This window comes from Dromiciops gliroides, chromosome 2, assembly GCF_019393635.1.
Source record: "Dromiciops gliroides isolate mDroGli1 chromosome 2, mDroGli1.pri, whole genome shotgun sequence".
Taxonomy (NCBI): Eukaryota; Metazoa; Chordata; class Mammalia; order Microbiotheria; family Microbiotheriidae; genus Dromiciops; species Dromiciops gliroides.
In genome coordinates this window covers 331,181,249-331,253,337 of record NC_057862.1, presented here as the reverse complement: position 1 = coordinate 331,253,337, position 72,089 = coordinate 331,181,249, and the positions used below count along the sequence as shown (strand labels likewise).

Below are 72,089 nucleotides of genomic sequence, written 5' to 3'. Positions count from 1 at the left end.
AGTCTAGGTGATATTTACTTGGGGAAAAAAGTGTTCACCAACTTGGATAATTCTTTGCAGTTAAAAGGGTGAAGACATCAAGCAACTGTTATTTCCTCCATGCCAGAGATAAAGTCAAAATAACAGAGGCCAAGGAAAAGTTAGTATTTTCCTATTGCCTGGGAACATTTGAAAAGAGGTTCATGCTTCCATTTTTACTTCACCACTCAAATCTGGGAATTTACCTCTTTTGTGACCCACTACTCTTGAACATGGACAGACTTTGAGATAGTGAAGGACAGAAGGGCCTGATGTGCTATGGTCCATGGACATCACAAAGAGTCAGACATGACTGAACAACTGAACAAAAAAAAAAAAAAGCTTTTTTGGCTAAATCTCTAACACTAACAACCCAAGAAAGCGAATTTCTGAGCAGGACTTCAAAATATCATTTACAATCAGGCATGCCCCTAAATAGTTATGTCCTAAATAAACAAACTTCATGGACCAGAGAAGCCAGTACTTTAAAGTATGAAAAAAAGAGGAAAAAGGATAAATAAAGAGTGATGGAAAAGAATCAGGAGAACCCTAGGCTCACATCCTGCCCACAATAATTACTATTTGATTATGAACAAGTGATTTATCCTATGAGGGTCAGTAAAACTGAAATATTTTTTTTTAAAGTGACTTCAAAGGGTTGTGGTAAGGATCAAAAGGATCATGTAAATTAAAATGTTTTGATCGAGGTGATGTGGTACATTGCAAAAAGCCCCGGTTTTGAAAGCAAGAGAGCTGAGTTTGAATTCTGTCTCTGTCACTTATTATTTGCATGACCTTGAGCAAACAACTTAATCTCTCGGTGTTCTTAACTAGAAAAAGAGGGTGATGGATTCACTAGATGAGCTCTACAATCCTTTCCAGTTCTAAAAGACCCTAAACCCTAAAAAGACACCATATAAATGTCATTATTGTTGTTGTTGTTTAAATGCAATCTCTTTGAAGGTAAAGGCTACTTCAATTCTTTTTGTGTCCTTAGCACCTACCACTGTGCCTGACACATGGTAGACATTTATTTAATAATAGTATAGTGTTTTAATATCTGCAAAGCACTTTTAAAATATTATCTCATTTTATCCTCACAACAACTCTGAGGGGTAGGTGCTATAATTATTCCCATTTTACACTGAGGAAACTAAGATAGACAAAGGTTAAGTGATTTTCTCAGGGTCACACAGCTAATAAAGTCTGAGATCACATTTGAACTCAGTATTTCTAGGCTCTAGATCCAGAACTCTATCCACTGAGCTGCCTTCCTGAATTGAATTGGAATATTATCCTGGTAACCCTGCTAAAATTGTCACCCTTTGTCACTTTCCTAGTCTCTTTTCTCAGGACATCTTAAAGCATCTTAAAGGTGGTAGACAGGGGGCAGCTAGGTGGTGCAGTGGATAAAGCACGGCCCTGGATTTAGGAGGACCCGAGTTCAAATCCAGCCTCAGACACTTGACACTTACTAGCTGTGTGACCTTGGGCAAGTCACTTAACCTTCATTGCCCCACCCCAAAAAAACCAACCAAACAAACAAAAAAAGGTGTTAGACAGAGAAGAAGTTAGGGACATATCTTGCATCAGAGATCCAAAGGCAAGAACCAAAATTAGGGACACTGGCCAGGTCAAACAGGATAAACTTAGAAAGGGACCACCACTATTTCCTAAGTTCAAATCACTTCAGAACAAACTTTTAGGAATTTCATTCTAAGAATATCTATATAGACTCCAGCTGGTCAGAAAGATAGCATATTGACAGGGACTCAGTCTCAAAGGTCTCCATTAGGCACCTGGAGCAAGAGAGATTGATGTAAAAAACATGTGCTAGAACAGGAGAAATATTTTTATCAAGATAAGAGAGGGAGGAGGGAGGGAGGGAGGGAGGGAGAGAGGGAGACAGAGAGAGAGAGAGAGAGAGAGAAAGAAAAGAAAGAAAGAAAGAAAGAAAGAAAGAAAGAAAGAAAGAAAGAAAGAAAGAAAGAAAGAAAGAAAGAAAGAAAGAAAGAAAGAAAGAAAGAAAGAAAGAAAGAAAGAAAGAAAGAAAGAAAGAAAGAAAGAAAGAAAGAAAGAAAGAAAGAAAGAGAGAACAGACGGACCTGGTAAGGCAAATTGTCGCCATCTTTTCAGTTACATTCTCAACCATGTGCTAGACTCTCTATTATACTTCTTTTTTTTTAATGTTATTATTTATGCATTTTAAATTTTGGCCCTTAGTGAGGCTATCACATTGAAACAAAAAGTAATATTTGAGAATATGAGCATTTTACTAAAAATAGTTAAATGATGGAAAGTTGATCTCATCCCTAAATTCATGCTTATCCATTTTCACACGGCCTCAGCACAGTACTACAGTCAGAAATGACAATGAGAAATACCCCAATACAGGAAAGGACTTATTCTTAAATAACCACCCTGCTGTGGTAAGAATCTTCAGACTCAGAGACCCCTGCAGCAAGCAGGGGAATTAAATGAACTGATGGTCAGCAAGCCAAAATATCCTTAGGAATGAGAAAATTAGGTAAGCCCATTTAACGGCTGCAGGAGAAAGGCTCTTATGATTACCAGGTTGACACACAAAAAAGATTCAGAATAGAAGCAGAATTCTTCTTTGTGAAAATAATAAAATAAAACAAACACGCCCTCCGTGTCAAAAGAGATAATCTCAAACGCAAGAATGAGAAAAGAGGAGCAATAAGCCAAAAATGAGTCTTTTTCCATAATTGAATCCCCACCTGAAAGCCCAATATAACAATATTTTGATTGCCCAACATGCTTTTAGCCCATTTCTACTGGAGATAAGTCTATGACTGAGTAAATAAATAGAGACTATAACTCTAGAGTCCAAAGTAAATTACTTTATCACCATATCTGCTTCTCAAGATGCATTTTCCCCTACAAAAATAAAAGGTTAAAAACATTTTCATTACAGATAAGAAGCTACATCTTAACTAAAGCACTGAAAAAATTTTCAACCCACTGACATTTTTATATTTATAGATCATGACAAAAGTCTCACCTGCTTTAACTATAATGTCATTCAATAAGCTTAAACATCTTGAATGTATCTTTAATGTGCCATTTTCTCTACAAAACCCCACTACATAAAAGTATACAGCCTTTCAGACAGAAGATAAGTACATAATAAATCAGCCTGGAATCATTTTTTCCCCAGCTCTTACTCACGGTGGCATCCTAAAAATTCATTTGACTTTATCTTTTCCAATGCCATGCTTTTTTTTCCCTTCCTCCTCATGTTTCCTTCCTCCTCTTCAGTCAACCCCTTTGCATGGTTTGATTTTCCATATGTCACTCCTTCACTCTAGGCCCTGCTGTCAGAGAGAAGAGAGATGACATTCAGTGTCAGCGGGAACATCCACCGCCTGCCTTCAGGAGGAACACTCAAGCTCTCCAGCACCGTCTATGATTAGAAAGGAAGAGACTAAAAACCCTATTTGCATATGCTTTTATTCCATTTCCACACCCTGCACGCTAATGTTCTCTGGAAAGTCCCTTCTCAATTCCCTACTCAGGTCAGAGCTGGGGAAGAGGTTGAAGTAGAATGAGAGATTATGTTTCAATGTGAGCCCTTTCATGTGAGACCTAATTTAGCCACTTAAGTTTCACAGAGGAAATGAGGGTCTGGGAAGGCCCTCTTCTTGCCAACTCTAGGGGGTATGCCATTCTTTGGGCCTGTATACTCCGAAGAGTTCTTATGGTCTTATTCTAGTTTGGTTTTTGTGTGTGTGTGTGTGTATGTGTGTGTGTGTGTTTTTCCACACAGGAGGAAGCTCTGGTCAGGCGCTCGATACTCTGGCTTCCTGTCTGTACTCTCTGTGGTATAATCTGGGGAAATCCTGAGAGCACCATCATCTGCCCAATAAGCCTCTTAGCCTTTCAAGTACACCCTCTTTAGTTTCGGTCAAAACCTCAATTTAACGTTACCCAAAAACTACGTGTGTAGGCACATTTTTTTTTTAAAGTTAATCTTTTTGATGGGGAGAGAGAAGTAAAGGAATCATATAAGAAGCCTTTGTCCATTGCTAATGGCATGTGAAGTTCAAGCCTGCTTGAATGAACCAATGTTCTAAAATACTGAATTATGGATCTAGAAAAATGGCCTTAGAGGTTATCTAGTCCAACCCCTTCATCATACTGATGAAGAAACCAAGTCCCTGAGAAGTTCAATAACTTCCAAGGTCACACAAGTTGCAAATGCCAAGGTCTAAATTTGAACTCAAGACCTCTGATTTTAAATGCATTGATCTTTTTACTATACCATGGTTACACAATGAATCAACACTAGCCTAGCAAGCAGAATTCCCAGGAAATCTTTTTCATTATTTATTCCTGGTGATCATTGTTGATCTTATATCTTAGTAGATTCTGACCACAGTTTCATATCCCTCTTTCCCAGATTGGAAAATGCCTGGATGCTTACTTTCTGCTAGGCCCTTTGATGTTATTTCAGCTTCACAGTAAAATCAAATCTAACTGAAGGTGATGTCCACTAATAATGTACACATTATGTTCAATATCTCAAAACCTACCATTCGCAGATATCTATACCTATTGGTTTTCAGTCATTTCAGTTGTATATGCCTCTTGGTGACTCCATTTGGGTTTTTCTTTGCAAAGATACTAGAATGGTTTGCCATTTCCTTCTCTAGCTCATTTGACAGATGAGGAAACTGAGGCAAACAGTTAAGTGGTTTGCCCAGGGTCACACAGCTAATAGGTGTCTGAAAACAGATCTGAACTCACAAAGATGAATCTTCCTGACTCAAAGCCCAGCACTCTATCCATTGTGCCACCTAGCTACCCCCTGAACCTGTTGAGGAATCATCACTTGGGTCTTGTCTACTCAAGAAATTGGAATTAAGAGACACAGCCCAAGTGTTGACTTATTATACTTGAGTACACTTGCTTCTTACAAGGCAATACTTGAGAAGGGAAGGGTAAGCTAATCAATAGTAATAGAGATGCAAAAAGGAAAAAAATTAAAAGACCATCAATAAATACTTTAAAATATACAAATGAAAACCAAATAAAGTTTAGAATGGGACACCATTGCAAATTTGTTTTTATCCTACAAATTTTTATATGTACTTTTAAATATGCATAGCAGAAGTTCAGTTTCATTAATGATCCTTTTTTTGTTGTTCTTTGTATGTTGAAACACTTGTGTTTGTTGATGATTGCAAACCTCATAATCTTTTTTTAAAGGAAAAAAGAAAAAAAAAAGCCCTTTAGAGCCAGAAAGGCTAGGTTCAAATTCTAGCTTCTGCTATTTACTACTTTTGTGATCCTGAGCAAATCACTTAAGTTCTTTGAGCCTCAAATCTCACAACTATAAAATTAGGAGGTTAGACCAGAATATCCTCTAAGATCCCTTCCAACTCAAAATTCTATGATCCTGTGATCTATTCAAAACAATTAGGATCGTTCACTTGAATGTGAGCTAAGGAAAATAAAGAAATCCCTTCCTTAAGCAGAATTAGTTCCAAATATCTTCTGCCTTTCCAAGACTTCAAAGCAAAGTTCTCAAAGCCTTTGGTCTGGTAAGCCCTTTCAAATGTATTTGTTATTTTAATTTTTTAATTCTGCTTGACTTCGGTGGCAGTAGTAACTTGACAACTAGCCCTGCTATAAGGAATTACACTTAAAACTTTGATTTTGAGTGATTCTAAATGGTTTTCTAGAAGTAAAGGCAAGTTCCCAATTGGGGCCTTCAGAGTAATATTCTTGGGAGAATAATGAAAATTAACATTCTGGGACCAGTGGACAGAGCGCCAGGCCTTAAATTGAGCTCAGGCTTCAAAAGTATATGTGTCAAAGAGATAACATAGCTCTTGATTGCTTGAAGTCTTTTCTACCCTTTGCAAAGTACTTGAAAAGTTACTCTTAAGCATGCTACAGCTTCTTTGCTGAATTTCTTAGTGGGCTATGAACCTTTGTTCAGTCTGTCCTTGGCTCCTTTTTCAGACATTGCTGCCAACTGGTCTAAAGTCCCTGATAAGATGCTGATGGGAAGAGAGAAAATCTTCTGGACCTCCAAAGTTAGCAAGGACTTCCTCTGAATGGAAGGAAGGAAAGAGGCCAAGACTAAAGCTCAACGTGCTCTTCTCTGCCCCTTACAATTTCTTCTCTATGTCTCATGGAGTCATTAGTTTCTATTTGATCGACTCTAATTTTAAAGATTTATTTTCTTCAGTGAGATATTTTTCCTTTCTTCCGTTTAGCTAATTCTGCTTTTAAGGAGCTATTTTCATGGGTGAAGTTTTGTACCACTTCTACCATTTAGTCAATTTTGGTTTTTTAAGGATTTCTTTTCTTTAGTGAGGTTTTGTACCTCTTTTACCAAGCTGTTAATTTTCTTTTTTTCTTTCTTTCTTTTTTTTGTTGCAGGGCAATTAGGGTTAAGTGACTTGCCCAGGGTCACACAGCTAGTAAGTGTCAAGTGTCTGAGGCCGGATTTGAACTCAGTTCCTCCTAAATTCAGGGCCGGTGCTTTATCCACTGTGCCACCTAGCTGCCCTGTTAATTTTCTTTTCATGATTTTCTCATATTGTTCTCATTTCTTTTCCCAACTTTTCCTCTACCACTCTAATTTTTAAAATATTTTTTCTCCTTTTTAAAAAATCTCTTTTTTTTAGCTCTTCTAAGAAGTCTTCTTTTTGTGTGTGTGTGGGGGGGGTGGCAATGGGGGTTAAGTAACTTGCCCAGGGTCACACAGCTATTAATTGTCAAGTGTCTGAGGTCAGATTTGAACTCAGGTCCTCCTGAATCCAGGGCCAGTGCTTTATCCACTGCACCACCTAGTTGCCCCCTATTTCCTATTTCTTAATGATGAACTTTATATTAGAGTTGGGATCTTCTCACCTGGGGGGAACGGAATTGTCATTGTCCCAAGCTAAAGGGAATTTTTTACCCTGCTGTTTTCACAGTTAGTTCAGAGCAGGGGAGGGGCCTTCAAGTTTTTAGTGCTTCCAAAGTGGTGTGATTGGTGAAGAGATGGGGTCACTGTTCTCCTGGTCTGCTCTCTGGTCTTTACCAGGTAAGAGCCCTGCTCCTGCAAGGGCAACTGCAAGTACTAATGCTCCTCTCTACCCTGGAACTACAGCCAGGAACTGGGTAATGGGCAATGGAATTGCCAAACAGTGCCCTATCCTATACCCAATATCAAACAGGGTCCCTATAATCTCTTTCTGACAAGCTATTCAATCCTCTTGCCATCTACGGGTAGTAAGAGTTCCTGAAATTGTGGTTGCTGCTGTTGCCACCCACAAGGCCCACCGCTGGTGTTTCTACTGCAATGGGCTCTGTGCCATGCCCCATCTCAGTGACACAGACTTCTCCTTCTGACCTCCTAAGTTGTCTTGGTCTGGAAAAATACCTCACCCTGATTTTTTGTTGGATATGCCACTCCAGAATTCAATTTGATGTGTTACTTTAAAGTTGTTTGGAGGGAAATGTTATGGGAGTTCAACAGAAATGCTCCTTCTACTCCACCATCCAGTTACCATAATTCCTTTTCAGAGGAATACTCAAATCACTCCCAGTACAAACTGTCATGACATTTTATAAATAATTCTCATGGGCATGACCGAGTTTCCTCAGTCGATCCAAACATTTAAACATTCTTCCTGTACACTTTCAGTTCATCCAATAGCTCATCAAAGCCTTCTTTATACACTGTTAGTACACTTTTAATTGATTTGACTAGGTCAAGAAGTTGATTTACTCAATAGACCCCATCTTTATACCTTAATGTGGAGAAATATATAAAAGCCATAGGCATAGGCATATAAATCCAGAAGGCCCAGTACTGGAGAAGGATACATAAAATGGAAGTGGAGGCCCCCCACCCACACACCCAGCGGTGGGCATACCTTAAAATCTGTATGCCATAATACCAACAAACAGAACCACTATAGTTGAGGGGAAAAGGAGTCCCTTTACAAGCCCAGCAGCTATTGAATTGGAATCTCTAAAACAGGCAAGAAATGCCACAAACATGACAACTCCCAGCTAACCCCTCCCTAGAAATCATAGCATATAAAAAAAGAAATAAAAGAAAAAAGAAGGGGGCAGCTAGGTGGCACAGTGGATAGAGCACCGGCCCTGGATTCAGGATGACCTGAGTTCAAATCAGGCCTCAGACACTTGACACTTACTAGCTGTGTGACCCTGGGCAAGTCGCTTAACCCTCATTGCCCTGCAAAAAAGAAAAGAAAAGAAAAAAGAAAGAAATTATAGCATATAATTATAGGATTCCAACAAGAACAAAATATTGGAATCATGGGTCTAGAGCTGGAAGGGACCTGAGAGATCATCTAGTTCATCCTCCCATTTTACAGATATGAAAAATGAGGCCCAGGGAGTTTAAGTGACTTGCTCAAAGTCACACAGGTCACATAGAATCAGAGATGGGATTTGAAACCAAGTCTTCTGACTCCAGGGCCAGTATTTGTTCCCCAGCACCACCATGCTGCCTCCTACTAATAGAAACTCAAATAAAACCAGAACTTAATATTGTACCACAATGGTTGTCATCCTACATGGCACTAAGTCAATGGTAAACTTTCCCCCAAGTATCCTTCGCACAACCCCAATCCTTTTCCTCACTAAATAACTCAACGATCACCTCTTTGCAATTAACTCCCAAATCTACATCACTGACCCTTGAGGTTCAAGTCTGTATCTCCAGCTGCCTGCTGGATGGACATTCTCTCTCTGGATGTCCCATAGTCAATATCTCAGTCAGTCCATAAATATTTATTAAGTGCCCACTATGCACCAGTGCTAAACACTATGGAAACAGAATTCATTATCTCTCCCCCAAACCCACCCTTCAGGGGGTAGCTAGGTGGCACAGTGGATAGAGCACCAGGCTTGGAGTCAGGAGTACCTGAGTTCAAATCCGGCCTCAAACACTTAACACTTACTAGCTGTGTGACCCTGGGCAAGTCACTTAACCCCAATTGCCTCACTAAAAAAAAAAAACAAAAAAAACACCCTTCTATCTGATATCCCTACTTCTATCCAGAATACCACAATTCTTCCATTCTCTCCACTTCCACATCTACCAGCTATCCTATGTTCTTCACTCTCACACCATATATAATCAGTTGCCAACATTAGTCAATTCTACTTCTAATATCTCACATTCATCCCATTCTTTCCACTCATACAGTCACCACCCTGATTAGGGCCTTTGCAAAAACCTTTTAATCACTCTTTTTGAATCTAGTCTCTCCCTTTTCTAATCCATCCAATCACCCATCTGCCAAATTGATATTCCTAAAAATGAATTTGCCCATGCCCCTTATCTGCTCAAGAAGTTTTAGAGACCTCACCTTTCTCTAGGATAAAATAGAAATTCCTCTCTTTAGTATTTAAAGCCCTTCATAATCTAGATCCAGTCTATCTTTCCAAGCTAATTATAAATCACACCCCCTCAGGCACTCTAGACTGCAACCCACTGGCCTACTAGTTGTTTCCCTTATACAACCCCATCTCCCACCTCTTTGTCTTTTCATAAGCTGTAGCCCATTCCCTCTGTCTCTTGGACTCCCTGACTCCCTTCAAGGTTCAGCTCAAGAACCACATCCCTAAAGTAGCATTTCCTGATCCCCTAGTTATTAATTACTCCCCTCCCCACCCCATCACCTTATATATGCTCAGTATATATTTTTAATTTACTTATCTATAAATAAATATTGTACCCTCTCTACTAGAACATAACTTCCTTGAGGGCAATGAATAAATGTTTTTTGATTGATGGGCTGAATCCTCCACAGTCAAGGAAATAAAAAGAATTAAAGGGCTAGAACAGAAATGATGCAAGATACACAAACATTCAAGAAATGATCGTTCAAGATAATTGTTGTTCATTCTTTGTTCTCCAAGAGGATCAATGACATCAGGAGGGTGACATCTTGACTTGCAAGTGAATTGGATTTAAGGGAGGCAGAGTTGTGCAAAGTCATCAGCCTCACTCTCTCCTCCTAAGTTATCAGAGTCCAGTGGCAAGACACAGGTCAAGATGGCTGGTGATGGCCTCCAGTTCAAGGTAATAAAGGAATGAAAGAAGGATTCATCTCCATCCATGTCTGACCTGCCCTTGATTCCACTCCACAAGCAATCAACAGGCAACACAGATCAAACAAGGTTCCATATAGTCCAACCAATGGATCATCTAAGCTAAATTGCAGTCCTAGGGCAGGACCAGAGGTTGACAAATAGACAATGACAAATCACTGTAGGAAAACAACAGCAATGGAAGCCAGTCCCAGCTCCCATGTTCCCGTCAGTTAACTTGCCATTGATTCTCCAGGAAAAACAAATGAAAGACACTTTGGCCATGAGTAGGAAAACACTGGGGATGGTTAGTAACTCCATCTTTGAGGGTGATTACTTTTATGGGAAGAAGCAGAATCTAAGCACTTAAAGGAGGCTTGAGAATTTCTTCGATTTAGGAGGTGCCTGTGGATCAGTGCAGATATGCCTATGTCACCATGTGGTGACAGTGCTATTATACATTTTATTTTATTTCCTTTTGTGTTGTTGAAAGTAATTACTATAGGGGGCAGCTAGGTGGCGCAGTGGATGAAACACCGGCCCTGGATTCAAGAGTTCAAATCCGGCTTCAGACAATTGACACTTGCTGGCTGTGTGACCCTGGGCAAGTCACTTAACCCTCATTGCCCCACCAAAAAAAAAAAAAGAAAGTAATTACTATAGATACCAGTTTAGGATAAGCATATATTAATTTATCAATATTATACCAGTAAAGGATTGACCACATATCTCCCTAACTTCTCATAGTCTCATGGTAAGGAAAGAAGGGAGAGAGCTTCAGCATGCCAGTTAGTTCAAGAACGAGAAAAGTCACCCCTAAAAAAAACCCATGTGGCCTCCCAGAGAGGCAGCACGTGTTCCCAAGGAGATGAGAGAGAGAGAGAGACTATGTAGTCTCAGAGAACCAAGAGAGACCTGTTGGGGGGACTTGCAACCTGGATGGGGGGGGAGGGGGGAGGAAGCTAGCCCACCCAAAGAATTGGAGGCTCATCAAGAATCTTGTAAAATAAAAAGAGATTTATTGGGGGGAGGGGCAGATCATTAGGGAGAACTGTCCCACTGGAGTAAGAAAAGACCTGGTCTTTTGTATCTTTATAAAACAAAAGAAGGGGAGAGAACTAGAAAGCAAGAAGAAATGCAATAACTGGAGCCAGATAACTAAGAGGGGATCTTTGATAATGGGGTATCAGTAGAATAATCAGCATCCATCCATATCCTACATGTCATCTTGCAGACCTTAGTATTACTTATCAGCTACTGGTGTGATGCCCCGCCACACCTCATACCTGAGGTGGGAGATAGTGTTTTTCCCCTGGCCTGGGGTGTTGGGATCTTTAGGTTTCTTGGGGTCCTACTGCATTCCCACAAGACCCAGAAGATGTCCCAGAAGCTCTTCTCCCAACCCTGCATCTTCTAAGGGCTTTTTTATCCTCTTTTGATAGAGGTAGGACATTGATACATTGATCAAAGCTAATTATGCATCAAACAAATCTAATTGCTTAGTATTATTTAAACCTATTGGTTGACATGAATTGAGGGTGGTCTGTATTAAAATGAACTCTAGAAATAATATCAGGGAAAGAAATGCAAAAACTCCTCACCCAAGTTGCTTGGGACAAAGTCCATCATCCAGGTGTGGTTTAATCAGTTCTTCTGCAATATAGACACAAGAATCTATCTCCACTCCTTTTGTTCCCTTGGCTTGTCCCTGATGGAATTTGATGAAGTTTCTCAAGGAGAACTTAACTTTCTGGAGTGGGGGAGGGGGTGGGGAGAAAGGACTGATCCCTGGGCCCCCCAGTAAATTGATTATTAATAATTATTTTCTCACACCTTCTTTTTATTTATTTGGCCATGAGTGAAAAACCACATTTACTTGAAACATGCTTTCATAGTTGTCACCAACTATAGCACTAGGCCTGGAGTCAGGAAGAGCTGAGTTCAAACATGACCCTACACACTTAATACCTGTGTGATCCTCAACAAGTAATTTAACCTCTATCAGCCTCAGTTTCCTCAAGTGTAAAATGTAAATAATCATAGCATCTCTCTCCCAGGGTTGTTGTGAGAATCAAATGAATTAATATTTGCAAAATGTATGGCACAGTGATGCTCAATAAATGCCTGCTCCCACTTTTCCTTCCATTATGCCATATTCATTTAACAGAGGTTGCCTAAATGGAAATACAGCAGGGAAGAAAAAAAGAATTTTCTGCTGAGTGAGGGCTGAGCCAAAAGTTTAATTAGATAAATCTATGCAAACCACAGTCATAAACTAACGAGATGAGCACTGTCACCCAGAAGAGAGGCAAAGCTTGGGGACAGACATTGCCAATTCTCTAGGAATGATAATTTGGCATTTCTCCCAAGTGCTTTCTGGTTTTATGGTCAAGTACATTATGGCCTAGGTGATCCCAGTGCCCAGTTTTCATTACTGAGCTGGATCAAGCCAGTGGCCAGCAGTACACAATGGCAAGTTAAATTATTATCACTTTTCCCACCTCAAATATTTGGACCACATTTTTTAAAAAAACAAAAAACAAAAAAACTAAACTTTTACAACAACACAAAACACAAACTCTCACCAAGAGTTTGCAGAGTTTATATATGACCATATAGTTTGTATATGCCTACCACACTTTATTTCTCTTATTTTTTTTCCTCTCTCAATAAATCCCTACTAAGAAGGTAAAAGTCTATTATATCCATGGACTTGATTTGGAAAAAAAATTGCATGAAGGGACAGTAAGGTGGCACAGTAGATAAAACACTAACCCTGGATTCAGGAGGACCTGAGTTCAAATTTGACCTCAGATATTTGACACTACTAGCTGTGTAACTTGCCAGCTGCCCAAAAAATTGCATGAAGACAAAACAATTTGGATATCCAAAGATATTTTTTGTAAAGGAATTTCATTCATATTCATTGCACATTATACTGGCTACTCCCTACAAAAAGAGTTATTACCACTGTAAGAGTGTACCTCATTTAGACTTCAATAAGGCTGAACTGTCCAAAGGGGCATAAACATAGAAATTTAAAGGAAAAGGCCTTTCAGATGTAAAGTAACTATTTTATGTTTGGAAAAGGTCTGAAATTTGAATAGTTAAATTGCATATGGGGGACAGCTAGGCGGCGCAGTGGATAAAGCACCGGCCCTGGATTCAGGAGGACCAGGGTTCAAATCTGGCCTCAGACACTTGACACTTACTAGCTGTGTGACCCTGGGCAAGTCACTTAACCCCTATTGCCCCACCAAAAAAAACCCAAAAACATAAATTGCATATGAAGAGGCCAGCTGAACAATGAACTTGCCCTCAAATGGATTCAATACTTTTGTCTCCAGCCACTCATCTGCATAAGACATGAAAAGGATTTGGAAAGCATAAGTTGGCTGACCATTATAAGTAAAGTTAGGATCCAAAGCTGAGGGAAGCTACCTCTGAATGAAGGCTACAATTCCTTCCAGAAGATAACAAACCTCAGGGCCAGGGCTCTCTGTGAGTCAAAATCAAGAAGATTTTGTCAGGCTGTGTTGTTGCTAAAAAGAAAACTATGATGCCTAGCTGAGCCAGAGGCCACGAGTAGTGAAGACTGTAGCTATTCATCAAAAAACAAGTTCAGAAAGTCCAGTGGATCGACTCGTCCAACAGAAAAGTCCCTCCCTAAGAAGAACCCAGAAGCTGAATGACTTGCTTGGCCCAGTCTAGCAGCAGCCCAATGGCCACCAAAGAGAACCAGCTCCCCAGCTAAGTGACCTAACCTAGCAGTGGACTGGCCAGTCCATCTGAGATCTCATGCCTTGCAAGGAGTCAGCCCAGCTAAGCAGTGGAAAAAACTCATCTATGTAACGGTGGGAAATGGGTTACGGGTTTGGTAGGAATTGGGGTTCTTAGGAATTCCTCTTTAAAGAATTACACCCTCTTGCACACAAAAGTAGGTAGAATAAGGTGGTAGTTTATTTAGAACCAAGGGAAGGGAAAGGTGGGGGGAGGGAAACCATGAAAGAAATCCTTGGACTTTCATGGGGAGATTGGCATGAAGCACATGGCTCCGAGGTACCAAATCTCCTCAAACAGGAGACTGGAAGGTACTTTTATAGAGGACTGAAGGGGGTGGACCATCTGCCCGTGAAAAGTTCCTTTAGGGAGAGAGGACCATCCTCCACTGGTGGTAGCTGGGGGAATTGGGTGAGGAGTGGAGGACCATCCCCCACTGGTAGTGACTAGAGGAATTGGGTGAGGGGTGGCTACAGATCCCTCTTCAGAACACAAAGGCCGCAGCCACACCCAAACTTATCTCCCCAGGGTAAGGGAGACCAGAATGAAGGGTAGGAATCCGAAGCTAGCTCAGTCCGATTTGGTTCAGCTTATCTCTCTAGGTGTTATCTGTCCTCTGGTTTAGTTTCTCAAGGAGAAGTTTCCTTGGTGTGCCCCAGAGAACTTCTGGGGTGCTCTGCTCCCCATGACATCTACCACCAATACTATGTCTCCAGAAGAAGAAAAGGTATCAAGAACTGCATTTCCAAAGTTGTGAATTGTCTTGGCTCTTGCTCGGGCTCCTCATAGTGCTCTGCAGAGACTATATATATCTGTGGAACCTCAAGGTTTGGGGGGAATGCTTTATAATCACTATCTTTGTTATACCATTTGAATAAATGCCTTTGCTAAGAACTAAGTGAATCTACTATATAACTGTGAAGGGGAAGAACGGTGGTGGGGACTCATGAGCTATAGTATTAGAAGTACAGCCATGGTTTTCCCTAGAGTCTGAGAGTGGTAGGAGTCACCCCATAGGAATCCAAACTGCAAGTTAAGTGAGCGGGCACAAAGGGGATTGCTAAAGACCCATAGGCCCTCTCCTCCAGAAATGCTGTTGCATAGGCAATCGTAACAGATATACCCAGTCTTGAGAAGCTGGGTAAGCCCTTTCTCCCCCTTCTGTTTCCTTGACTAGAGGTAAACTTGCCTGATCCTGGCTCCCTGTTGTGCTCTTAACTTTCCCTTTTGTTTGGCACCGACTTAAGTTCCCAGCTTCTAATTTGCAACAACAAACAAGGAACAATGAGTTGATAGTTCACTGAAGATGAGGTTTACACCTGATTTGCTTGACCTTTAAAAGAGAAGTTCTCTAGCGGGAAGTCAGACAGGGGGAACGAGCTACTTATAGACTCAGTTCACCTCCCAGAAAAGAACAACTACACTGCCTTGCGATCAGCAGGGGTTTGGAGCCAGGCATATTCAAGAGGGGAAGGTCAGCACAACCAGGGAATCATTCCCCAGCCAGGAATGTCATCAGACAGTGACACAGACAGCAGAGAAAAGAAACAAACTCATTTTCAGACTTTTTCAATGTGTCAATAAAGCTGTACTGCTTTGCTTTTCTTTGTTTTTTTTTCCTTTCTTCCTTTTATTTGTCTTTTTAAAATATTACTTGTTTATATGCAATGATTTTCTGGAAAGAGAAAGGAAAAGGATACTGGGGGAAACCATGATGGTGTAAAAAATTAAAGTCATCAATAAAATTTATTTTTAAAAAAAAGAAAAGAGACAGACGCTCAAAAGAATAGGACAAAGAAACTCAAACACCAAGATCCCAGGCAGCAAAAGGACTTAGAGAGAGTCTTTTAATAATAAGGGCTGACATTTACCTAATACCAATTAGGTGTTAGAATAGGGATTCAAGTCTGAGTCTTTCTGAATCTCAGGCCAAAACTTTGTCCACCCCAGCACTGCAACAGCACAGCACTATAGGGCTGTTTAACTCCCTAACAGCCCAAAATTCTTTTCCCTTACCAAGTGTTGTATGTATTTGATTGTTTAAATAGGGCAGGAGGATGTAATACTGTTTCTATGTCTGTAAGACAAGGTAGGTCTCTAGAGATGATGGGGGGCTAATGAGAAGAGAGAGTTACTAGGCTCCCTAACAACTCCAAGTCTTTGGCTCTGTTAAGAGTGCCCTAATAGAATTTCAGGTTCTGAGCCACAGATGATACACACAGCAAAACTGAAACACTGCATGTACCAGAAATCAGATTAAGATGTAATTGTGAAATAATTAACAAAATAAATAAAAATAGAATACAACATAGATAATATTGATTTGTGATTTTCAAACTCAATATACTGAAGAGATATGGTAACACAGATACAAAACAATTTAGATGTGCCAAGATATTTGCTGTAAAGGGATTCATTATATATCATACTGGCCAGATACTCCCTATAAATGGGGTTATATCATTGTAAGGGTATGCCCCATTTAGACTTCAACAAGGCTGAACTATCCCAAGGGGCAGAGACTGAAATTTTAAATGAAATAGTCTTTCATATACACAGGAACCATTCTACACTTTTGAGTGCAGATACCACTGTCCCAGTGTTTGAAAGAGAGCACCAATCAGGAGACCTGAGTTCTAGCCCCAACTGAAAAAATAAATTCAGTTCACCAAATATTTATTCAGGGCTTACTAGGTCTAAGCCACTGTGATAGGTGTTGGGGTTAGGAAAGGGAGTAATTAGGGGCTGGAGTCTCTGTTTCATGACTTCTCTTGTTTTGGACTGCACCTTTACTTATGATGATCAGTCAACTTACACTTCCCATACTCCTGTTGAGTCTTATGCAGATAAGTGGCTAGGGACAAAAGTATTAAATGTTCTGGGTCCTGCGGCAAGTTCATAGTCTCCCCAAAGATTTAAGTCTCAGTCCCTTTCTAAGGTGTGAAATGTTCCCTTCACATCTAAGAAACCTTCCTCTTTATAATTCGATATCTCCTCAAACTTATGGTTTTCAAGCTCCTATGGTAGATATTAGAAAACAATTTTTTTTTAAATTATAGAATCCTGGCCCTCACAACACAGTGTTGCATTCCACATTTAAATGTACATTTTTCTGCCCAATAGAACATAAGCTCATTGAGTGGAAATTTTCTTCTTTGTTGTTGTCTCTCCAGTGCCTAACATATAGTAAGTGCTTAATAAATGCTTGATTGATTGGCAGGATACTTACTACGTTTATATGGGATCATTGTGGGCAGCTAGGTGGCGCAGTGGATAGAGCACCAGCCCTGGATTCAGGATGAACTGAGTTCAAATCCAGCCTCAGTCCCTTAACACTTACTACCTGTATGACCTTGGGCAAGTCACTTAACCCCAATTGCCTCACCAAAAAAACCAAAAAAACCAAACAACAACAACAACAAAAAACCCCACTATATAGGATCATTGACCCACAACAGGCGATACCATGCTGAGAAATACCATTATGGCTGCTTCCTCCACGTACAGAAATAAGTAAAAACAAAACACAAATTAATTTGAGAGGGAGAGAGTATTAACAACTGAGGTGATCAGGAAAAGCTTGTTAAGAACTGGTAAGTGAGTCAGGTTTAAGAGAGATTATTGTTTCTACAAGTAGCTAGATGACTCAGTGAATAAAGTGCTAGGCCTAGAGTGAGAAAGACCTAAGTTCAAATCTGACCTCAGACACTTACTAGCTGTGTGATACTGGACAGGTCACTTACCCCTGTTTACTTCCGTTTCCTCATCTGTAAAATGAACTGAAGAAGGAAATGACAAACCACTCCAGTATCTTTGCCAAGAAAACCCTGTCTTCCAGGAGCAAGTCCCAAGCATTTCCTACCTTATGTCCAAGGAATTGGACACAACTGAACAACATAAGTATTTCTACAAGACAGAGAGGAGAGAGGAGTGAATTCCAGGCATGGGAGAAGACTAAGACAAAGGCATGGAGGCAGGAAATTGAATGTTGTATATGTGGAATAGCTGCTAGTAGGCTTGTTTAATTAGAACAGAGAATATATGAAGAAGAAGAATACAAAATAATACTGGAAAGCTAGGTGAGGGACAAACTGTGGATGACTTTCATTTCTAGGAAAAGAACTTTGTGTTTTATCATAGAGATAATAGAGAGCCTTTGAATATGTTTTTAGTGAGTACCATGGAGATATTCAGATTCCTCTTAAATACCTCCAGTTATGGGGAACTCACTATCTCCTAAAGCAGTCTATTTCACTTCCAGACAGCTTTAATTGTTAACAATAATAGTAACGGTAATAATCGTTTTTGATACAAATCACAAAACCAAATACTCATAATCTCCCAAAAACATGAAATGAAAACTCAATATAATGAGACTTAGCAGTTCCAAGCTATAGGCTTTGGTAAATGTAATTAAAAGCAAATTACTTCCAGATAGAATCTATGAAACGCTAAGATGCAAGAGTGAAATTAAAAGTCCCTCTTTGGGTAATGAACTCAGCAAACAAAAGGTTGACAAATCAATCAGTCAATGAGCATTTATTAACCACCTACTAACCATCAGGCACTGGGCTAAGTGCTAAGAAGACAAAAATAAAATGGAAACAACCCCTGACTATGAAATAGTTTTATTACTACCAGTTGTTCTTACATTACTTACATTTGGGGATATGTCCTTGCTCATTCCACCTGTAGAGAGCCATCCCTTACAATAGAATGTTTTTAATTTCAATAAAACTGACCAATTCATAGGAAAAAAACCTAACTTGTGTAGTCCTTAACTCTGCAAAAGAGGTGAAGTACATTCTCAAATCTTTTCTTTGGGGCCAATAAATCTGTATTTTTAAGCATTTACTATATTTGTTGTAGCAAATGCTGGGGATACAAAGACAAAAGCAAAACAGTCCTTCCCCTCAAGGAGAGTCGTGTGTGTGTGTGTGTGTGTGTGTGTGTGTGTGTGTGTGTACATGTATGTGTATTGTATATGTATATACACACACACATAAGAAAAGAACAATGTAGATACAGGGAAACTTTGGGTATAAAGATCCTAGTAGTGGAGGGAGCCAGAAAAGGTAACAGAAGGTGACACTTGAGCAGTTCTGAAGGAAGTCAAGGATATCAAGGGGCAAGAGTAAGGAGAGTGTTCTAGGCAAGGGAGACAAAAATCACAGAGATGGGACAGGGACCCAAACTTGGTCATTATCATTTCACATTGATCAGTTTCAACTGTTTTGTAAAACAATATCTACTATAACAAGGTCAAAAGAAAGAACAAGGAGCTTACATTCCAACAGGAAAGACAACATGTACATATATTAGAAGAACACAAGAGGGGGGAAAGGTAGTTTGGGGAACAAGAGCATCAGCAACTGGGAGGATTAAGAAAGGTTTGGTGTAAAAGCTAACACTCACTAGACTGAGTGTTGAGGGAAACCAGAGATTCCAAAATATAGAGATTAGGAGGAAGTGCATTCTGAGTACTGAGGACAGCCAATACAAGTAAGAGGCAGAGGCATGTGTAAGGAATAGCAAGTATGCCAATTGTTAAGCTGGAAATTAAGGAAACAATCAATATAGGAGAAATAAGGTCTTTAATCAGGGCAGAGGAACTATAGCTCTTGGTATCACAAAGCTCGGAAGCTAGGAATACCCAAAGATGGAAACAGAGGACAGGGTTTTTAATGGGGTAACAGAACTAAAAGGGAACCAAAGGATTGCACCAGAGTGACTTAATGTAAATGAACCTTTGACAAAAGAAATAATAGAACTGCTCCTAATTTAAGTATAGGCATTACTGACTCTGAATAGAAACTACTTAATGTAGGTGGACCCTTTTTACATAATAACATAAAGTCCAGAGAGTAAGGTGGGGAGCATTGGAAGGGGATAAATTGCTTGGGGGAAGGTCCATAAGTTCATCAAGAGTCTGGAAATGACAAAGACAGTCAGCCCCAGGCAATTCACTTGCCTGGGAAAGGGGGGACTGGGTGGGGAATCAGTTCTCAGTAAATTTTGCAGTTCTCACAATATAACCAGACAATAGAGATGGGGACTGATGTGGAGGGAAAATGGAAAGGTAGGAAGGGGCTGGGTTATAAAGAACTTTAAATTAAAAACAAAGAAGCAATAAAAAGCCACAAGAGTAATGTTATGTGAGGATTGTGGGCCCTGGTCACCCCAACAGTTCTCTGGGGAGGTCAAGGAACTTTTTCTTTGAAACCTCAGTAGTTTTCCCTTGAAATCAAGTAGGCCTCTCCTTGAACTCAATCAAGGACATACACACCCAAAAGAGATAAGTGGCACCAGATCGAACTGAGCATGCTCCAGGACCACCACCCCGCATTCCAGTCCTCCTGAGCACCTGGATGAGGTAATCTGTTGGGAGATACTACCCCAGGAGAAGACCACCTGGAACTGCCCACCAGCAGACTGCTTGGACCCATCAGGACAAAGTTAACACCCATCACCAGATTGCTCACGAGGGATCTCTCCTACCCCAGCGAAACTCCAGAGAACCCCCAGCCCCTCACGCAATCAGGGACACTGCTACCCACGCCATCTAAACCCTATAAAAGGGTGCTCCTGGAGCTAGTCGGGGAGGAAAGCGTTTTGTTTCTCCAAAACCTTCCCCCTTGCCAGTTTCTCTTGTACCCCAATAAACCTGTTCTTTTATTCCTAATTAGGTCTTGTGCAAAAGTGTAATTCTTTACAGAGGAATCCTAAGGACCCATGTGCTTTCTCCCCATATCGGTTTGTTGAGGAGGTGGGTGATATAGGCATGTCCTTACTTTTGACAGAATGGAAGAAGAAACAGAAGAACTATATGGGATTAGAGACCAAGGGGCCAAAAAAATATCATTCTCAATCATTTTTATCAACTGGAGCAGTTATCACATTGCCATTTCTTCTGGAAAGTTCTGTCTTACAAGGATCTTTTGACAGGAAGTAAGTTTTGCTGACTGAGATATTACTTTGATTAGTGACTGGAAGCTCTCAAGACAATATTACACAAAGCAAGATAATATTACCACCTAGCTTGAAATATGATGTGAAAAGCAGTGCATGGTCACTCACTATATAGAAGAGTTTCATTTATAGAAAATGAAACCAGCAGGCTGCCCCAGCGATGCAAGCAGTGTCCGGATGCTTTTGAGTCAGAATCTGCTTCCCATTTAGTGTTGACTAGCTACAGCTTGTACCAAAGCATCATAAATCATTTTTCTATCTTCAGATAAAGAAATCTACATTTGAATACAATGAACAGAGTGACATCTAAAGAATAGAGTTATAATTCCCAATGCTACTGGTGAAATTTTGTGAGCATGTACATACTTGAACAGAAGGCAGTTAGGTAGCACAATGGATAGAATGCCAGGTCTGGAGTCAGGAGTACCTGAGTTCAAATCCAGCCTCAGGTACTAGTTGTGTAACCCTGGACAAGTCACTTAACCCTGTTTGCCTCCATTTCCTCATATGTAAAAAGATAAACCACTCCAGTATTTTGTCATGGGGTGCAGAGCACCCCAGAAGTTCTCTGGGGCACACCAAGGAAACTTCTCCTTGAGAAACTAAACCAGAGGACAGATAACACCTAGACAGATAAACTGAACCAAATCAAGCTTCGGATTCCTACCCTTCATTCTGGTCTCCCTTACCCTGGGGAGATAAGTTTGGGTGTGGCTGCGGCCTTTGTGTTCTGAAGAGGGATCTGTAGCCACCCCTCACCCAATTCCTCTAGTCACTACCAGTGGGGGATGGTCCTCCACTCCTCACCCAATTCCCCCAGCTACCACCAGTGGGGGATGGTCCACCCTCACTAAAGGAACTTTCCACAGGCAGATGGTCCACCCCCTTCAGTCCTCTATAAAAGTACCTTCCAGTCTCCTGTTTGAGGAGATTTGGTACCTCGGAGCCATGTGCTTTATGCCAATCTCCCCAGGAAAAGTCCAAGGATTTCTTTCATGGTTTCCCTACCCCCACCCTTCCCTTCCCTTGGCCCTAAATAAACTACCACCTTATTCTACCTACTTTTGTGTGCAAGAGGGTATAATTCTTTAAAGAGGAATTCCTAAGAACCCCAACCCCTACCCAACCCGTATTCCATTTCCCACCATATCAATTTCTGCCAAGACGACTCCAAATGAGGTCATGAAGAGTCAGACACGACTGATCAACTAAATAACAACAACGCTACACTTGAACATATGCCTATGCATGTGAACAAAATTTTTAAAGCCCCAAAGAACTTAGAACTGGAATTATTCTAGAAGTACCTTTCAATAATTATTATATTTATACTTTTGTTATAGTACTATATAATATTTTGTTATAATTGTTAGGAAAAGTCACAGAATGGGGTGTCAGAAGTTAAAGATTCTAGACAAAGTTTCATCAATAAGTAGTAACATGATCTTGAGCAAATCATTTTGTTTCTCAATTCTCCCACCTCCTCACTGCTAAAAATCATAATCATTTTATCTTTTTTTTTGTCCTATATGTACCTCTTTTCCCATAAGTTGAGAAAACTGCTTAAATTCTCTGTGCCTCATTCTCCACCTCTATAAAATGGGAATAATAATTCTTGCTTTAGCTTTTATTTTTTTTTAAAGAAATGAGCTTTTTTATCAGAGCAGCTCTTTTTGTTGTTGTTGTTGTTATTGTTGTGTGGGGCAATGAGGGTTAAGTGACTTGCCCAGGGTCACACAGATGTCAAGTGTCTGAGACTGGATTTGAACTCAGCTCCTCCTGAATCCAGGACAGGGCTTTATTCACTGCACCACCTAGCTGCCCCCTCTTTCTACCTTCTTAACAGAAATGATGAGGGAAAAGGTATAGAGCTATTATTCTGTCTTCCAGCTAAGATCAGGAGTAAAAGTAATAAGGATACCCATCAGATTGGGTAAGCTGACAAAAAGGGAAAATGACAAATGCTGGTAGGTCTTCAGGAAAATAAATATTTTAATGCAGTGCTGGTGGAGCTAAGCAATTTGGAACTATGCCCGAAAAGGCTGTTCAACTGTGAGCCAGTGATACCACCACGAGGTCTATACCCTAAAAATGTCAAAGAAAGAAGAAAAAAGATACATGTGTAAAAAAATATTTATAGTCATTTTTTCTGTTGGCAAAGAATTAGAAACCAAGAAGATATCTATCAAGTGTGGAATAGAAGCAGTTCTGGTATGTGAGGGTCTGCCTGTCTCAAGTCCCTCTCCATTCTGATACAACCTCTAGCCAGCCACAAAAGTGATTTTCCTAAAGTCCAAGTCTGGTGATGTCACTCCCATACCCAAGCAACTCCAGAGACTTCCTATTGCCTCCAGGAGCAAATACAAAATGTTCTGTTTGGCATTCAAAACTGTTATGGGCCTAGCACCCCAGAAATTTTCTGGGGTCCGTCAAAGAACCTTCTCCGGGAGAAACTAAACCAGAGGACAGACACGCCTAGAGAGATAAGTGGAACCAGATAGGACTAAGCTAGCTCCAGGACCCCCACCCTGAGGAGATAAAATTAGGTGAGGCTGCTTCCTTCGTGGAAGCCCCTGAAGGAAGGCCTTCCTCAGCCCCTGAATAAATTACTATCTTATTCTAATTGCTTTTGTGTGCAAGAGGATGTAATTCTTTAAAGAGGAATTCCTAAAGACCCCAAACCCCTACCCCTATCCCAAACCCCTACCCTATTTTCCCCATGACACAAAGGACAGACACCTAAAGAGATATGGCACCAGATAGGGACAGAGCTAGCTCCAGGACCACCACCCTTCATTCCAGTCTCCCCCACCCTTGGGGAGATAAGATTAGGTGTGACTGCTGCCTTTGTGGTGTGAGGAGGAGAGAGATGGCTTGAGAGATCTGCAGCCACCCCTCACCCAATTCCCCAGGCCACCACCAGTGTGGGATAATCCTCCCCCAATAAGGGAACTTTCCACAGTCAGATAGATGATTACCTCCATCAGTCCTCTATAAAAGTATCTGCCTTTCTCCTGCTTGAGGAGACTGGTATCTCAGAGCCACGCCTCTGTGACATGCCTTCTCCCCATGAGAAGAAGTCCAAGGATTTTTCTCTTGGTTTCCCCTCCCCAGCCCCTAAATAAACTATTATCTTATTCTATTGGATTTGTGTGCAAGAGGGTGTAATTCATTAAAAAGGAATTCCTAAGGACCCCAAACCCCTACCCCTATCTCAAACCCCCATCTATTCTCCCCATAACAAAAACCCTTCATAATCTAGTCCCCTCCTTCCTTTACAGTCATTTTATACCTTATTCCCCAACAGGAACTCTGTGATCCAGTGACAATGGCTTCCATGAACAAGACATTCTATCTCTCAGTTCTGGACATTTTTTTCTGGCTGTCCCCCATGCCTGGAATGCTGTCCCTCCTCTGCCCCAACTATTGACCTCCCTGGTTTTCTTGAAGTCCCAACTAAAACCCAACCTTCTACAGGAAGCCTTCCCTAAACCCTCTTAATTCCAATGCCTTCTCTCTGTTAATTATCTCTTATTTATTTTGCATACAGCTTGCTTTGTATATATTTATTTTCATGTTGTCTCCCCATTAGATTGCAAGTTCTTAAAGGGCAAGAAAATTAAAATGCCTTTTGCCTTCTTTTGTAACTCCAGTGCTTAGCACAGTGCCTTAGCACAGAAGGAGTTTAATAAATGTTGATTGATTAATGAATTAGAATAATATTGTGCTATGAGAAATGATGAAGGATCTGGTTTCATGAAGACCTAAGAAGACTTGTATGAACAGATGCAAAGTGAGAAGAGTCAGGAAAGCATTTTATACAACAATAATAATGTAATAATAATCAACTTTGAAAGACTTAACAACTCTGATCAATACAATGACCAACCACAATTCCAAGTGACTCATGATGAAACACACTATCAACCTCCAGATAGAGAACTGATAGATTCAGAGTGCAGAGTGAAACTTATTTTCTTTATTTCTTTCCTTCTTCCTTCCTTCCTTTCTTTTAGATATGCAGGAATTGTATTGGATGACTCTACATATTTATAACAAGTTTTGTTTTTCTTGCCATCACAATATGGGGAGGAGCAAGAAGGAGAGAAAGAGAATTCAAAACTAAAAATAAAATAAAATCAGATTTTTCAAAACAAAATTTTAAAATAGACTTTAAAAAAAATGCTATTTAGGGGCAGCTAGGTGGCGCAGTGGATAGAGCACCAGCCTTGGAGTCAAGAGTACCTGAGTTCGAATCCGGCCTCAGACACTTAACACTTACTAGCTGTGTGACCCTGGGCAAGTCACTTAACCCCAATTGCCTCACTAAAAAAATAAAATAAAATAAAAAATGCTATTTGTGGAGGCAGCTAGGTGGTGCAGTGGATAAAGCACCAGCCCTGGATTCAGGAGGACCTGAGTTCAAATCCAGCCTCAGACACTTGATCCTTACTAGCTGTGTGACCCTAGGCAAGTCACTTAACCCTCATTGCCCCACCCAAAAAAAAAGAATATATATAAAAATGCTATTTGTGCCACACATAATTCAGTGCTTAATGGATTTATGATTTCATTGGTATGGATACTTTCTCCATCAATGCATATCACATTCCTTCCATTCCTTCTCAACCTCGTCAATTCTCAGTCATGTTCTTTCATAGAGTCTCCACAGAAAATCCACTCTAAATGCTAGAGATGTTCCTCTAGGACTTTTTCTGCTTCATTTGTACCCATGGAACAAGCACAGAGGCTATTCACCCGTAATTCCCAACTTCTACAACAACTGGCACATCTTTTTCCAACATACATTTCCCCAAGGATACCCTTTCTGCTACTTCTTGAGAGTATACCACTAAAGTAAATGGGCTTCAGTCTACTTGTGGCCACCATGAAGTTCTCTATTGATCATCCTCTGGCTCATCCACAACTTTGGTTTTTCAGACAATTTGAAGATTTTAAACCATACAGCATCATTTAGAAAACATTCATTTTGATAAGATAGATCTTTGTTTTCAAGAATGCTTGTGTTCACTAACAGCACTATAAAAGTTGCCAAGGGTAACTTGCTCTCCTAATCAATTCTGGCACCAACCCATTGTTCAACGGTGGTGCATGTCCAAATACAGAGTATCCCAAAAGTTTTAGTGCAGTCTTAAACCTAAGCTATGTAAAGAATTCATTGTTATTTGAGGTTTTTATGACCCCATCTTCTGGCTAGAATTTTAAAAAACCCAGCGGGTGCACTGGCCTGGGGCTCAGGCTCAGCGCCTCCGTAAACAGCACGGTGCTCCACCCACTGGTTGTAGCCTTCGCCAAGGCGCTAGCACCTCACATCATCACCACTTGCCGACGCCTACATAGGCCTGGCAAGATTATAATGACCGGAAGCCCAGTGAGGGCAGTTATGTGACTGTCAGTCAGGGCTGTGTAGGGACCAATTTTAATTGGGGAGTGTTAGCTAAGTGGCTTGCCACAATATTGGGGCAAGGAAGGAAACCAACAGCCTCCCTCAAGACAGAGCAAGATTTATTTAACAAGAACGAACTTAAAAAAACACAAACAGGATCAGTAGGATTAAGGGAAAGGAAATAAAATGGGGAAAGGGAAATAATACAACCTGAATAACACCACTGCCCAAGAATCAGCTGAGAACACATAGCAGCGTCCTGTCGCCTTCCAGCTTCAAGCTAGAATGGCGAAAAAACTCCCTTCTTACCAGCAGACCCCAGGCTGACCACACACAGCCCCAAGCCAATTGGCTGGCCACTCTGACAATCACATGGCTGCCCTCACTGGGCTTCCAGTCATTATGATTTTGCCAGGCCCATGTAGGTGTATGTAGGCAAGAGGTGATGACATGAGGTGCCAGCGCCATGGCGACGGCTACAACCAGTGGGTGGAGCACCGTGCTGTGTGTTTGCAGAGGTGCTGCATCTAAGCTGCAGGCCAGTGCACGCACTGGGGTTTTTTAAATTCTAGCCAAAATATGGGGTCATAAAAACCTCAAATAACAATTAATTCTTTACAGCTGCCAGCCAATTGGCCTGGGGTCTGCTGGGAAGAAGAAGGGAGGAGTTTTGCCATTCTAGCTTGAAGCTGGAAAGTGTGTTCTCTGCTGATCCCTGGGTGGTGGTATTATTCAAGTCGTATTGTTTCCCTTCCCCCATTTTTTTTTTCCTTTCCCTTAATTCTACTAATCTTGCTTGTGTTTTTAAGTTCGTTCTTGTTAATTAACCCTGTTCTGTTTTTGAGGGAGGCTGTTGGTCTCCTTCCTTGTCCCAATATTGCAGCAAGCCACCCAGCTAACACTCCCCAATTAAAATTTGGTCCCTACAGCTACAACTTTGAGGCATTCTCTACATGTACAACTCAGTAGAATGGACAATTCAACTGCATGTATTAGGCTGAACAAGAGATAGTTTTCAGGCCCTCAATTTTCCTAGATATACTGTTAGTCCAATTTATTCTGAATAATCATGGATCTTACAGGGAAACTCCTGTTATATCTTGAAGTTTGATGTAATTAACACAATACATCTAGAACAGGACCTATAGGGAAGCCATCTTCCATCTGTACCCTGCAAAAGAAACCTTCCACAATAGTAGCAAACACCTTTTGACAAGCATGCATCACCTTTTGTTGTGCTTTGCTGGAAATAATCAAGTCTCCTTACAGGCAAAGAGAGAGATGCACCCAAGATTAATACTCTTTCAGGAAGGGGGAAAACCTCATTTACAAAATACAACAGGGGAGGAAAATGGAAGAATGGGAAAAGTATCACCTCATAAAACAGAAAAGAAATGGACATGAAAATGTCTGTAGAAAATTTGGCACGAAACCAAAATAAACCACATTTCTCCAAGAAAATTCAAGGATGAAATTTGCAGGACAACAAATAGAAAAAGAAACAAATTGGTCAACAATTCAATAAAGGTCATTTCATCCTCAATGACAAAGAAAAGCAGGAATAGTACCCAGGAAGACGTTGAGAAGAGAAACTCAGCAAGACCACATACAGAGTGAAGAAATTGTTGACAAAATATCAAGGAAAGGAATTTCAAGAAAAGAATATCCAAACAGAAAAATCCCAGATAATGTTAATAACCAAAGTAGGTAAGAGAAACGTATTAACTACTGGCCTCATCTTTAAAAAACCTTTAAGAATGGTGGTATAGGGGCAGCTAGGTGGCGCAGTGGATAGAAGTGGATAGAGTACTGGCCCTGGAGTCAGGAGTACCTGAGTTCAAATCCAGCTTCAGACACTTAACACTTACTAGCTGTGTGGCCCTGGGCAAGTCACTTAACCCCAATTGCCTCACTAAAAAAAAAAAAAGAAAAGAATGGTGGTATATACATATAAAGGATATACTTAATGAAAATGTGGGAAGGGAAGAAAGAGACTTCTGCAAAAGGTTCTCTAAAGCAAATCACATGTTCATAGTTACTGACTATAAGGGACAGAAGATACAAGATCCCAATGGTTTTATTGTTTGTTGATTACAAAAAAAGTCATTTAATTCAATGGAGTAAAATATATCTTTAAAGGCTACCCTGATCTTGAACAAGGAATTTCTCATGCATTAGAGGGAATTCCATGCCTCCACTGCACTTCCTTATCACCTCTACCTCTTAGAATCCCTAGCATGAGGGCAGCTAGGTAGCACAGTGGATAAAGTACTGGTGCTGAATTCAGGAGGACCTGAGTTCAGATCTGGCCAAAGACATTTGACACTTACTAGCTATGTGACCCTGGGCAAGTTGCTTAACCCTCATCGCCCTGCCAAATGAATGAATGAATGAATGAATGAATAAATAAATAGATAGATAGATAAATAAATAAATCATCCCTAGCATACTTCAAAGTACATTTCAAGCATCACCTCTATGTGAGGCCTTTCCTGGTTCCCCTACCCACCCAAAATATCTTTTGTTGATGAATTTATTTTGTATATATATAATACGTACATATATTTTATTTATTTTATATATAATATACATTATATATATATATATATATATATATATATATATATAGTAATGATTGGAATGATGCCACCTGCTGGAGATTTACTATAGGAAAGCTCAACCATGAGGAGAGGGCCTCTGAGGGCAAGGCCATGCAGCTTTTCTTTGGCGTCAGGAAGTGACATTTGCTTGTGGGAGGAAGAGGGGGTGAGGCTGGCTCTCTCGCTCTCTTTCCTCAGGACTCAGGTGGAGAAGGGAGCTAGAAATGCGCTCTCCCTTTAATAGATAGATGAATCTAGGTCTTTCTTTTCACCAAATTCTTATTCTCCTTAATAAATGCTGAAAAGTCTAACTCTTCCTAAAGCTTATAATTTATTGGCGGCCACTCATTAGATATTTTAGACAGACTAGCTAGAATTTTAGCCCCTTACTATACACACACACACACACACACACACACACACACACACATTATTTGCATATGTGCTAGGGCTTTCCCAACCCAAATTCTCTTTTGTTGATGAATTTATTTTGTACACACACACACACACACATATATATATACTTATATATAAATATATACACACATACATATTGTCTGTGTACATGCTAGCACCTTCCCCCAAGCCCAATTCTCCTTTGTTGATGTGCTTATTTTGTATATACATGGTATGTATATGTATATGTGTATATATATATATACACACACATACATATATATGCATGTGTAGATAGATAGGCAGATAGAGAGATAGATAGATATGTAAGTACACACATCTCACCTCCTCTAATAGAACATAAACTTCTTGAGGACAAAGACTATTTGGGGGGAGGGGATCTCTGGGGGCTGAGTACAGTTCCTGGCACAAAGTAATCCCTTAGGGGCAGCTAGGTGGCGCAGTGGATAAAGCACCGGCCCTGAATTCAGGAGTACCTGAGTTCAAATCCGATCTCAGACACTTGACACTTACTAGCTGTGTGTCCCTGGGCAAGTCACTTAACCCCCATTGCCCATTAAAAAAAAAAAAAGTAATCCTTTAATAAGTGCATGTTGATTGATTCAGAGATCTATGCAACATCATCATTACTTAGGCAGTCTGGTCTAACGGATAGAGTGCCAATATCAAAGCCAAGATGACCTAGTTCCATGCTCTGCCTTTGACATATACAGACTGCAGGATGAGCATCTCGGGGTCTTAGACATCTTTTTAAGATTAAGTTGCATAAGGGGCAGCTAGATGGCACAGTGGATAAAGCTCTGGCCCTTGATTCAGGAGTACCTGAGTTCAAATCCGGGCTCAAACACTTTACACTTACTAGCTGTGTGACCCTGGGCAAGTCACTTAACCCCCACTGCCCTGCAAAAAAAACAAAACAAAAACAAAAACAACAAAAAAAGATTAAGTTCCATAGAAGGTGCTGATCTGTACTGGCAGAAGGAGTTTCCTCACCCAGGACTTTCCTATGACAATGAAATCACAGGTCCAGTCCCCAACATCCAACATGAACTCTGTATACTATTTAAAAGGATTATCTTTAATTTTTAATTAGTAGATATTGAGGTCTGAGTATTGTAATTTTAGTTAACAGAATTCATTTTTTACCTTTCAGGAATTTCCCAACCTAGCTTTTTCCCTCATGTCACCCAGATTTTTCCCAAGGATTCCCATCAATGGAGGGAGAGAGGAAGGGAATTCCTGATACATGATTTTAAGGTAATATTCACATATCTTATCAAGAGAAATTTCATCAAGAAGAAAGACCTAGAAGTTTTCATTAAGAACCCACAGTAGACTTACAGGTCAATGACTCAGCTAAGTTTTCATTTGAAAATGACTTTTGCCTTTTTATCAGATTTCTAAATTGGGAAAGTCAGCCCTATCAGAGTCATATGTGTCAAGTTCCTCCTTTTCCACCCTCCTTTTTTTGTCTCTTAAGAAGGAAAAAAAAGTTCTCATGCCAACATCCCCACATGAGGTTAAAGCAGATGCTGTTAGAACAAGGAGTAATAGACATCTGTCTATCACATTAGGGCTCAGGCCCCAAGTCTACTGATATCATTTCTTTAACTGGCAATAACAGCAATATAACGTCAATGTAGCACCATCCTGAAGAGTTCAGATCACTTCTCAGACATTATCTCACCTTCACTAGGTAAGAACAAATTGTATTTTGAAGAAGATTATGACTCCCGGAAATGTTACATAACTTGCCCAAAGTCACACTACAAGTCAACTGTAGAAACAGGAGTGGAAATAAATTTTTACTTCTCTATCTCTCCCTCCCTCTCCCTTTCTCTGTCTCTCTGTCTCTCTCTGTCTCTGTCTGTCTGTCTCTCTCTCACACACACACACACACACACACACACACACACACACATTTCTTTCTTCTGTTTCTTTCTAGCCTCTCTCCCTCCCCCTATTTCTTCCTTCCTTTATTTCCCCACGTTTCCTTCCTGTTCTTTTTCTCCTTCTTTCCTTCTTCTTTATCTGTGCTTTGGAAATATATTGGCATTACTTAACCCCATTAGTGCTACTTAACATTAAAGAAGTTCTTGACTTCTGGGTTTCCTGGAGATATATTTTCCAATTCCTCTTCCCTTTATTTTACTTATTTGCTTGTTATTAATGACATATTTAAAGGACCCAGAGTATTCAGGGCTCTAATGGAAAAAGTCCTGGACCTTGAGTCAGGAGACCTGAGCTCTAGTTCTAATTCTACCATTAATTCTCTGTGTAAATTGGGACAAGTCATCCTGTGGGGCTCAGCTTTCTCATCTGCAAAAGGAGGTTTTTGAACCAGATGATCTCAAAGATTCCAGCTTCTAATTCTAACATTCCAGGAAGCTGTGTTTCTAGTGGCCACTCTAATATGCAGAACAAAGCAGCCCCTCTTGATCAGGGTTGTTAACATCTGCTGTCACAATAAGCCAGATGTCCTCACTAACATTCTAGAAGCCACACTAACCAATAATCTTCACCAACAAGAACAACAGAACACAACAAAATGTACCCGCTGGGAACAAGGACAGTGCTTCAAGGTTGTGGGGCCTTCTTTAAGGGTTGCTTTGATTGTGTTTCTTTTAATTAAAAAAAAAAGGTGGAGATCTATTTTAAAACTGTAAGCAAATTTGAGATCTTACCCAGTTTAAATAAAATTGAGAAACGCTTTTGTGTTGAGAACAAATATTTGTATTGGTGAGAAAGGGTCTCAGTAAAAAATGAGGATAACAATACCACCTACCTTACAGAGTGTTATAAAAATCAAATGAGATAAAATATGTAAAGTGTTTTGCAAGCCTTAAGGTATCCTAGAATTGCTCGCTATTGAGGTGTAGTCTGTCAACAACATGCAAAACCAACAGAAAATTCTGGTTGGGACTGAGTACTAGAGTCAACTGTGAAATAATAGCACTGTAAGCAAGAAAGGGTTTATTAGCTTAATTAATACATCATTTACAAATCTTAGGCCTTCCAGAAGCATCTACAGTATCCATAGTCATTACTAGAATACCATGAATAAGGAGGATTGATCGTGTCCACCTGGCACAATCCTGGCAACAGCCCTGTTTTCTAGCAATTGTGTATCTAAAGGATGGTAAGTGACTCAGGAGGAAAATGGGATAGGGAGAAAGAGTTGCCTCAGCTGGTATTTTTAAAATAGAAAAGAAAAGCTGACATACAAATAATCAGCTGAAAGCAAGGGTCCACATGAACATAGGTCACATTGCCCCCCAAGTGGTAAAAACTGCCTCTTCCCCCTCCTACACACTAACCTGCTATGGTTTTTAATGGTGGCAGCTAGGTCATGCAGTGGATAGAGCACAGGCCCTGAAGTTGGGAGGACCTGATTTCAAATCTAGCCTCAGATACTAGCTGTGTGACCCTGGGCAAGTCACTTAACCCCAATTGCTTTCAATATCTGGGGCCATCTCCAGTTGTCCTGACATATACACACACACACACACACACACACACACACACACACACACACACACACACATATATATATACATATACACACATATATATACATATACATACATTATATATATATATATATATACACACACACACACACACACACACATGCCACTAGACCCAGATGACTCTGGAGGAGAGAGTGCGGTTGGTGATTTTGCACAGCCCTCCCTCACTTAAATCCAATTCACTGCAAGTCATGACATCACCTTCATCTCAGATGCCATCTCTTATCCTCTCTTGTAAATTGTGTTTTGAGAACAGAGACTGGGTAATCTTTGTAGGCCCAGAGTTTAGCAAAGAACCATGAGCATGACTTATGCTTCATGGATGTTTGTTGAATGGAATTGAACCCTTTTGTGACATCTCCCTTCCCTTCCTCCCACCCTCTCCCCTCAAAGTTTCCCTTGGTATTATTAATTTTAACCTGATTTCATAAGTTTAGAAAAATGTTGAAGTTTATGGGAAGAGAAGAGGATAACTTCCCCAGTGGCCCTTACTACTCAGGGACAGCCCACAAATGTACTGTGAAATCATAATCACATTAGGAGCGGAGTTATCAAGTGAGGGTAGCCCAGTTAACAAGAAAAGTTAGCTATCTGGTTTTTTGCGTCTCTCTGGGGGTTCAGCACTGGTCCCTTGCCTCCCCGGACCTCAATGGTTAAATGAATAAAGCAGCAACGTGTCTGCTTTGTAGTCCTGGAGGATGTCAGGCCTCTTGAGTTTTTTAGCCCTAATCTTTCTAGACCATTGATTCAATGGAGTTACAAACGCAGGAGTTATTTGGCTTTCTTCTCACCTCAAGTCCCAGCAACAACCCTTATCAGCATCACAAGAAGAAGCAGTGTCAATGGGACCTAGGAGCATGTAAAGGATTCTTGTCATTTCTTCAACAGCAATGACCTTTATTTCTCTCAGAACTCTCAAATCTATCATACTGTAATGCCTCTGTTGTTGTTGTTGTTTAATCATTTCAGTCATGTCGGATTCTTTATATCCCCATTTGGGGTTTTCTTGGCAAAGAGACTGAAGGGGTTTGCCATTTTCTTCTCCAACTCATTTTACAGATGAGGAACTGAGGCAAACAAGGTTAAGTGACTTGCCCAGGTTCACACAGCTAGTATCTGAGACCAGATTTGAACTCAGGTAATTCCTGAGGCCAGGCCCAGGACTCTATCCACTATGCCACCTAGCTGTCCCAGATGCTTCTACTGACCTTCAATCTTAAATCTCCAACTGTCTTTCAGATATAACAAATGGGATGTCCAGTAAACATCTTAAATTTAACATGTCTAAAACTGAACTCATTATCGTTTTCCCTAAACCTTTCCCTCTCCTACCTTCCCTATTGCTGTGGAGGGCAGCACCATCCTCCCAGTCTTTCAGACTTACAACCTAAGGTGTCATCCTTGACTCCTCACTCTCACCTTCCATATCCATTCTGTTGCCAAGGCCTGTCAATTCACCTTTGTAACATCTCTCAACTATCCCCACTTTCTCTCCTCTGATGCTGCCACCCTTGTGCAAGCACTCATCACCCCACACTTGAAATAATTGCAATAGCCTGAAGTCTCTCTCCATTCCAGTCCATCTTCCATGCAGCTGCCAAAGTACTTTTCCTAAAGCACCAGTCTGACACCCCCCCACACACACACTCAATAAACTCCAATAGCTCCCGGGGCAGCTAGGTGGCGCAGTGGATAGAGCACCGGCCCTGGAGTCAGGAGGACCTGAGTTCAAATCCAGCCTCAGACACTTAACACTTACTAGCTGTGTGACCCTGGGCAAGTCACTTAACCCCAATTGCCTCGCTTAAAAAAAACAAAAAAAACCCTCCAATAGCTCCCTATCACCGCCAGGATCAAATACAAAATCTTCTGTGTGGCATCTGAAGCCCTTCATAACTTAACACCCCCCCTACCTCTCAATCTTTTTATACCCCACTCCCCAACAAATATTCTTGGATTCAGTAACACGGCCTCCCTGCTACTTCTCAAACCAGACACTCCATCTCTTGGCTCTAGCCATTTCTCTGTCTCCCATGTTTGGAATGCTCTCTCCCCTCATTTCTACCCTCTGGCTTTTTTCAGTTCCTTCAAGTCTCTTTTTGCATCCTCAGCACTTAGCACAAGGTCTGGCTAAATGTTTATTGACACTGACTGACTGACTGACTAGACTCTTCTTCAGACCCTGGTCAGCTCAAAAGCCTAAGACAAATCAATCCAATAGGAGAAAATTGGTGACCTGAATTAACAACACCCCCTTAGAAATACAACTTTTCAAGCGGTCAGGGACCCTCAGTCTCACCCTCCTTCTTCTGGAAGTTTTGTTTTATTTATTAATTAAGGGTGTGAGGGGCCTTTTTTTTTTTAACATGTTGTTTGAGGATTCTGAACATAAACATAGGTCTCTAGCTCCAGCTGTAACACTCACCCTTAATTAATGATTTTAACACCTATTGTCACAAGGAGCCAGCGGCTAGCTCAACAGTTTTCTCTGTCTTGTCCATGAATACCCCCGCAAACAACATGGCCAGGCAATATGAGTCACCCTGCTATCTCGGGAGCTGCATAACATGAGGTGATTAGAATAGGAAGGGGAAATAACACAATTCACAATTAAAGGGGTTGTGTTGGGCATAGATAATTGCTCTAGCCACCTGCTGGACCATATACCTACCATATCTTCTGAAGTATAGGCACATGGCCTGATGCTTAATCCTTTTGCAAAGCCTCATTAAAAGTCCTCTTTCTCAGAATGCTCCAAATCGTTAATAATATGAGAAATACAAATCAAAACTATCCCAAGGTTTCACCTCCCACCCAGAAATCAGACAAAAGATGAAGTAGTTGTTGCAGGGGTTGCAGAAAGACAGGCTCACTAATGCATTGTAGGTAGTGCTGTGAATTGGTACAATTCTGGAAAACAATTTGGAATTCTGCAAAGAGGATGATTCAAATGCCTATAATGTCATCGATAAAAAGAGAAGCTCCACAAACACTAAAATGTTCATAGCAGCCTTTGCATGGTAGCAAAGAACTAGAAACACAAAATAGATGTCCATCAGTTGGTAAATGGCTAAACAAACTGTAGTACAATAATTATAAAAAAATATTACCATGTTGTAAGAAATTATGAACATGAATAATACAGAGAAGTACGAACTTCCACGAACAAAGCAAAGTGAAATAAACAAAGCACCAGTCCTGGAGTCAGGAGAACCTAAATTCAAATCTGACTTCAGACAATTGACACTAGCCATGTGACCCTGGACAAGTCACTTAACCCTGATTGCCTCACAGGAAAAAAAGAAAAGGAAAGGAAAGGAAAAAAATGAATATTGCAAAATTATAAAGAATAAGCTTAATCCCAAAGAAGGGATATGAGAAATCATTTCCCCTTACTCCTTTGGCTACCACCTGTGCAGAACATTGCACAGAATGTGAGATTTGTTCTAAGTATCAATTAGTTTTGCTGACTTTTTTTCTTTTATTCTTTGTTTTTTCTTTTTAGTTATCTGTTAAAATGGATGCCTCTCCTGGAGATGGGGAGAGAGAAGAGTGCAGGTGGGGGGAGGGGGAATCTAAGAAATGTAAAAAACAAAACCTAGAGATAAGAATCTTTTTTTTTTTTTTCAAAAAAATGACTTTCTCTTCTTGAAACTGCGACTGTTCCAGAAAATCTAGAACCTCTGGTTGTCATAGCTAAGAATTTCTCAAATGATCAGATCAGTTAATCCTCCAAGATACCTCACTATTCCTATATGTACTTTGATTCTTTCTGAAGCTGTTTTCTTTCCCTGAAATGCTCTTCACCCTCCTCCCTACACACTAAATATTATATATCAGATTAAAACCATCTTAGGTTTTAATCCTTCCCTCACTAATTCTCAATCAGTCCACACTCATCATTTACTCTTCTAATTTGATTTTTTAAAAATAATAATGACAATAGTAACTCACATTTCTCTAGAGCCTTAAGGTTCATTAAGCATTTTTTTTTTTCATAACACCCCTGTCAGGTGGAAAGTAACACATCCTTAGTGATTTAAGATTCACAAACTGCTTCTCTCACAATTCGATGAAACAGGCAGTAACGGTATTATTATTCCCGGTATACATACAAACAAACAGAATCATAAGGTAACATGATTTGCCCGTGGTTACAAATATAAAATGTTAGAACCCAAGTCCCCTGACACTTGCTACGATGCCAGCTTTATTAGCTAGCAACTAATCAATACTGCTTTGTGAAGTCTTTGGAACTGTTGGTCTTAAATTGGTATTTAAATTGTTGTATTATTATTTTCCTTTTCCTGTATTTTTGTCTCCCCTAATTTGCATTTACTGGCAGTGGGTGAATATTTGACTGGATGATTTGGATTGAAACAGAGGCAGGTTTTTCCAAAAGATCTTGCTACAACCACTAACTGGAAATTCTACCTACTGACTAAAATCAGGATTCTTTAATCCCATCTCATAATAATAAAAAAAAAAATTTAAGTCAAAAGCTTGTATCCCCAGGAATTCAATAGAGAAATTTCAGGGACATAATGGTGTCCTCTAAGATTCCTTCCTACCCTGAAATTCTATTTTGTATGGCAATATAAAGAAATCAGCAATTCCACAAATATGAAAGCAGAAAGTGCCCTCTAGTGACACAAACATATCACTGCAGGAAGAAACAAATTGAAAATGTGGATTGGAAGTTTACAAACTACGCATCTTCTGTTACACCACTCTTTGAAGAGGGGGCAAGAAAATAGGAGGAGGGGGCAGAGCAGGTGGATACCAATGGCCCTGTTTATATTCCATAGAGCAAAGGTCAGATAACATAGGAATCCGGTACTCAATGTCTGTATCACATGTTTGGCATTGGGTTATACTGCTTTATGTTATTTAACAACTCGTGTTTTTTATCTCCCCGTTGTAATTATAAGCTTCTTTTTTTAAAGTACTGATTCATTATTTATTAAGCTTTATTTAGTATGCTGATCAATATGCTAGACATGAGAGGAGATAAACAGTTTAGATAAAGTATCATTCCTACCCATAGACAGCTTTTGGTAGAGAAGCATAACTAGTCTCTTTCTGCAAAGAAATCAGAATCCCTTCAGGGGAAAAAAATTCTCTTCTGTCCCTGACTGACCTAAGCTGTTGGAAAATGTGGAACTGGAAAAAGGGGGAAAGTCTTTTTTAAATTATTTATTTTTTCTTGCATTTTGAGTTTCAGTTTGTCTCCCTCCCTCCCCCTCTCTCAACCCCATATTAGAGAAGGCCAATATTTGAAATAGCTATAGATATGGAACCATACAACACATACTTCCATATATCAGTTCTTTCTCTGGAGGTGGATAACATCTTCCTTTGTAAGTCCTTCATAAGTGATATGAATAATCACATGACTCAGAATAGCTTAGTCATTCACAGTTACTCTGAACAATATTACTGTTATTATATACATTATTCTCTTGGTTCTGTTCATTTCACTCTGCATTATTTCAAGCAAGCCTTTCCATGTTTTTCTAAAACCAACCAACTCATGATTTGTTACATCCAAGTAGTATTCCATCAAATTAGAAGTTTCTTAAGAACAAGGACCAGGATCTACTTTTTGCCACCAGGTCCAGTGGCTATGTTGAATGAATAAATGAATGAAATGAAAAAACAAAGGCTTTCCTTTCAAGTGGTCAAAAAGCTCACAGTTCTGTATTTTACACTCATACTTTCTTCTTCTTCTTCTTCTTCTTCTTCTTCTTCTTCTTCTTCTTCTTCTTCTTCTTCTTCTTCTTCTTCTTCTTCTTCTTCTTCTTCTTCTTCTTCTTCTTCTTCTCCTCTCTTTCTCTCTTTCTCTCTTTCTCCCTCCCTCCCTCCCCTGCCCCATTTCTGTCTCTTTCTCTCAGTGATGTGTTCTAAAGAGGAAAAGACTTCAAGATGCAACCCAAGGTGAGATACCCAGCAAACCTGAATTTAAGTATTAACAAAAAAGACTGATATTCTGTTTTTTAAAAGCAATTTAAAGTATTTCTAGAAAGAAAACCAGAGCTGAAGAAATTAACTATTTATTTTTCAGATGACAGAATTACTAGAAAGGTAAACAACAAAAAATAATAACAACAGAGAGTTCATTAAGAGATTTCTTTCTGAAAACTCACAAAGAGATAAGAATAAAAGCAGAAGTAAAATAGAAATGATGGTAGAGAAATAGGCCTGAAAGATGTTGGATTAAACCTTACAACACCCACCTACAAGTGCAACAATATTTTTATGGGACTAAGTTACAGAATGAGAGGGTTCATAAAAGGGGAGAGAGAAGGAAGAAAATAGAGGGGATTATGTGATGTACTCCAAACAAGTCAAATGTTAATAACTTAGGGAATATAATGCCTGTAGTCTCTCAGGAAGAAGAGAGTCTTCAGGAGGATGGGTGAAAAGCTAAAGGGAGGGATTGGAACAAGGGAAAGAAGAGAGCAAATCTTGTTTCAGTGGTGGGAGGAGGTACCACTGATGAACATTCTCATGGGAGAAGAGAGATTCTATAAAAGGAGATGGGGGGCTTTACAATGGGTCTAATCTGCAAGGGTTTGGTGCTTAGAAAAAGCACTCATCCTGCCTCAGGAAAAGGAGAGGCAGAGCTCCTGGGTGGCAAGTGACACCCAGAAGAGAATGGAGGAGAGTTTATAGAAAATGGGACAGGGAGGGATGACATTAAGGAGGGCAAAAGTTAATAATGAACCATTCAGCCAGGGACATGGGAAAATTTCTACCAAGGGGAGATTTCTTCCCTATCATGTGCAGGAATTGTTATTTATAAGAGAGCAGCACAACAGCAAAAGGAGGTGAGGGTGAAAAAAGGGAGTGCAGAGAGGGGGAGGGGAAAGTCAGAAGTAAAACACTTTTGAGAAGGAATAGGTTAAAAGAAGATAGAAAATAGAGTAAATATCATGGGAAGGGAATAGGATGGAGGGAAATAGTTATGATGATTGATTATAATGGCAAAATGTATGGTACCTACTTTGCTGGGCTATTATGAAGAAAAATCTGTCAAGTTTAAGGTACTATATACAGGTTATGATGAACAGGATACTATCAGAAAAACCTGGAAAGACCTACATGAACTGAAGCAGAATGAAATGTGCTGTATACAAAATAACAGAAATAGTGTAAGATGATCTGCTGGGAAGCATGTGGTTATTTTTAGCAAGGCAATGATCCAATATAACCCTGAAGGATTTATAAAAATTGCAACCCATCTACAGAGAAAGAATTGATCATATCTGAAAACAAATGGAAACACATTTAAAAAAATTTTTTTTTCCTCTTTGACAATTCCTTAATCTGAAGTTTTGGTTTTTTTACTATTTTCTCTCACAACCTAGCTAATGTGGGAATGTTTTCCATGACTCCTTATTTTGAATTGCTTGAGTTTTTGTGGGTAGGGAGTAGGAAGGGAGAGAGGAAGAGAAGTTGGAACACAAAGTTTTAAAAAATTGATGTCAAAATTTGTTTTTACGTATATTTTGGAAAATAAAATTCTATTCAATTCAAAAAAAGAGATAGAATTGTTTTGTCAATTAGTCTTGTCCAACTTTTTGTGACCCCATTTGGGGTTTTCTTGGCAAAGATATTGGAATAGTTTTACATTTCCTTCTCCTGCTCATTTTACAGATGAGGAAACTGAGGCAAACAGGATTATGTGATTTACCCAAGTTAAGCAGTAACTTACCCAAGCTAGTAAGTGTCTGAGGCCATATTTGAATGCAAGTCCTCCTGTCTCAAGGGCTGGCGCTCTATTCACTGTGCCACCTAGCTGCCTCAAGAAGTAGAATTTCTGAAAATAAAACAGGTAACTGACTTCATGAAACTGAAATGTAAACTTCTACACAAACAAGATTAAGGTACTTAGGATCGGAAGGGAAGCAGTCAAATGAAAAAAATCTTTGTATCAAATTTCTCTGAAAAGTATTTGGTTGGTACAAGATAGATATAGAGATATGCAATTTTTTAAATTCCCAATAAACAAAGGAGTAAAGAAAAGACACCCACTCTCCCCACTATTATTTGATATAGTTATAGAAATGTCACCAATAGCAGTAAGCTGAGAGAAATAAATTAAAAGTATAAAGATAGCTAAAAAAGAGCTACAACTATCTCTATTTTCTGACCATATAATGACTTACTCTAAAAGTCCTATGGAATTAGCAAAGATGCTAATTGCAACAATAGCTTCAATGAAGTTCCAGGCTACAAAATAAGCCTTCAAAAATCAACTGCATTTCTATATAATAATAACAATATCCAAGAGACAAAAATAGAAAGAGAAATACTATTACAAATAAGTACAAAATGCATAAAACAGCTGGAACTCAATAATTGTATAGATTCAATTACAAAGTGTTCCTTAAAGGGGAAAAAAGGAACTTTAAAAGCTGGAGCAATATTCGGTGTTCATGGCTGGGTCATGTCAATATGATAAAATGACAATAACTACCAAAATCAATTTATACTTTTCATGCTACATCAATCAAATTATTAAAAGGATACTTTACAGAACCTAATAAATAACACAATTCATTTGGAAAAAATAAAATATCTAGACTACCAAGGGAAATGAGGCAAAAAGGTAAGGATAGGGGGCAGCTAGGTGGCGCAGTGGATAAAGTACCGGCCCTGGATTCAGGACTCCCTGAGTTCAAATCTGGCCTCAGACACTTGACACTACTTACTAGCTGTGTGACCCTGGGCAAGTCACTTAACCCCCATTGCCCTGCAAAAAAAAAAAGGTAAGGATAAAGTTATAATATAATATATAATATATCTATAATATAATATATATTTTCAGACCTGTTATTGGTTTAAAAATAGAGAGGTAGAACAATGGAACAGACTAGACAAGTATGGGGACCAATTTTTAATTGGGGAGTGCTAGCTAAGTGGCTCACCGCAATATTGGGGCAAGGAAGGAGACCGGCAGCCTCCCTCAAAACAGAACAAGATTTATTTTAACAAGAACGAACTTTAAAAAAAAAACAAAACACAAACAGGATCAGTAGGATCAAGTGAAAGGAAATAAAATGGGGAAAGGGAAATTATAACACCTGAAAAAATACCACCGCCCAGGAATCAGCTGAAAATACGCAGTAGAATGCCTGTCGCTTTCCAGCTTCCACCTAGAATGCCCAATTCTCCTCCCCCAAACCTAGAAACACCCACACAGCCCCAGCCAATGGGATGTCTGCTATGACAGTCACATTACTGCCCTCACTAGGCTTCCAATCATTATAATTTTGCCAGGCTCATGTAGGAGTGGTGATGACGACATGAGGTGCCAGAGCCCTGGCAAGGGCTACAACCAGTGGGTGGAGCACCATGGGGTTTGCATAGCCCCAGGCCAGTACGCACCGAGGTATAAGAACCTCAAATAACAATTAATTCTTTACATTAGAGAGAAACAGAAACAATGGAAATCAATAACCTAGTATTTGATAAACCAAAAAAAAATTTTTTTTGAGAAAAAACTCCCTATTTGATTTAAACTACTAGGAAAACTAGAAAATGATTTGGCAAAAATTAAACTTAGACTAATATTTATACCACATTCCATAAAATATGTTAAATGGATATAAAACTTAATATTAAAGATCATGCTATCAAAAAATTAGAAGAAAAGTCAGCTACATACCTCTCACAGCTACGGGTAAGTGATGCATTCTTAACCAAACAACCAAACAAGTAATAGAATTATAGAAGATAAAGCAAATAACTTTGATCACATAAAGCTAAAAAGCTTCTGCAAAAACAAAACTAATGCATCTAGGATAAGAAGGGAATTAGTTGATGGGGAAAATAATCTTTGTGTCAAATCTCTCCGATAAGGGTTTGATTGATACAAGATATATAAGGGATTAACAGATTAGATAGATAGATAGATAGATGGATCAGTGGGTAGATAGATATAAAATGCCAAAAGCCATTACCCAATAAATAAATGGTCAAAGGATAGGAACAATTCTCAAAAGAATTGCAAACTATTAATAATCATATGAAAGAACACTCCAAATCAAAAATAATAATTGCTAGCATTTATATATCACTTTAATGTTTGCAAAGTACTTTATGTTTGTCAATTCATTTGATCTTTACAACAACTTTGTGAGGTAGATGACATTATCCCCATTTTATAGATGAGGAAATAGTCACAGAAAGATTAGGTGACTTTGCCACAGTCACACAGTAAGTGTCTGAGGCAGGATTTGAACTTAGGTTTTCCATTTTATCCAGTGCCACAAAGATGCCTTGGACAAATGCAAATAAAAACAACCCTGAGTCCTCTTAATTTGCAAATTGGCAAATGACAAAAGATGGAAATAATAGTGGGTGTTGGAGAAGTTATGAGAAGATAAGCATACTGAGGCATTATTGGTAGAACTGTGAATCAGTACAACCACTTTGGAACAATTTAGAATTATGCCAATAAAGTGACTAAAACATCTATACAATTTAATCCCAAGATTCCATTGCTCGGCTTATACCCCAAGGAAGTCATTGATAAGAAGAAAGTCCCTATATACATTAAAATATTTCTAGTAGCACTTTTTGTGATAGTAAAGAATTGAAAACAAAGTAAATGCCCATTGATTAGGGAATAGCTAAACATAATGTGGTATATGAACATGCAGTACATATAGCTTTAGCTTTCCCTCTGTCTATTCATCTGCTCCTTTCCCTAAATCCCTTTCCATTTCGTTCACTCTTCTTCATGTCTCCCTTTACTGATAATAATAAATTCTGTAGGTTATAGGGGCTTGATTAATCTAAATGAAATGTTTTAATTTAATACTGTTTTATAATTTGTTGAATACCCTGTTGGGGGTTTTTTGTTCCTATGATTGATATAGGGAACTCTCAGTGAGAAAATCCCCTCGTCCCATGCAAATCAGCAACTACTCTACAACTTGTAATCTCAGAAAATTTCCTGGGATACTGAGAGGTTAAGTGATATGCATGATAAACACAGCAAGTTTGTGGCAAAGGGGATACCTAAGCCCAGGTCATCCTGACTCCATTCACTATACCATACTTCCTCTCTAAACAGTTTCCTCTTAATTAAAAAAAAAGATGAGTAGAATATTTTAGATTTTTAATGTAATTTTCTATTTTTAAGCAATCGATTTTTTTAGGAGGGAGGAAAAATGTCAGTGGTTCTCTATCAGAAAAAGTTTCCCCCTTGGTCATTCTGACCTACACATAGGATTTAGGCTGTTCCACACTCTCTGTTCTTTTCTTTTGAAAAAAAAAGTACTATGAGACCAGTAGCCTGAGATATATGTAACATGCTAAAGATAAAAACCTCAAGCCTCCACACTTAGTCCAGAAAATGGAGGTTAGTGATGATGAATGTTGTTACCATGGAAACCTCTTCCCACTCCCGTGGTACCATGGGTAGTCAGAGCACATGCTTGGTTTCAGAGTGTGCCCCCAGAAAAAAAAATAGCCTGTCAAAGAGAAAAGGAGGTCAGTTCACAAAAGGCACAAACACCTGCTGACAAATATCCTCAAGGGAGACAATACATATGGGATATAACAAAGAACTAATTTACCAGGGAGCAGATTCTGATTCTTTTAAGTCTTCCTCTTTACATGCTACTACCACCTCCCAAAAAATAGCTCCAAATGTGCCCATATTCTGCTTTGGCCCACACACACACTGATGACACCTCACCTCTACTTGGTCTGTGGAAATAAGTAAGGCTCCAACAGCCTCTATCTGTGACAGTGAAATGTTAACACAAGCCCCAGCATCTTCTTTGGGTCCAAGAGAAGCTGGAACAATAAACAGAAGTGATACATAAAATCATAGACTATCAGAGATGAAAGAGGCCTTACAGATGACCTATTCCAAATCTCTCATTTTATAGAGGAAGAAACAGAGGTCCAGAGAACAGGATTTATTAAGTACTTACATTTTCAAGCCAAATGTATAACCAACTGTTAGTGGACAGAGCTAAGGGCTAGAACTTAAGTCAGTCCTTTCCCTACTATACCAGTTATCTTTCATTTATGAGATTCAAGATCATAGTTGCCGTGTAAGCTCAAAATATTCAAGAAGGAAAAGGGAACATGCATTTGTTAAATACCTACTATGTGCCAGGCAGTATGCTAAACACTTCACAAAGATTATCTCATTTGATCTTTACAATAACCCTGGGAGATAAGTGTTGTTCTGATTCCCTCCCCCCACCCCCTTTTTTTTTTTTATAGCTGAGAAAAGTAAGGTAGGGGAAAAAAAGGTAATTTTCCAAGTATCACACAACTAGTAAGTATCTGAGGTAGAATTTGAACTCAAGTCTTTCTGATTCTAGGACCTGCCCTAGATCCATTGTGCCACCTATATAGGTGGCACATATGTCTCTCTATCTGATGGAAGGCCATCCATTTCTTCACCATGAATCATAATCAACAGACCTCCAACTGAATGCTTTCAGTAAAATCTGTGCCAACTAGAACCTGAGTGAATTAGCTAATTCAGGGTGCCCCACAGCCATGAATCAAATTGTTTACTTTTTGTAGTAAGAAAGAACTAGAAAACAAAGTAGATGCCCCTCAATTGGCAAATGGCTAAACAAACTGCAGTACAAGAATGTGATTAAATGTTACTGCACCATAAGAAGTGATAAATGGAAAACAACATTTACGATGACTACAACACTGTTAAGTGGAAAGAAGCAGAAAAAACAAACCAACCTGAATGCTATTTAATGATAATGAAGCTTGGCCTGGAAAAATATATGAGAATTCCCTTCTTTGCAGAGATTGGGGGTTACAGATGTAGGAGATTGCATATACTCAGATGTTTTGGTTAGTTTTGCTGAACTGTTTTTTCCTTCTCTTTTTAAATATTCTTTAATAGGGAGGATTCTTTAGGTAAGGGAGGGGAAGGTATATATTTAGAAATAAAGGTGATGTAAAAATGTAAAATATCAAAAGAAATTTTTTAACTGTTATCTATGTCAGGGATTCTTAAACTTTTTCTATTTGCAACCCTTTTTTGCCCAAGAAATTTTTACATGACCCCAGGTATATAGGTATACAAAAACAGGTATACAAAGTAAACATTTACTGCCAAATTTTTCACAACTCCGACATTCACTCTGAAATAGTGAAGGAAAGTGCATTAAAAAGGTGGAAGGCAGCTAAGTGACACAGTGGATAAAGCATTGACCCTGAAGTCAGGAGGACCTCAGTTCAAATCTGGCCTCAGACACTTACTAGCTATGTGACCCTAGGTGAGTCACTTAACCCTAATTATCTCCCAAAAAATAATAAGTCAACTGGTAGCCTGCAATCTCTAAAAATACTTTTTAAAAAAAACCTATATGGGGTCACTACCCACAGTTTAAGAAGATTTTCTCTATCTACAATTTCTCTCTAGGTTTTTAATGTGACACTGCTCTTTCCTTGTTCATCTTATACCTGTCCGACACTTTCTCAGTCTTTCTTGGCTCATCATCTATTACTGTCCCTTAATTGTGAATGTTGTCCAAGGTTCTGTTCTATGCCTTTCTTCTCTTCTTCCTCTATGCAATCTCTCTCAGTAGCTTCATCAGTGTTTATGAATTTAGCTACTATCTCTATGTAGATGAGTCCCCTGGGTGTGTGTGTGTGTGTGTGTGTGTGTGTGTGTGTGTGTGTGTGTGTGTGTGTGTGTGTGTGTGTGTGTGTGTATTCAACCCCAGTCTCTCTCCTGAGCTCTCATCAGTTGCCTATTGGATATTTCAAACTTAAGTCCCAGAGACATATTAAGCTCAACATGTCCAAAACTGAACTCATTAACTTTCCCCCTAACCCTTCCCTTCATCTTCCCTCTTCCAACTTCTGAAATTCACCCCTTGATGTTATCCTGCGCTCCTCACTCTCCCTTACCCCACCTATTCACTCAGCTGCTAAATCCTGCTGTTTCCACATTCACATCTCCACTCACAGAGCTCACTGGTTCAGGTCCTCATCACCTCTCACCTACATTATTGCAAGTCTCATAATTAGACTCCTGGCCCCTCTCTCCCCATTCCAGTCCATCCTATACACTGCTGCCAACATAATTTTCCTTACACAAAATTCTAGCCATGTGACTCCCTGACTCAATGAATTCTCCCACATTCCTGGGATAAAACATCAACTGCTCTAGTTAGCTTTTAAAGACTCACGAAATCAGGTCCCAACTTATCTTTATAGCCTCATTTGTACATTGTTTCCTCTCCTACATCCTATGATTCAGCCAAATAGGCCTTCTCTCTGTTCCTCACACATGACATTCCATCTCCCATCTGTATGACTTATATACTGGCCATCTCCCATGCCTGGATGTACTTCCTCCTAACCTCCACCAGAGTCCTTGTCTTCATTTAAGATACAGCTCAAGCACTTTCTGTGTGAAATCTTTCCTGATCCCTTCACAAGATAGTTTCTCTAAAACATGGGTTTTCATGGAACCCTGTGACAGTGAAGCCTTTAGACCATTACTAAGAATATTTTAGAATATTTTAAATGTATAAAATAAAATAAATAGACTTACAAAGGGAATCAATTTTATTGAAATATAATTATGAAAATATTTTTTAAAACATGTTCACGAGCCCTGGGTTAAGAACTAAACTACCTTGTATTTTACTACTTTGTAAATAGTATTTATTTACTTTATCTTTGTGCTGTGTGTTTTATATGTACTTATTCCATTAGAATGTAAGCAAGGATTGGTTCTCTATTTGTACTTCTATCCCCAGCACCTAGCACAGTGTTTCCTGCACCAAACTATCTATTACACACTTTTATAATACCCTGCTATTTATGGGCCAGACATATGTTGCATCTCAACTCCTCAGTGCTGATGGAGCCACATTGATTAGTGATAAGGACATGATCCTGGAGAGATGGACTGAACACTTCCATAGTGTTCTCAACAGACCATCATCAATCAATGCTGAAGCCATTGACCATTTACCTCAGGTTGAAGTCAATCCCTCTCTAGCTGAATTTCCAACTGAAGAAAAGGTTCTGAATGCCATTAAGCTCCTCTCCTGTGGCAAAGCACCTGGTGCTGATTCTATTCCAGCTGAGAGTTACAAGGTGGGGGGTCCATTGCTTATACAAAGGCTGACTAAAATATTCTGGGTTATATAGCAAGAGGTTATTCCCCAGGAGTTCAAGGACGCTTCTATTGTCCATCTCTATAAAAGTAAAGAAAATAGATCGTCCTGTGTCAATCACAAGGGGAGGTCTCTTTCTTAGTTATTGCCGGCAAGATTCTTGCCAGAGTCCTCCTTAATAGGCTGATCTTTCACCTGGAAGATGGTCTCTACCTGAGAGCCAGTGTGACTTCAGAAAAGGCCAAGGAACAGTTGATATAGTGTTTGCTGCCTGACAACTCCAAGAGAAATGCCAAGAGCAGAAAAGAGGTCTGTACGCAGTATTTATAGATCTGACCAAGGCCTTTGATACTGCAAGTTGTGACAAGTTTATGGAAAATAACATCAAAATCTGGTTGTACAGAGAAGTTAATCAGTATTGCATGTCAATTTCATGACAGCATGATGGCCCAGGTTCTGAAGAATGGACAATGCTCTTGTGCTCTCCCACTCACCAATGGAGTAAAAACAAGGTTGTGTGCTTGCTCCCATGCTTTTTAGCATGATGTAAGCATGGCATCAAGGTCAGCTACTGCATTGATGGTAAATTCTTCAACTTGAAAAGGCCACAGGCCAAGACCAAAGTGGAGAAAGTGTTGGTGCATGATTTTTTGCTTGCAGATGAAGCTGAGATGCAACAAAAATAAATGCTAATTAATTGAAAAGTGTTTTAAATTAAGGGCTTGGTTTTAATTACCATTAAAGGTCAATTCAAGCTATATGTTATGAACCAGGAACTCCTAGCATGCACAGTAAGAGGAAGAACAAGGTCAAGTTAGGAGTCCTGGTTCTACTGCCTACTCACCACACAACTCTGTGCAAGTTTGATCAAGTATCTTCTTGAACTGGGTAATGAGACATACCAGTCACAAGGGCTGAGTTCTCTCCTTAGAATTTATACTCAAATAGTTATAGATAAGTCAAGCTTCAATGAAGACTATGAGCTGAGAGACTAATGGAAATGGCCCCTAAGATCCAGTAAAGACATTTGCATTATTTGAGTATATTTCAGCAACCCAGTTACTGATTTATATAGGTCAGTCCTTCTTCAGCACAGGAATATGGAGAATAGACTGGAAGACAGCCAGTGGGGTCTCCGACTCAAGCCTTTGTCCCAAGGATAAAGCCAAACATAACATTCACACAACAAATATTACTTACCCCACTAGCTAATAGTTTCTCCCTGCTGCGAGTTCCATCTGATCTCTCCTTTGTGTCCCCTACCCTACATACTTACCTGCTCAACTCCCAGTAAAATGTTAAGGTCCTTGAAGACAGGTGGTGGCTGTCTCATTTTCAATTTTTATCCCCAGTACTGAATGTAGTACCTTGAACCTAGTAGAGGATCAATAGGTATGTGTTGAATTAGGATCCGAATTGTATGTGAACTGTAGAAAGGGAACTAGACAAAGGAAGCATGGGGGAGTAAAGAGCGCTGGGCTTGGAATCAGGATGAACTAGGTTCAGATTCTCTCTGCAAACATGGCAGTCCCCTAACCTCTCAGAGCCACAATAAATAATGGTTTGCAATGCAGCCCTTTAGTGGTGGAAGATTTCCATGCAGATGAAATCACACTTTCTTTGCATATGTAAAGCGTAATAATTTCCAAAAGTCAAGATAGAAATGATTGATGTTAATAGAGAACTGTTTAAAAGTCTTCAAAAATAGTCTGATAATACAATATGATTTGATTAGTAACAACAAAAAGAGATCAGAACTTCATTCTCAAAAAAAAAAAAAGAGACTGAATGGTAGTTCCTATCCACCCCCAGTATAGATAAAACAATTCAATTTTGTTCGGTTAATGACTCTTGATTGAAAGAGCTGAGGTATGTGTCAGCTTGTGAAGAAGACACTGGAAATAGTTTAGCAACCATCCTAGACATTTGAGAGATTAACAGCTCTTAATGCTACATAAAGTTGTAGTGCTACTGAGAAAAAAAAATCTCTCTCAAATATGTTAAGCTATTTTAGGGAATGAGGATCATGAGGAAATGTTTCTGCTATAGAAACATTAATAATCCTACAGTTTATGAGACTCCGCTTATTCCAAAGCCAAATGGGGGGAGGGGAGAGATAGGAAAGGAGTAAGAAATGCTTCTTAGCCTTTTAATTTAAATTCACTTACCCTGACCTATATAAGGTGTCCCTAAAGTCTGAGTATTTAATAGCTTAAAACTGCTCTGAGACTTTTGAGATACCATATTTCAGAATTCCTTCTCACTCCCAAGGGATCTTTTTCGAATCCTCAAGAATTAAAGTAAGCTGATGAATCTACTTCTGATGGACAGTGGAAAACTCCAGATCAGTGTGAACTGGAGAAATTAGCATCTATGGCCATAAGGTATTAACAAATAGACTGTCGAAGGGCCAGCATACTTTGTAGTAACTTTTTTTAAACTTCCCATTCCATCAGCTTTGTAGGATTAGCACTGTAAAAGTGTTTCCTAAACACTTCTAAAGCGCCTTCCCACAGGCTATGGATACTATTTGTCTTAGAGGAAAAGAAAAAATTTCTAATGTGCAGAATTTCCCCATAAGTTGTGCGACAGGTGAAATCTAAATTAACTGAGGAGACAAAGCCTCAAGCTTCCAAGAATATTGATTTATGAAACAATGCATGCCAATTGCATAACAAACTGAGACCAGGCCTCCTCAGCTTGGCACTGGACCCCAAGGATAGGGGTGCACAGATTTTTATGCATTAAAAGCCAACAATTAACAGAATATAAACTGAGATACAAGATTAAGTTATCTGATTTCTAAATGGAGGAAAGATTAGGACTTTCCAAGTTGGAAGGGGAAGAATAAACAGGTATGATTCCCTGAAATCAGAAAAAGAGATGTCCCACCTCCCCACCCCCAAGTGTCTGTATTCAATCAGAGAAATGAGGAAACAGTTAACTGACTGATCAGTATAGAGTCAGTTTTCAGATAAGATATATGGATTCCCTGAGATGTATAACTGTAAGAAAACTCCTTACATCAATCTTTGGATCTGACTCGATTTTTGGTCAGCATAACCTAGATCCTTAGGTAAGGGTCTAAGCAACAGGTGAGCATCTAGGTGGTACGATGGATAGAGCATCAAATCTGGAGTCAGGAAGACTCATCTTCCTGAGTTCAAATCTGGCCTTACACATTTACCAGCTGTGTGACCCTGGGCAAGTCACTGAACCCTGTTTTCCTAATTTTCCTCATCTGTAAAAAAGGTCTATGCTAAAGAAGGAAATGGCAAACCATTCCAGTATCTTTGCCAAAATAAACAAACATGAATGACAAAGAAACAGGTAGAGGTGGTCTAGCTTCCCAGCCATCCAGAGATATGTTCAAACAATACAATAAAGTTTTCTCACAATTCCCATAATTTAATAGTTTTCTCAGAAGACAGAAACTGGAATAGACCCATAATTAAATAGAAAAGGAACTGAGCTAGATCCAGAATTGAGTCACAAGAGGAGTCAGCATGGTTCACTGAATTCCCACAGTTGAGAATGCATCTAAAGAGGACATATTTCCTATAATGAATTATATATAGCATCTCCAACACCAAAAGGGAAATAGGCCAAGATGTTTATGGATTTACAGATTATAGGCAAAGGTCCCCTGATATTTTGTGAGTACTAAAATCATGAGAGAAACTAAGTAAAATTAATGAAAGTGTGCATATTTTCTAAGAAATGGCCAATTTAAATAATACTTTAGTCCTTCTCTAAGTAAGAACTGTCACTAGCCTCAGCATCTTTCTCATTATTACTAAACATGCAGCAACCTAAAGGAAAACAAGCAATGTCACCCATGAGAGATACAAAAGCACAGAGAAAGAATGTTACTCTTCTAAGAGAAGCTGTGTCTGCTTCCAATCCTGGTGTCAGTACATTTTTTAAATTTCATACTCCCAGGGGGCAGCTAGGTGGCACAGTGGATAAAGCACTGGCCCTGGATTCAGGAGGACGTGAGTTCAAATCTGGCCTCAGACACTTAACACTTACTAGCTATGTGACCCTGGGCAAGTCACTTAACCTTCATTGCCCTGCCCCCCCCCCCCAATTTCATACACCCTATCTTCAATCCCAGTAGTCCTTTCTTGGCCTAACTCAACAAATTAAGTTCTGGCAGGGGAAGATGTTACTCTATAAACCATAAGTCTCTAAATATTTTAATTCAGGAAAATCAGCAGTAAAAATGCATGATAGGGGCAGGTAGGTGGTACAGTGGAGCACCGACCCTGGAGTCAGTACCTGAGTTCAAATCCAGCCTCAGACACTTAACACTTACTAGCTGTGTGACCCTGGGCAAGTCACTTAACCCCAATTGCCTCACTTAAAAAAAAAATGCATGATGTAATTTTTTTTAAAAGGCTCCTCATCCTGACAAATCTAGGATTAAGTTTCATTTTGTCACTATTTGCCAAGTGACAGTTTTGAAGGTGAGCCCCAATTTCCTCATCTCTAAAAAGTGTGTTCATTCAAGGAGAGGAGAGATGGAAAAGGTGGACAGAGCTTTTACTGGTTAGAGCTGGAAGGGATATTTAGTCTACATTTCTAATTTAGTTTTATAAGCTGTTAAATATAAAAAATGATGGAACTGCCTGAATAACATAGCCCCAAATAAAGTTTACTACATAAAGAATTGCTTTATTAATACAAAAATGATTATAATTACACTGTAAAATAACAAGACATTTAAATAGGGAAGTCATAACACAGAGGTGGCAAGTCAATCTCATCCACGGCTGACAGAAGGCTCGAAGTTGATTCCAACAGATCTAGGAGAGAAAGATTACAGTTAAGGAATTCTGTACATGTCTGACAAGGCTTCACAAACCACAGCTCTGCTATGACACTAAAGAAAGATTCTGAATCTCAATCCTGACCTGAAACGTCAAGCTGTGACCACTGGGAAGCCGGCTTCTTGGGAGCACAAACACCTTCTGGCCTGGGTCAGCCTTAAAGTCCTCCTGAAGCACCTGTACTACCCTGCTCCTAAAGCTGAATTGTATTCCTCTTTGTCCTATCAAGTAGATGCACTTACCCTGATCAGAAATATTAAAACTGCAGGACTGGAAAATATTTCAAAAGCTCTGACCTCCACCAGTGCTCCCCACACTAATGCACTTTGCCATACCTTAAGAAGACAGTCTTTATACGTTGCTATAGCAAGGATTTGTTTGTTTATTCATAACTGGATTTGGCACCTGGCGACCAGCCTTCAGATGATAATCTCTGAAGGCCATTCCTCAGCCAATGTGGCACTAGCCTCACCAGAACCTGCTTGGTATAGCCTGTCTCAGCCTGTGCCCAACCAGTAAAATCAACAACAAGACCAGCTGTGGAACCAAAGGAGCTTTAGATGACCTTGAAGTTCAATCCTCTCATTTTACAAAATGAGGAAAGTGAGACAATTAAGTGATTTGCCCAAGGTCACTCAGCTACTAAAAAAGTAGACACACTGGAACTCCAAACTCCAGGCTCTTGACCTCTTGTCTCCAAAATAAGGAATGGGAACAAGATAATAACAGCCACCACCTGAAAATACTCATTACGGCTAGAAAAATAGCTTTGAGCCATCAAGAGGTCTTAAGTTTTCTATAATAAGGAAAGATCACCACTTCGCATGTCATTCTTTGCTATTGCCAAGAGAGGCCTTTTCTTCTATCAGCTTTTCAAATAAACTTGAAGATTCTTTCATCCCAGTCGAATGCCCTTAGAGGGATTTACAACATGAATTGTTGACAACCAAGAAAAAAAAAATTAGAATCAGTGGTTGCTTTTTTGTTTGATCATTCCTAAAGATACCACCCATGATTTTAATATTTAATTCAGAGTTGCCAAAATGGCTCAATTTTTTAAATCTAGAAGCTTGTCCTTGAGGTCTATTTCAATGGAAAGTCCTTCCCTACTGACAACAATAGTTGTTTGTTGTCAGACTACTTCGATCCCTAAAGATGTGACTTGTAAATGCAGTTTTCTCCCTTTACAGTAGGCAGCAGGAAGTGCCCTGAAACAGGAACATCTAATTGCTAACTATCCCTAAGGGATGAAAAAGAAGGAAAAATCAAATATGATAGCTTACCAGACTCCCATGTCATGGAAGGCAACAACACGGGTGAGGGTGGAAGTTCTACAAGCCTTTCAAGTGACTTCTCCTGCTCAAGCATCAAGAGGGGGACACCAGTCAGAGGCAGGTTTGCAAGCTGGTGTTCTTCAGGAACATCAAAACTCTCAAACTCTGTTTATAATGATAAGTCCATCTATTAATTCAACAGCTATTTCAACTCCCTTCTCGGAGGACAAATGTGTTTTTCTTATATTAAGACCTGACTTTTTAAAAAAAGTAACTAAGAAGAAATTAAGCCTATCATTTATAGAAAGTATACTGTCTTGCACATAGCAGAACCTTAAGAGTTCTTCCAACCCAAGGAATTCAAAGAACCTTCCCAAGAACAGCCCTTCTCTCCTCTGACACAACCAGCACCATGATGCAAGCCGTCATCACCTCACACTTGGACAACTGCAGTAGCCAGCTGGTTAGTCTCCTTGCCTTAAGTCTTTTCTCACTCCAGCTGTCAAACTGATTTTCCTAAAGTCTGAACATGTCCCCCTCTTCCTCTACTCCCACATTCAATAAATTCCAGGGGCTCCCTATTACCACCAGGATCAAACACAAAATCCTGTTTGGCTCCAAAACCTAGCCTCCTCCTACCTTTTCGGGCTTCTCATGCCTTGCTATCCTCCATACTCTGTGATGGCAATGGCCACCTTGTTATTCCTCCCACACAACACTATATCTCCCACCTCCAAGTAATTTTACAGTCTGTCCCCAACACCTAGAACCCTATCAGTCCTCATCTCTGCCTCCTAGTTTCCCTGGATTCCCCCAAGACTCAGCCAAGAAACCTCTTAACTATAGTGTCTTTCCTCTGAGACTTCTCTCAGTGTATCTTGTACATAGCTTGTTTCTACATCGTTTCTTGCATGTTATCTCCCCCATTAAACTATGGGCTCCATAAGAACAGGGACTGGTTTGGGGAGGGGAGGCGGTGCCTTTCTTTGTACCCCAACACTTACAAGGTGCCTAGCACATGGTAAGCATTTAATAAATGCTAATGACTAGTTCCCTCCTTAATGTTACCTTGGACATACCTAAGAGGCATTTTTAAAAAAGGACTACATTAAGAGCCTTTGCTTTTCAAAACTATTTTCAATGGTAAGTAGGAAAAGAAAAACCAGCAGAAAAAAAAGCTACTACTCACAGGCTTAACAGCATCTCCAAAGGTAACAGCTTCCCTTCATCAAAAGAACTACTTTTATTATGTTGGAAATATTCACTACAATAGTCATTTGCAGAAGAAACAATCCCCAAGCTTAAAAAAATTATATTCCATTTCTCTACTCGAAAGTGATATTATGTTTAGGAGTTATAGAAAGTTACAGAAAAGCCCTACATCTCAACAGTATACACTAGGTATACAATTTCTTAGCTACCTAGCACCTCTTGCAGGAAAACTAGAAATATTTAAGGCCCAAGATATGAATTCTCACACTCATGGGCAATTAACCCTATTCCAAGCTAGTCAGTGTTTTCACTCTGAATATTCCACCCTGTCACTATACAGACTAAAAGGATCACACTCTCCTTCAGCACCCTTTATCTGTTACATACACAGATCCTGAGATATTTTCTTCTCTAGACTCAATGCGTTTCTTGATCTACCAGTGAGTGGGAGGTGGCATGTTTTCTCCAAATTATCTCCTGGTAGAACATATATTTATTAGAATGCCCCCAAAACGTTCTTGTGGGTAAGCTGAAATCTTTCCCTCTTTTGAACTCCTGTAGTACTTGGTTTGTGTTATTCTCAGGGGCCTTAACTAAAACGTAAAAACAGGTACTGAATTGTCACATGCTGCCTTGTCTTCCTTACTAAACTAAACTGGGAATGTCCTGGGGAGCAGGGGAGAAGGAGGCATAGTCACATATAGCCAGCAACCTCCCTTATATATAGTAGATACCAAATATGTTTGTTGAATAAATAAATAAAAGACCTTAAAATATGACAGAGCCTTAGGTCATATCTATATCTAGGAGGTGACTCACAGTTAAACTAAGACACCGTGAAGAAGCCAAACATACTCACAAAAAAATGTTAAGTAATAAAAGAATGCATACTTACCTAGTGGGTTGAAGGGAAAGAAATTTTCTATTTCTGGACATGTTTCGTTTGGGAATGGAACCGAGGTTTTTTCCGTAGGAATCTTTTCAGTCATCTAAAGAATAAAATATATAAAATTAGTAAAGTTAGACAACACTTACCAACCAATCTCATATACGAGATAATGACTAGAGTTTAAATTATTATGACTAAGCTACCAAGCTTACAGTTAGAAAACTTTATGCTAACTTTAAAACAATTCTAGCTTCTTTATGTGTCATTATAATTCAAAGATACAACTCAGCACACTGTTCTGGTAGCATGGCTCAAATCTTCTTAAGAATGAAAAATACTGAGTCCTTAGTTATTACTGGTAAGTGTCGATACATCTTGCTAGGGATGCAGATTGAAGTCAATTAAAAAATAGTCAATTCAATTATCTGCACTAATGGAGGAGAAGATAGGCATGAATAATCTAAAATAAGATAACAAAAAAGTTGACTTTTAAACACATGATTTTCTAGCTGATTTATCATCCTAATTATTATATTTTGCTTAGGTTAACATTAAAATGAATTTGCATTTTTTTTTTGTACACTTCAAGCAAGTAAGAGAAGAAGGTGCTAAGAATATGCCAATGGACTCTGTAAGTCTTGTCTGATTGTATTCTTTTATCATTCTGTTTCCCTCTGCTTTATGGCTTCTAACCCTGGACTACATCCTCACTGTGACCTTTCATCCTTCAATCCTCAGCTTTATCCTAGGCCATCATCCCTGTGCTAGCTCTAATCTCCTTCCTTCCCCTAGTAAACCAGTTCAACTCTGCAAGAGAATCTCTCAGTCCCTTATCCCACTGCTGATCATGACTTGACAAGCTCCAACCTTGGATGACGACTCTCACCATTCACTGCCTTCACTCTTATTCATATGCTGCTAAATGGAATTAGAGAAAAACCAAGTGGACACAGAACATGCTACCTAATCTTACCTGCACCTTCGTGGCAGCCAGGCCACACTTTTATACCTCCCTAAGTGACCCATTATTCCTCTCCCCACAGTGGCTCTTCCAGACCTTTCCACCCTTCTCAATCCTCCCACAGTAACCCCTCTCTCCCTACTCTCTCAGCTGAGGATGCTGCCTCTTACTTCACTGAGAAAAATCGAGGGCATTCACCATGAGCTCCCTCTTCTCCCCATCTCATTTCACTTCACTCAGGTGTCTCCCCCCACTATCCTCACACATTGCACCTGAAGAGGTGGCCCCTGCTCCTTGCCAAGGCAAACTCCTCTACATGCACCTTTGACTCCACTCCATCTTGTCTTTTCCAGGAGGCGGCCCCTTCTATCACCCCCACTTTGACTAAACTCCTCGAGAAAGTTTGTGACTCCATTTCCTCTTCTCCCTCTTCAAAACTTTCTGACTTCATTCAAATGAAAACACTTTCCAAAGTTATTAATGATCCCTTAATTGCCAAATCTAATGAACTTTTCTCATTTCTCACCCTTCTTGATTTCTCTGTAGCCTTTAACAATGTCACTCACCCCCCCACCCCTCTTCTTTTTGACTGATTCTCTGGGGTTTTAGTGACATTACTTTCTCTAGGTTCTTTTCCTATCTCTCTAATGGCTCCTTTGCTAGATATTCATTCAAGTCACTGCTACTGATCCTGGGCATCCTCCAAGGGTCTGTCTTGGATCCTTTTCTCCTCCTATACTAATAGACTATTTTACTTGCTCTCATTGGCTCCTATGGGTTCAATTATCTTCTCTCTCCAGATGACTGTCAGATCTATCTATCCAGCTCTAACTTCTCTCCTAAACTCTAGTCTCATATATCACCAACTGCATACTGGACATCTCAAACAAAATGTCCCATGGGCAAACTCAACACATCCAAAACAGAGCTCTTCATCTTTTCTCCCAAAGCCTCCCTTCTTCCCAACCTATTACTGTCGAAGGCACCCATTATCCTGCTGGTCAAACCAAGTCCACCACTTCAGTTTCATCCTCAACTCTTTCTCACGTTCACTCCACACATCCAATCTGTTGCCATATCTTATCATTTCTATCCTCACAACATTTCTCATATACATCCCTATCTTTCCACTCACAGCTGCCCTCATCATCTCACATCTGGACTACTTCGGGAGCCTCCTGGCTGGTCTCCCTGCTTCACGTCCCCACTCCAGACCATCCTACACTCAACTGCCAATGGGATCTTCCAAAAGTACAGATTTGACCATGTAACTCTCCTACTCAATATACCCAAGGCCTGGAATGCTCTCTCTACTCATCTGTGCCTCCCAGCTTCCTTCAACATGTGCCTCAAATTCCATCTCTGCCAAATGCCTTTCCCAGGCTTCCCCTTGAACCTCTCCAAGATTCTCTCACATTTACATTGTATTTATCTTGTATGCAACATAGTCCTTAAAAACAAAGATGTTTTTGCCTCTTTTTTATGCCCATAGCTTAGCACAGTGCCCAACAGGTAATAAACACTTAAAAAATACTTACTGATCAACTATAAACAAAGTAGGTAGATTCCCATCAATTGGGGGAATGGCTAAATAAAGTGTGGTACCTAAGTGTAACAGAATATTATTGTATTGTAAAAAAGAAATAATGAATACAGAGAAGCACAGAAATAAATAAGAATTGATGCAAAATGAAGTAAGGAGAACCAGGAAAACAATATACACAATGACTACAACAATTTAAATGGAACAAAAACCAAAAATTTAATCAAAACTGAAATCTAAGAAATTATAATGACCAAGTTTGGTTCCAAAGAAGGAGACATGAGTAGGAATCTCCTCCCATTTCTTTAGAGAAGTGGGGAACACTGCACATATAACATCAAACTTTTTCAATGTTGTTTATTTTTGTTGAACTTTTTTCCCCTTCTTTCTTCATAATACAGGAGGGCTCTTAAGAGAGATTGAGGGAGATAAACAGAGGGAAATATAGGTGATATAAGAACAAAAGAGATCAAATGTTTTTTGTTTGTTTTTCAAAAAGTATGCCGTAGAAAGTCACAAAGGATTAAAAGTTGCAAAAAATAAGCAATAAAATGCATAAGTGGAATGTGACCATCACATGACAAGCTGATGAAAACCTCAGTGCCCCACCCCGCCTTAATTCTCACAAATGCCTAAGGAAATATCACCTTGAAATACAAAAATTCCCATTATCTCACCTTTTTGGCAGTGAAGTTTTGCCCTTTCTGTTTGAGGGGTTCTTTTCTCTTTCCCCCCAAGTTTTCCTTTTCTGTCGTCCTGTTGACAGGCCCCAAAGCTTTTCTGACAGATTTGGATAAAACTGGAGCTGCAGCAAACACTTTGCCAGCCTTGGGAGTTGAAAGCTGAGCTCTTCCAGATAACGCTTTGGTGGCTGAAAAGAATTTTGTCATCAGCATCCCATTCCCTGAGTCAACTGTACCACTTTACCAAGCCATGCTATTGACTAATTCCTGAAACCCACTCTGTACATAAACCCTTGCCACTGCCCTGTGTGCTAGACAGTGTCCCTGACAGCACTGCTTTGGGATTGTGTCAGGATGCCAAAACTCAAAAGACACCTCCTCTTCATAAAGTTGCCCCACTAAGTGACTTATCTTAATGTGCTTGGTTAATCCAAGCACAATGATTATTTTAGAATGAGTGCCCCAAATTGTGTACATAACAAGCATCAGGAAAGGGCTAAATAGTAAGAGATACCTTTAAAGAGATCTCTAAAAATATATTACTTAGAACAAGTCATCAATACAACAAGGGGTGGATCCCATGGTATCTGTATGAACATGATATGACCAGTAGGAGTATGTAATGGAATTTAAACTTATTAAAGTCCTTGTTCAAAAAAAAACCCAACAATTTAAGCCCTATTTAACTATCTACCAAAAATAAAATTCCAACTAGGGAAGATCCTCACCCAGGGGAATCAGGGAATACTGATACTGATTAGAATAGAGACAAGGGAGAATCCACACCAAGGAAAGGTTACATACATATTACCTTTGTTATCTTTTAACCAATATCAGATATCCATTGTCATTTTGACAACTGCCACTTTACGATATAATTTGAGGTCTGGAAGTACTATGTCACCTTCATTCCCTACCTCTTTTCATTTTTTTTCCAAATGAATTTTGTTATTATTTTGTCAAGTTCTGTAAAGTATACTTTTGATAATTTGGTTGGCATAGCATTAAAACCATAAATTTACTGGAACACTAATGCATTGTTGGTGGAGTTGTGAGCTGATCCAACCATTCTGGAGAGCAATTTGGAACTATGTCCAAAGGGCTATGGGACTGTGTATACCCTTGGACCCAGTAATGCCACTACTAGGCCTGTATCCCATAGAGATCATAGAAAAGGGAAAAGGAACACATGTACAAAAATATTTATAGCTCTCTTTGTGGTGGCAAAAATTGGAAATCAAGGGAATGTCCATCAAATGGGGAATGGCTGAACAAGTTGTGGTATATGAATGTAATGGAATACTATTGTGCTGCAAGAAATAATGAGCAGGCAGATTTCAGAAAAACCTGGAAAGACTTAAGTGGACTGATGCTGAGTAAAGTGAGAAGAACCAGAACATTGTACACAGTAACAGCAACATTGTATGATGATCAACTGTGATAGAGCTTGGCTCTTCTCAGCAGCACAATAATCCAAGACAATTCTAAAGATCTCATGATGAAAAATGTTCTCCACATACAGAAAAAAGAATTCTGGATTCTGAATGCAGATTGAACCATACTGTTTCTACTTTTTTGGTTGTGTTTTTTTTCTTTCTTTGAGGTTTTTCCCTTGTGTTCTGATTCTTCTTTCACAACATGACTAACGTAGAAATATGTTTAATGTAATTGTACACATATAACCTATATCAGATTGCTTTCTGTCTGGGAGAGTGGAGGAAGGAAGGGAGGGAGGGAAAAAAATTTGGAACTAAAAATCTTAGGGAAACAAATGATGAAAAAACTATCATTACATGTAACTGGAAAATAATTAAATACTTTTATGATTTTTAAAAAAACTATAAATTTACTTTTGTAATATTATTGTTTTTATCACATTGGCATGGCCCAGTCATGTGCATTAAGTATTCCTTCAGCTATTTAAGAGGTTCTGTATTTCTTTAACAAGTATTTTGCAGATGAATCTATATAAGTATTCTGTATTACCTAGTAAACTCATTCCCAGATATTTTATGTATTTTATAGTTATTTGGAATAGGGATTTCCCTTCTTATTATTGCCTCTGGGATTCTGTCATTATTACATGGAAATGCTATTGATTTGTGAGGGGTTTTTTTTGTAACCTCTGACTTTGCTAAACTCTTAAGTGTCTCAGTTAGTATCTTTGCTTATCCCCTAGAATTTTCCAAATAAACCAACAGGATACATAGACATTTTATACACCTTATACAATTCCCAAAGTCCAAGCTCTTCAATAAAAACCTTATTCACAGCAACCCTATATACCCATCAGAATCAAGCAGACTTGGGGTAGCTAGATGGCACAGTGGATAAAGCACTGGCCCTGGATTCAGGAGGATCTGAGTTCAGATCCTGTCTCAGACACTTCACACTTACTAGCTATGTGACCCTGAGCAAGTCACTTAATCCCCATTGCCCCACCAAAAAAAAAAAAATTAATCAAGTATACTTACACTTCAACCTGTCCTTAGGTGCCATGTGAGAACCTGGTTCTCCATTCTCCTTATCAACATAGATTAGTGTTGCCATTCTGGATTACCGGAGGGGAAAAATACATAGAAAGTGGAACCCTGTAGTGGAAAAGTACAATGGATCAAGCCTAATAGGAATTGGATTTAAATCCAGATTTTATCTGCTAGTTAAAGTAGACAGTTGACAAATCAAATCATTGGGCCTCACTCTCTTTATCTATGTGATGAAGGAGTTAGAAGAGATGATCTATGGGTTCCCTCCCCTTTCTAGAACTGACTCCTGAATGAATGAAAAAGTATTTATTAAATACTTCCCATTAGAGTAGCATTGTGCTAAATAATAAGCCAGTGCTTTCTTCAAAGAGCTTACATTCTGACAGGGAAAGAGATAACACATATATGGAGTGTTTCTGGTACAAGTAAGAATTCCCTAGTCCTCACCAAGTTCCCACATGTTCAAATACAAAGAAGCAGCAGTTCCAAAGACATGGGCCAACATTTAGTAAGTACAAAAGTCAATAAACTTGATAATTACTGAGTAAGGGTCTCATCCTAGAGAGTTGTTCTAGAATCACTTAAACCAGTATGTAAAAGCTAAAGTGTTTAGCTATGAGAGAGAGTAGCAACTGTTTTTTGTTCCCATGGTACCTATTTTACAACCTTGTACATAATAGGCTCTCAAACATTTGAGACTGTTATTTGTCTAAATGCATTTTAGTAAGGTTAGCAAGTAAAAGAGCTAAATTCAAAATGAACAGAAATATTCCTCAAGTTATAAAATGCAATTCCCCTCACTTTATAGATGAGGGAACTGAGGACCAGAGAGTTGAAGTCATGACATGTCCAAGGCAACACAGCTAATAAGTAAAGTGTGAGCCCAGAGGGTCTGATTCCAAAGCCATCCTGACTGATTGACACCCTTATTCGATTCAAACAAGCATGCGGTAAGTACACAGGCAGATGAAATAGTGTATGCCCTCGAGGACCTTGCACTGTACTGAATGACACACAATGTACACTGATGAGTTAACCATAAGTCAGTGAACAAAGGAGAAAAGAACCATATCAACTGCAAGGCTAAAAAGGGATCCTATGGGAAAAGGAGGCATTCGACCTTAGCCTTGGAGAAGGAAGGGGTTGAGGGGAGGATATTTATTCAGAGCTTTACGTTTTGGAAAGCCCTCAACAGACATGAACTCTAAGCCAGAGACATGGCTAGAGTGCATGCCTGAGCATAGAAACTGAGAAGAAAAGTGAAGTTTGAGGAACAGTTAATAAGTATGCCACTTAGGACATAAGAGGGGTCACATGAAGGGGAGTGATGTGAAATCAGCTTGGAAAGGTAGGTTTGAATCAGACTGTAGAGGAAGGGCTCTGAATGCCACCCTGCAAAGCTCACAGCAATGCCAGTTAGGTACCATAGGTGTGACCTCCTGAGCAATCCCATCACCCTCTGGGGCTGTTTTATCATCTCTAAAATGAGGGAGTTGGAACTAAAGATTCTTCTAGTCCTGAAATACAATCCTAAGTCTTTTCTTCTCTTCTAGGAACCTCAATTTCCTCCTATGAAAAATAGAGGCATTGGTTCTTCTTGAACTGATCTACCTCAAGAGGAAGGCACTGGGCTTCTCCTCCTCTCTATTTGACTACCTTTCTTTACTCCACAGCTTCATACTGAAGAATACCAATGACACCAATGATGTCCAGGGTCATTAAAGAACTCTTTTTAGAGCATTGAGTCAGGAAACATGGTTATAAAAATGCTAGATTCTTATGCTAAATGGTCACTTTATCCCAACAGTTTCTTAAAGATAAAGGAGAATACCTTCAAGAGGCATCATGGTATAGTGGACAGAGAGGTTTTCCTCAAAGCCAGGAAGACTTGAGTTGAAGTCCTGCCTCTGAAACATACTGATTATGTAACCCTGGAAAAAGTAACTTAAGTAAGTTCTCAGTGGTCTAAGACCACTGCAAAGAAGATGCCAACTTGCAATGGTAAAGGGACTTTCCTTGCCCAGTAATGAAATCAGAGGCTCAGTCTGTATTCCTGAGAATAAACATTTGAATTAGAATCAAAAAACCTGGCTTCAAATCCATCTCTGTCCCTACCTGTGTGACCTTAGACAAATCACTTAACCTCTCCTGACCTGTTTCCTCCTCTAAGAGCCTTAAGAATGGACCAGAGGGCCTCTAAGGGCCCTTCCAATTCTAAAACTCTAAAGAGATAATGTCTCTAGGATCAAATATAAACTTTGCTATTTGGCATTTAAGGACTTCACAATCAGATTCCAGCCTACCTTTTTTCAGATTCCTACATTACTGTATGAATAATGGACACTGAGGTCCAGCCAAACTGGTCTTCTCCACACACTAAGGTTACATCTCCTCTCCAGTCTTTGCATAGGCCATCCCAAATGCTTGGAATTCACTCCTCCTTCCTCAAACCGACCTGCTAAAATAAAATCCCCGGCCTCCTTTAAAGCTCAGCTACAGTACTCCCTCCTAGGTGAGGTCTTTCCTAACAACAATAACCATCATAACAGCAATGGCAGCTAGTATTTATAACACTTTGAGGTTTGCAAAGCTGTTTACAGATGGCAGCTCATTTAATCCTCATAACAACCCTGAGAGGTAGGTACTATTTACCCCATTTTACAGGTGAGGAAACTGAGGAAGTCAGAAGTTAAGTGACCTGCCTAAGGTCGCACAGCTAGTATCTGGGGCCAGTTTTGATCTCAGTTCTTCCTGACTCCAGGTCCAGCTCTGAGCATCCAGCGCCTGTAGCTGATGGTGGAGAGGGGCCCTTCCCTTCCCTATTCCACCCCTATTTTTTTTTTTTGGTATTACCTTAAACTTAATTTAAGAGGCAGCGGGTATAGTTGATAAAGAGCTAACCTTGACACCAGGAAGACCAAAGGTTCAAGTCCTGTCTCTAGCACAGGAATAATAGTCTATAAGACAATTAGTTGTAGAGAAGGTGCCAGCCTATATTGGTAGAGGGAGTCTCCTCACCTGAGAGTGCTCTACTTAGTAAAGAGAGGGGTTCCAATAGTCTTAGTATAGCTTTAACACTTAATGACTTCACTGTACCAAGACTTTTGGGCCACTTTATGTTGTATCTACTTATATACGTACAGAGAGAACGTATGTTCCCTTCAGGGAGGAAATATTTTGCTTTTTGGTCTTCGCATGCTCAGAGCCTAGCCCGGTCTCTGGCACACAGTTGGCACTTAATAAATGCAATACCTCCCAGGTGCGGAAGGAGGCTGCCCCAATCGTACACTGCTCCACCCGGCCCACAGGAGGGAGCTCCAGCGCAGCCGCAGCCGCGCCCTCGGGGAGTCTTGGGAAACCCCGGGCATTCGGGACCCTCGGGAGGCTCGGCTCGCTCTCCCCATTCACGCAGCCACCCGGGGGGGAGGGCACACGTGGCGACGCAGCCGTTTCCCCGCTTCCCACCAACCAACTTCCCTTCGAGGGCCCTGTTTCAGGGCAAGCCCCGGTCTGCGTCCCTGCCCCCCACGCCCAAACCCGCCAACTCGCCGCGCCGGACTCGAAATTCAGCCTCTCCTCCAACCTCAGGCAGCCCTACCCACGTGGGGTCCCGACTGCCCCGCGGGTCCGAAATGCAGAGCGGAGCCGATACCAACCCACACTTACCGCAGTCGTTAGCAGTTGAGCCGGGCTTGTTTTCCCAGGCTTACGTTTAAACGGGAGCCCGCGCCCTCATTGGCTCCCCGGCTGAAGAGGCTGGGGCGAGGCCTCCGGCTGAGCCAATGAGAGAGCCCGCGGAAGCCCTGCCCGCTTTGCCGTGCAGACTGGGGGAGAGAAAAGGCTCTAAGGAAGTTTTGAGGATCCACTTTCTAGGAGGCTGCTCCTAACTGTACCTGGACTTGGAGCACGAAGACTTAGGTTCTAATCCAGCCTCTGACATTCAAGCGGGCTTTTAACCTGAATTCAATGAGCATATGACAACTGCATTCCAATGTAATTGTTTTCTTTTGCTAGGCTATGTATTTTATTTATGCATTTAAAAACATTACTCCGAGAAGAGGTCCAAAGGCTTCACTAAACTGCCAAAGGTGCCCAAACCCACGACCAGCTGTATGTCCCTGGACAAGCCCCCTTCACCTCTGAGGGTCGCCTTTCTCTGTAAAATGAGGGAATTAAACCAGATGGTCTTCGAAGTCCCCCCTAAATCGAAATCCCTCCTCTAGTTTCCTGCCTTTCAATCATATGAACAACTAATACCTACTGGATACTGTCAACCTGAAAATTAATGAAAATAAAGTGACAAAATTAAGGTATTTATTTAATGGAACAGATAAGTTACAACTCATAGTTTTGCATAGCAGATGCAGAATTTATATGGGATACCAGAACAGAGAGACTGGCAAGATTGCATTTGATGAGAGTAAGACCAGGAAGAAGCCTTGGGAGTCTCAGGAAGAAGAGAGTTTTGAGGGGGTTTTTTTGTTGTTTTTGCGGGGCAATGAGGGTTAAGTGACTTGCCTAGGGTCACACAGCTAGTAAGTGTCAAGTGTCTGAGGCTGCATTTGAGCTCAGGTCCTCCTGAATCCAGGGCAAGTGCTTTATCCACTGTGCCACCTAGCTACCCCAAGGGTTTTTACATTTCAACGGAAGGAGGAATACAATGTTGGGTCAACCCCAGGAATTTCATTGGCTTGTCAATACTCAACATCTTCAAAACTCCCTCAGCCTCCTCTACCCTCTGATTGGAGGGCTGCTGGGAGGAGTACTCGACTCCTCCCAGAGCTTTGATAGATCTGGACTTTGCAGGTAACTCTCAACTTTCCATCTGAGCTTTCCTTGGATTGGACTCCAAAGAATGGGCTGTCTACCTGCTGCCATTCCCCCCCCCCTCCCAACTTCCTTTTGTGTGTCTTTCCCCCATTAGATTGTAAGCTCCTTGAGGGCTAGAACTTTTTATTATTTGTATCTCCAACACAGTATAGTGTCTGGCACATGGTAGATAGGTGCTTAATAAATGTTTTTTAATTGAATTGAATTACTATGTGGAAAGTGTTGTTAATAAAGTTAATAGAATCAATTCGGGGCTGAAAATTTTCTCTGAGAACATCTAGCCCAGCCCAATCACTTAATGGAGGCACAGGGAGGATAAGGGATTCACCCAGTCACACAGGTATTAAGCACAGCAGAATTTAAACTTAGAACCTCTGACTCCAGAGTCATTGTCCTTTTTTATTGTATTACTCTCCAGGTTTATAGATTCTGGAATCAAGAGCAATTCTTGAAGCTAACCATCTTATTCCCTCTTCTCTCTGCCTTTCTTTTCCCCTCTCCCATCCCCAACATTACCACCAGGTAATTCTAACTCTAGAATAAAAATGGCCAAATCATAGATTTAGAACTGAAAGAGATCTTAGAGTTCATCTAGTACAACCTACTCATTTTGTAGATAAGGAAACCGGGACCACAAAGGAGCAGTGACATGCCAACACATACTGTATTAAATGATGAGTCAGGATTCAAATCCAGGCCTTCTGATTCCAAATCCAGCACTTTTATATGGCAGATCCTCCTGTCCTTTCACCATCGTGTCCACTGTCCTCTTGACATGAGGCTTGAGATAAATTAGAAGTTTCTCCTGTGAGAAGCAAAACCAAAGAAGACCAGATAACAGGATAGACATGTCCAAGAATCAAGGGACTATTAAAGTTTAGATTGGCCAATATCAGGACAGATATACTTAAGAAGTATGGGGAGATAAAATTCTATAGTGAGAAAATCAATTAGGTGTGGCTACTACCTGACCAGAGCCAGAAGACAGAGATTACCCCAAAGGTCAGGACCATCATTTCAAAAAAAATCCTCCTCAACTCTCAAGAATATGACAAGCTTTCCCCATTCCACCCCAAAAGGGAACTTTCCAGTTTTCAAGTGGATACCCCATCTATCCTCTACAAAAGCTTTTGCCTTCCCTCTTCTGAGGGCCAAAATTTGATATACATAGCGTTATTTGGGTGACTCTCCTTAATATAGGGGCCCCAGAAATAATGAGGGAACTTTTAGGTTCACCATCCCCTCTGAACTGCCCTTTTTAGATATTTCTCCCAGGCCAATAAGAAAGGAGCCTTCAAGCTTTAATTCACAGAAGGATCAGATTTTATTTCTTGGGAATTAATTAAACAACAAAGGTGAAACTAATAAAAATCAAAGATAAGAAAATGGGGGGGGGCAGCTAGATGGCGCAGTGGATAGAGCACCAGCCCTGGAGTCAGGAGTACCTGAGTTTAAATCCGGCCTCAGACACTTAACACTTACTAGCTATGTGACCCTGGGCAAGTCATTTAACCCAATTGCCTCACTAAAATAAAAAAACACTTTTTTTAATTAAAAAAAAATAAAATAGGAAAATAGAAATACAGATAAATACTCTTAACTCTAAACTTAATCTATTCAATCCCCAGACCATTTCCAATTAAGCTAGTTCAAAGGAATTTAGGGTTTTCCATAATTAACTCACCAACACCTGGACAGTCTACAGTTGCACACCACCAGGAAAAAGCAGCCGCCCGAGAGTGAGAGAACTTGTACCACCACTGGAAGGGGAGCAATCTGAGAGAGCAGCCGCCAGAGAGAGAGCGCATTCTGGAAGAGCCCTAGTGTTCTGGAAGAGCCTCCTCTTCCCTTCAGGGAGCGTTCAATCTTTCCTCCCCCAAATGGGGAGGTCCTTCAAAAACTGCCTATGGAGAGTTCTCCTTCTGACCTCAGTAGCATACGTGACCTCAGGGTGGGCCAGGTATGGCCCCTCCCAAATGAGTCAACTAAAAATGGCAATAATAACTTTATCACAAATAATTTTTACCACACTCTGTTCTAGGAGGCTAATGTTTCTAAGCTCTCCTCTCCAGGGGTAAAGTCTTTGACTTCCCACTCAGTCACTTTCCCTAGCACCAAATAAAGATGACTTTAATTCTAATTGGACTATGTGCAAGAATGTAATTCTTTATTGAGGAATACCTAAGGACCACCATGCACATACCCATGATACTCTGTACTGCTCTAGCATGTCATTTTCCTACCTAAAATGTATCAAACAGAACTAAACACAATACTGTGTATGGGGTCTAACCTGGGCAGAATACATCCTACTCATTTTGAATATTATATCATGCTTCTACACAGGCAAAGATCAAATTAATATTTTTTAATTATTATTTACTCATTGGGCTTGTCATCTACTAAAATTGAAAAATCATACACATGCACACACACACACACACACACACACACACTCACTGTTGTCCAGTCATAATTCCCCTATTCTGGACTTGAGTTGATAAGGGAAAGGGAGGAGTATCCAAACACAAGACTTTATATTTATCCCTGATAAATTTTATCTTATTATCAACCAACTAGTTTATCAATAAGGATTTATTACACATATACAATGTGCTATTAAATTCAGGGTACTATCTTATCTCTCCTAGAACATCTGGGATAGCAATTTGGCCATCCAACCTATTAGCTCTTCCTTCTAGCTTCTTGTCATCCACACATTTGATAAGAATGACATATATCGCTTTATCCAAATCAATTTGTAATAACTTGAATAAAATCTCAAGGGCTATATACTCACTTACTTAAATAGATTTGTGTTGTCACTGATGAGGGTATTCCCTACAGTGATGCAAATAAAAGTCCATACATATTTTCTTATCTAATGTGATTCACATCTATGTTCTCCCAAAATTCCTTCACAGAGAACCCAGCCACTGTTCTTGAGGCCTTCTTATTTATTTACTTACTTATTTATCTATTTATCTATCTATTTATTTACTTATTTCTTTTTAGTGAGGCAATTGGGGTTAAGTGACTTGCCCAGGGTCACACAGCTAGTGTTAAGTGTCTGAGGCCAGATTTGAACTCAGGTACTCCTGACTCCAGGGCCGGTGCTCTATCCACTGCGCCATCTAGCTGCCCCTAGGCCTTCTTTTAATTCAGGGATTCTGAACCATGTTTGTGTTTTGGACCCCTGTCATGGTTGAGTGAAGACTAGGGCACCTTTCTTAGAGCACTCTGTTTAAAAACACAAAATACTCTCTCTTTCCCGCCCGCGCCGGAGGGAGCTGATGGCGGCCTCCCTGGAGCCCGCCCCGGCCTCCGCCGAGTCCTGCTCCTCCTGCTGTTCCTCATCGGGCTCTCGGCCTGCTCAGCTGAGCCCTGCACTGATCCTGTGATTACTCCTTCCTCCTACACCACCTCCGATGCGGGTCATTTCCACTGAGACTGTTTTCATCGTTGAGATCTCTTTGATGTGCAAGAATGGGGCACAGAATGTAGCCCTCTATGCTGACGTTAATGGAAAGCAGTTTCCAGTGACTCGTGGCCAGGATATTGGGCGCTATCAGGTATCCTGGAGCTTGGAACATAGGCGTGCCCATTCTGGAACCTATGAAGTCAAATTCTTTGATGAAGAATCCTACAGTCTTCTGAGAAAGGCCCAGAGAAGCAATGGGGATGTTTCAGCCATTAGACCCTTGTTCACAGTCAGCGTGGATCACCGGGGTCCCTGGAATGGGCCGTGGGTCTCTACCGAGGTGCTGGCTGCAATGATCGGCATGGTGATCTATTACATGGCTTTCAGTGCCAAAAGCAACATTCAGGCCTGAGCCATATGAATTGGGCTTCCCTGCATAGACGTTTATCTTGATTTTTTTTTTTAGTGAGGCAATTGGAGTTAAGTGACTTGCCCAGGGTCACACAGCTAGTAAGTGTTAAGTGTCTGAGGCCGGATTTGAACTCAGGTCCTCCTGGATCCAGGGCCGGTGCTCTATCCACTGCGCCACCTAACTGCCCCTAGACGTTTATCTTCATGCAAAATAAAAGGGTTTGTTACTGGGGAAAAAAACAAACCCACAAAATAAAATACATAAGACTACAAGTGAAAGCAATTATCTTGAAATATTGTTATAAAATAATTTTTTTTTTCAACTCACAGACACTAGCTTAAGAACTCCGGCTCGAGGTATTTTTATCTTTTCTAAGTGTCCATTTCCCACGTCAGCATTTCATCTGTTTGTTCCCCCTCAGTCTCACTACATGACTGATCCAATTCCTTTTCCAATATACATTTCCCCAATCTTATGATATGCTAACTCAATAGGCTGGCTATCAAATGGACATTTTTTACCCATTAAGCTTTTAAGTATAGATTTTTAAGCCAATCTCTTCTGAGCAACTTTGGATAACATTTTGGAGTTCAAAGTAATCAGTATAAACTTAGCCACAAACAGCATCTAAAGGATCTCATCATCTATAGAGATACCCTCTTCCATTTAAACTCTCTATAGGACATGCTCTATGACAGTGTCCATGACAGTGTATGACACTGAGCATAGATCCATCTCCCTTATAGACTCCCTAATCTATCTCCCTAATATACATCTAACATTAAGCAAGTCCTGACTATGCCTTGCATGACAGTAATCAGAGTATAGTTAAATAAAGTACTCTCTTCAGTTATACTTGTAAAAGGTCCCTTCCACTACTTTTGGAAAACTCAATTTGTGTTCATATCTATTCAAATGAATGCTGAGCCCCCATTATTACTTTTCTTTCTCTGAATTTTCTCCATTTGAACAGTTGCTATGCTAATCACCTAACATCACACTATAGCTGTGGGAAAGGGCAATTTACTTAAAATAGAAACAGGGCATAAAATCAGGAAAGTGGGGTAAAAGAAAACACTCTTTACATCATGCCCAGAATGCACTGACCCTCTTAACCTCCAGGTTACATACTCAGTCCTTCTCTACTCCCAAATGCCTCTTGATACATAAAAAAGACATCCAGGTAGGTTAGGAGTATTTTCACCACTCTCCAAATAACCCTTCTACCTCCCACCTAAGTAGAAGAGGTAGTAGAAACTCAATCAATCACAGGAGAATCGAGGGAGCTTGTGTGGGCGACCTGAGTTAGTTTCTTTTACATATTTCCATAGTAGCAAATCTTCAGTGTAGAGGCTTCTTGGCACTGCAATTAGAGAGAATATTGACATTTCTCATTACAGTGGGAACACGGTTCAGATATTCAGGCATTTTGCTCAGGAACTCAGGAAAAAACCTAACCCTGCATCTTGCTGCCTCAGGTCCCACTGGGGCTGCTGTCAGTACTGTGCTAGTCCCAGCATGGACTACATAAAGCGACTATAATCATTTCTTCCTTGCCATCTAGTTCCTAACTTCCCTCAGCATTCTTTTGCAAACTGTCAC

The 72,089-nt window shown here is 40.0% G+C and overlaps 2 protein-coding genes across 3 annotated transcripts; one reads left to right on the top strand and one right to left on the bottom strand.

Moving 5' to 3' along the window:
• Positions 1-52,618: 52,618 nt before the first annotated feature.
• PTTG1 (PTTG1 regulator of sister chromatid separation, securin) lies at positions 52,619-65,535 on the bottom strand. Of its 2 annotated transcripts, none has more exons than XM_043987725.1 (6): positions 65,491-65,535; positions 61,813-61,929; positions 59,333-59,526; positions 56,158-56,251; positions 54,060-54,215; positions 52,619-52,752 (listed from the first exon to the last, which is right to left on the bottom strand). In XM_043987725.1, the coding sequence occupies exons 2-6, from the start codon at positions 61,886-61,888 to the stop codon at positions 52,670-52,672; spliced, it is 603 nt and encodes a 200-aa protein (XP_043843660.1). In that variant the 5' UTR covers positions 61,889-61,929; positions 65,491-65,535; the 3' UTR covers positions 52,619-52,669. The 2 variants fall into 2 exon arrangements, with proteins under 2 accessions (XP_043843660.1, XP_043843661.1); XM_043987726.1 differs by lacking the exon at positions 65,491-65,535 and adding an exon at positions 65,384-65,440.
• Positions 65,536-70,057: 4,522 nt separating this feature from the next.
• LOC122743339 (translocon-associated protein subunit delta-like) lies at positions 70,058-70,529 on the top strand. The gene has a single exon (XM_043988210.1). It carries the CDS (start codon positions 70,083-70,085, stop codon positions 70,485-70,487), a length of 405 nt encoding a protein of 134 aa, XP_043844145.1. The 5' UTR covers positions 70,058-70,082; the 3' UTR covers positions 70,488-70,529.
• The last annotated feature ends 1,560 nt before the right edge of the window (positions 70,530-72,089 follow it).

Excerpts from the sequence above, each read along its gene's own strand:
- LOC122743339 (XM_043988210.1), top strand. The coding sequence starts at position 70,083 with ATGCGGGTCATTTCCACTGAGACTGTTTTCATCGTTGAGATCTCTTTG.
- PTTG1 (XM_043987725.1), bottom strand. The coding sequence starts at position 61,888 with ATGGCAACACTAATCTATGTTGATAAGGAGAATGGAGAACCAGGTTCT. Across the intron at positions 59,527-61,812 it reads ACCTAAGGACAGGTTGAAGT|CCACCAAAGCGTTATCTGGA; the intron begins GTAAGTATACTT and ends AATTCTTTTCAG. Across the intron at positions 52,753-54,059 it reads TTCCATGACATGGGAGTCTG|ATCTGTTGGAATCAACTTCG; the intron begins GTAAGCTATCAT and ends TTTCTCTCCTAG.